Source organism: Hoplias malabaricus, chromosome 1 (genome assembly GCF_029633855.1).
Source record: "Hoplias malabaricus isolate fHopMal1 chromosome 1, fHopMal1.hap1, whole genome shotgun sequence".
Taxonomy (NCBI): domain Eukaryota; kingdom Metazoa; phylum Chordata; class Actinopteri; order Characiformes; family Erythrinidae; genus Hoplias; species Hoplias malabaricus.
Genome location: NC_089800.1, coordinates 71742741 through 71812136, shown reverse-complemented (window position 1 = coordinate 71812136; position 69396 = coordinate 71742741). Strand labels below are relative to the sequence as shown.

The 69396-nt window shown below is 37.4% G+C and overlaps 1 protein-coding gene and 1 long non-coding RNA gene across 4 annotated transcripts; one reads left to right on the top strand and one right to left on the bottom strand.

The window, feature by feature from the left end:
* Nucleotides 1-18031: 18031 nt before the first annotated feature.
* On the bottom strand, nucleotides 18032-19273 carry LOC136697628 (uncharacterized). The gene is made up of 3 exons (XR_010802729.1): nucleotides 19186-19273; nucleotides 18546-18700; nucleotides 18032-18197 (listed from the first exon to the last, which is right to left on the bottom strand). It is a non-coding gene; the product is annotated as an uncharacterized lncRNA (long non-coding RNA).
* LOC136697607 (serine/threonine-protein phosphatase 2A 56 kDa regulatory subunit gamma isoform-like) lies at nucleotides 18841-52195 on the top strand. Of its 3 annotated transcripts, none has more exons than XM_066672824.1 (14): nucleotides 18841-19071; nucleotides 29243-29442; nucleotides 30902-31012; nucleotides 32772-32864; nucleotides 32975-33105; nucleotides 33212-33271; nucleotides 33361-33469; nucleotides 34043-34096; nucleotides 39579-39749; nucleotides 42753-42880; nucleotides 45604-45705; nucleotides 46627-46699; nucleotides 47445-47561; nucleotides 47769-52195. In XM_066672824.1, exons 1-14 carry the CDS (start codon nucleotides 18978-18980, stop codon nucleotides 47901-47903), a joined length of 1578 nt encoding a protein of 525 aa, XP_066528921.1. In that variant the 5' UTR covers nucleotides 18841-18977; the 3' UTR covers nucleotides 47904-52195. The 3 variants fall into 3 exon arrangements, 2 of the variants coding, with proteins under 2 accessions (XP_066528921.1, XP_066528928.1); XR_010802728.1 differs by having other exon boundaries at nucleotides 18843-19071; nucleotides 47480-47561; nucleotides 47769-47905; XM_066672831.1 differs by lacking the exon at nucleotides 47445-47561 and having other exon boundaries at nucleotides 18842-19071.
* Nucleotides 52196-69396: the final 17201 nt, after the last annotated feature.

The window sequence follows — 69396 nt, the reverse complement described above, 5'->3', positions numbered from 1 at the left end:
CTGCCGCGCCTGTCTTCGCAGATTCCTCTGCCTCCGTGGACGTCGTCGCAGGTCCCCCTGTCTCCGTAGACGTCGTCGCAGGTTCCCCTGCCTCCGTAGACGTCGTCGCAGGTTCCCCTGCCTCCGTGGACGTCGTCGCAGGTTCCCCTGTCTCCGTGGACGTCGTCGCAGGTTCCCCTGTCTCCGTGGACGACGTCGCAGGTTCCCCTGTCTCCGTGGACGACGTCGCAGGTTCCCCTGTCTCCGTGGACGATGTCGCAGGTTCCCCTGTCTCCGTGGACGATGTCGCAGGGCTCCCTGTCTCCGTGGACGACGTCGCAGGGCTCCCTGTCTCCGTGGACGTCACTGCAGGGCCTCCTGTCTCCGTGAGCGCGGCTCCCTCGGCCGCTCCTGTCCCCGTGAGTGCGGCTCCCTCGGCCGCTCCTGTTCCCGGGAACGCGGCTCCTTCGGCCGCTCCTGTCCCCGTGACTGTGGCTACGGCCTCTCCTGTCCCCGTGACTGTGGCCCCGGCCGCTCCTGGTCATGTCCGTAGGTCGGCCCAAAGGACTTCGGGGCCGATCCCTAGAGTTGTGCCCAGGCTGGCTTCTCAGACTGCCCCACAAACATTTGCCAGTCCTGGGCATCCCCCTGTTATATTGGTTCCCCTGTGTGTCCCTGTTCTGGTTCCTGTCTCTGTCCTTGTCCCAGTGCCTGTGTCTGCCTTTGTCTCTGTCCCAGTCCCTGTCACTGTATTTGTGTCTGTCCCCTTGAATGTCTTGGTCCCTGTTCCCCTGCCAAGTCCTGTCCAGTCCCCTGTTAGCCCTGTCCAGTCCCCGTTTGAACCCTCTGTCTTGTCTCATGTCCAGTACCCTGTTAGTCCAGTCCAGTACCCTGTTAGTCCAGTCCAGTCCCTGTTTCAACCCTCTGTCCCTTCTCCAGTCCAGTCCCCGTTGCAGTCTAGTGTCATGTCACCTGTCCTGTCTTCTGTCCAGTCACATACCCCTGTCCAGTCTAACGTTTCTGTCCGGTCCAGTGCCTTGTCCCCTGTCTCGTCACCAGTCTGTCCTGTCTCAAGTCCCGTCTCCTGTCCAGTCCCCGTTTCAACCCTCTGTCCTGTCACCTGCCCGTGTCCAGTCTTCTGTCCCCAAACATGTCCAGTCTCCATATCCGTCCAGCGTTCAGTCACCTGTCTTGTCTCCAGTCCAGTCTCCCTTTCAACCCTCTGTCTTGTCTCAAGTCCTGTCACCTGTCCCGTCTTCTGTCCAGTCCCTGTTCCCATCCAGTGTCATGTCCAATGTCAAAAACCCTGTCCAGTCTCCCGTCAAGTCTCATGTGTCCACTCCCATCCTGTCCAGTCCGTTCTTGTCTCTTTTTCAGTCTCTTGTTGCCCCCCTTTGTCAGTCTCCTGTCATGTCCTATGTCCCATCTCATTTATCCGGTCCTGTCGTGTCCCCAGTTCCTGTGTCTGTTCCTGTCTAGTCTTGAGTCTTGTCTTCCGTGGTTTTGTTTTCCGTGCCCTCTCCTGTGCCAACACCTGGGAGGTTTAGGAGTACGTGCCCCGGGAGTTGCGCGTTCATGGGAGGGGCATCTGTCACGCCTTCGCTCTGTCAAGTCTGTTGTCCCCGCCATGTGCTTTATTTGCACATGGCTTTGTTTGTTATTGTCCTTGTCTCCGCCCCTGTCTCCGCCTTTGTTCCGCCTCCTTGTCTGTCATGTGTTAACCCGTCCTCGTTATCTGTCCAGGTGCGTCTCGTCTGTGTTGTGTATTTAAGTCCCCTTCCCTCACTTTCTGTTGTCGAACATTTCTCCTTTCTCCTTTGTCTAGTCGGTCGTGTTTTCTAGTCTGTCCGTCTTTCTCCACAGCTTCTCCGTGTTTGTTTTCCTAGTCGTTGTTTCATGTCGTAGTTTCTTTTCATTTATCGTTACTTTGTTAACTCTTTAGTCTGTCAGTCCCGTTTCCCCTGTGTAGCTCCCCGTGTTTAGTTTGGCCTGCTTGGCTCCCTGTTTGTTTTCGTTCTGTTAAAGTCTCTTTGTTTTGTTTTATTCCTTTATTAAAATACTGTGTTTTAGCGAGTGTGTCCGCCTCCGTCAGTCCGCCCCTCGTTCCTGACACAGTGCTAGCGTATTGTCTAGTTACAGGCCTGTTTCTAACCTACCATTTATATCTAAGATCTTAGAAAATGCTTGGGTTCAACAACTTAGTTCATATCTACATAAGAATCATATATATGAAGAATTCCAATCTGGATTCAGGCCACATCATAGAGAGACAACTCTAGTCAAAATAACAAATGATCTTCTTCTTGCCTCTGATCAAGTCCACGTATTGCTGTTGGTGCTTCTTGACCTCAGCACAGCTTTCGATACGATAGACCACAATATTCTCCTAAAAAGGATAGAAAATATGGTTGGAATCACAGGGACAGCCCTATTATGGTTTAAATCTTACTTAAAGAAACATTATCAGTTCAATAATATACATATTACAGTTAGGTACAGTTATAATTAACCATGGCATTAACTTTCACGTTTTCACAGATGATACGCAGTTTTATATATAAGCCAAGCCTGACAACAAACACAGATTAAAGAAAATAGAGGATGGTGTAAAACATGTGAAAGGCTGGATTTGTGTAGCTTTCTCTTTCTAAACAGAAACACCTTATCACTAAATGACTCAGAAACATTAATACGTGCCTATTACTTCAAGGCTAGACTATTGTAACACTGCTGTCAGGATGTACACTCTTAGAAAAAAGGGTTTCCAAAAGGGTTGAAGGGCTGGGGTTCTATCCAAAACCTTTTACTTCTAAAGAACCCATTTTTTGCTAAAATGGTTTTTCAAGGGTTCTTTGTGTACTAACAGTTCCAGTAAGAACAGTTTTATTCCAGAGAACCCAGTTTGTAAGAGAGGGTTCTTCCAGGATTGTTGAAAGCATAGGTACAAAATCAAAAAGTTTAACTTGCTTAATAAAAAGGCAAACATACAAATATAATGCCAGGGAGGATTTCCCTTTAGAAAAGAACAGCTGAACAGGATATTAGCACAAAAATCTTGAACCCCGTTCTCCCATAACACCATTAAGTACTTTATATCCCTTTTGGGGGAGGACATATATTCTTAGTATTTATTCCATTCAAGATGATATACATATTTTAATTGAGACAGGGCTGTATGCCTGCAGCATATGGCACATATCTTTGGAGTAGTAAGAAATGACCCATAACCCATGGGAAACAGTTAAGCGTAGTTCTCAAGGGCACCTCACACAAGGAGGTGCAGCAGGGCAGCTGTTAATTTTCTCCCTCCCAACTACACTTTTTAACCATTCTGGGATGTAACCAGGTTTACAAAGCTGCCTCTTACCAGTAGGCCACAGTTGCCACCTTCCTGCACATGCATTTAATTATCAAATATACATCTTTGACAAAAGTTAACCTTCTATCTTGTTTAAAAGAATTATTTAGTGTTGAAGCCACTGCCATTTTCAGCCCAAATCAATGAATTCAATTTAATTTAAGAGAAAACAAATTTAACACCATATGGGAAGACACTGTCTTGAAACCTCAGTCCTAGAAATTGTACTACTGTGACCTTACCTACTGAGTCACAACAAAAGGTTTCCTTTGCCTGTATACTACAACTCATGGAGAGAGGGCATGAGTCACTAAAAGAAACATGTATAATTAAAAATACTATTTCATTTTAGAGTGGCACGCTAGCGCAGCAGGTAATGTCACACAGCTCCAGGGACCTGGAGGTTGTGGGTTCAAGTCCTGCTCCGTGTTCTCCCTGTGTCTGCGTGGGTTTCCTCCGGGTGACTGTCTGTGAGGAGTGTGGTGTGTTCTCCCTGTGTCTGCGTGGGTTTCCTCCGGGTGACTGTCTGTGAGGAGTGTGGTGTGTTCTCCCTGTGTTTGCGTGTGTTTCCTCCGGGTGACTGTCTGTGAGGAGTGTGGTGTGTTCTCCCTGTGTCTGCGTGGGTTTCCTCCGGGTGACTGTCTGTGAGGAGTGTGGTGTGTTCTCCCTGTGTTTGCGTGTGTTTCCTCCGGGTGCTCCGGTTTCCTCCCACAGTTCAAAAATACATGTTGGTAGGTGGATTGACGACTCAAAAAGTGTCTGTAGGTGTGTGTGTGTGTGTGTGTGTTGCCCTGTGAAGGACTGGTGCCCCCTCCAGGGTGTGTTCCTGCCTTGAGCCCCCTAGGCTCTGGACCCATCGTGACCCTGAACTGGATAAGCATTTACAGAAAATCAATAAATTTCATTTTAATTACTAAATATGTAAGTGATTTTTTTTTTCACTGTAAGCCTTGTTATCTATTGTTACTGAATATGGATTGCTAGTTAGATGGCAAAGTTAGGATTTGAAACCTAGCCTCTCAGAGTTAACTGACATACTGACATACTAACTGAGTCAGGCTAGAGCTCTGACTGCTCTGTAAGCTGCCATTGGTGTCTCTATGGCCTACACAATGCTCCACCCTCCTCAACACAGGTGTTGAATCAATGGTTATTTCCCTTTTTCTGTTTGATTCTCTGCTGGATTGAAGATCAGTAAGTCCAGAGAATCAAGGTAAGATAAATCTAATATTTTATATAATCACACTTGACCTGACCTATCTATGGACTTTTTTAATGCAAACCTTTTTTTTCTTGTAGATATGATTTACGCAGTTTGGACAAAACTAGAAGTGCGTGACTGGCTGGAGAAAGTGATCATCTCAAATGATCATCTCAAAAATCATCACATCACCATACGATATGGTATTTCTCTTACACTAGCAAAAAGGTATCAGAGGCTGCAGTGTTGGTATATACACAAAGGCACAACAACTGTTGTGGTACCTGGTGCATGTACTGAATTCCCTATTTCAAGGCTGCAAGATCTGAAAGAGGCGATCACGTCTGAGGACATTGCACGTTAAACATACTGCAGATTTCCATCCATTAGTTGTCTATCCAGATGATGATAACCTGTTGATCACTCTACACCACAAGCCACAAGGTCACAAGTCATATCATCCAAGACTGATAAAGAGTGAGTTAAATATGTTTTGTAAAAGTGAAGGTATGTTTCTTTTCTTTGCAAATTAACACTTTTTTCTGTTTTGAAGAAAATTATATAGATGAAACAACACTTGAAATTACTGAAAGTATGGCAGAGAGATAAATCCCCTCCATAAAACATCAGGCACAATTTCGTAAGTGTCTTGAGCACTTGAAGTCATCATCATCATCATTATCATCATCATCATCATCATCATCAACCACAATAACAAAAGAGAACAGGTAAGATACTGTACAAATAAAGCAATTCTGATTATTGTGGGGCAAAATATTTTCAGTAATACTTCCAGTATGTTCAGTAACATTTGAAAGGTCAGTTTATCTTTTTGTTTCCAGATTTTCCCATACAAAGATGTCATGATACGAAGAACTGGAGTGTTTTCTGCTTTCCCAAGATTATCGAAAGACGCACTTGAGGCAAAGGGTTCAGCGCATAAAATCATTATTGATCCAAGCACTCTATGACATCCTTAGCAGCCAACAAATGTGAGTTATTTTATAAATTGAAAAATACTGTACATGCTTTAGTGTGATCATATTCTACATGATGCACAATTTCACACTAAAAATAGACACATTTTAAGTTTGTTCTGGCTGCTCTCACTCTTGTGAAATATTATGACTGTTGTTAAATATTAATATTGTATGTACAAACATTTCAGATAAACACAATGCTCCACAGGTATTCTTCATCCAAACAATATACAGAGAATGTTTAAGCGGGTATCCCTTCATTAGGGAGAAAATTACCTCTTACTAAATTGCTTGTGTCATTTGTTTAATGCACTATATGCTCAGGAAGATGGAGACCTCAAAGAGGATCACAGGAGCATTGAAGCTCATATCTCTACTATGTCTACCAAGATGCTCAAGGCTAACCCAAACATTCCATCTTTAAATGAGAAAATGAAACGTACACGTTATTTCAGGAGAACTATAATGGCAAATGGAAAGGCAGAGGAAATATTTGAAAGGTTTCCAGCCCTGAAGCTTCCAAAAATAGTTGGTATCTTCAATCATTTGATTATGTAATTTCATGTGTACTGCATATATAATGATCATGCATTCCAGACTTATATTTTGTTCCTCCCTTCAGCTACTGTATAAGATCGAAAAACAATTTCTCATAGAAGCTGATTGAAAAATCACAAAGCTACAATTTGTAATTCTTACAACAACAAAACAGGTGAAAATGTTACAGAATAGCATTGGGGGACTTATTTGGCATGCAGCATCTTAATGCTGCCATACTTTTTCGGAGAGGATACATCCTTTCTTTATACTATACAGGAAGTATGTACTTCTGATCAAAATTTAGTGTTTGTGTCTATTGGCCGTTTCATGTGTAACTTCGTGTTATCCACAGTATTGCTGTACTCGCAGCAGGTTTTTCTTTTACTTAACTGATATGTATTTTATAGGAGCCAAATTCTTCTACTCCAACAATAATAATGAATGTTATGGAAGAGGCAAATCCTCTGCAGGTGAAGAGGATAACCCTATGCAGCATATTAAATATGTATATTAAATATGCATATTAGATATGGATATTAAATATGCTATGAGTGCACTAATGTCCCTGTGCTTTGATTTTGGAGCCAAAATCAAACTCTCATTGAAAGGTTTGTCTTAAGAATCAAGGACCATAGTGTTGTGATGATGTATGTTGATTTTCCTGCATCTGGTGCTGTAAGATTGGTGCTACATCAGGCTTTCGTGTAATTTCCAGCAATAATAAATAAAAGCTTGCAATGAAATTGTTTAATGTTTTGTTAGTGTCAAACGTGTAAACAGCCACAATATAGTGTAGGGCAGTGGTTCCTAAACTTTTTCTATCATTCTCCATATCAGATGAATTGGAATTTCCGCTGTCCCATAATCACCCCCAATAAATGGTATTAAAATACACATGCAAGTTTCCAATTCTCTAATTTATTCAAGTAACATCAACTTCTATATCTAAATCAGTAGCTTAACATTATAACACCAGATACAACATTAACATCAATGTTCAAAAATACAGAAAATTGGCCAAAATAAAGAAAGTTTAATATTTCAAACTGTGCTTCAGTTTCTCAGTTTTCAATATGTACAAAAATGAGCAAAGGAGTTGAAAATGGTGAGGGACATATTTGCTGAGTCAAATAACACCCCATACCCAAAATATTAGCTATAAGCTGATTCTTATGTAGTCAAGGCAGTAATTGTGTAATTAAGTAACTAAGGCATTAATAATGATGAGGGACAGCATTTGATTAACATTAACATTGTGTTCCAAACAACACTATGGAACTTCACATACTACACTACAGAAAGCATTGCTAAGGTTGGTATATATGACTTTTCATACTATTCAGGACAGCAGTTAATGTTAACTTGCTGCATGTTTAGAATGCTTTCTCACAACCAGAAACAACTAATATTAACATTAACTCTCAGATCCTTCTGTGTTTCCCTAACAGTTATATACATGCCACTTTCATAACTGTAATCACCCGTCATTGTTATTTGTTGTGCTCTCGTTACTGACCTCAAGCCCAGAGAAACTAACTTTATAAACCAGACTCTGCCAGTGAAGCTGATGATTGAAGCAGCTTTATATTTGAACAGGCACCTTAATGAAGGTTTAAAGAAGACCCACCTTCTTGGACTTACTGTCACAATAATCTCAGTGGTGCATGTTCAAAATAAAAGTTTGCAAATAAAAGCAAGCTAAGTTTTTCTGGTATCCTATATAATGATCTTTTATTATGTTTAAGGGCTATTAATGAATCCATGGTGAGTGGGTGATTTTACTGATTAAGATTTATAGGCAAAACAGAAAGGCATTAATAAAGACAGGTTCATTAAAAAATGAAATGCTCATTTCTCCAGATTCTTTGTGTCCACCTGCAATACTTACATGCCCCTCACTTCAAGAAACGCTGGTGTAGGGGATTGAAGTTTTCTGCTGTAGAATATTGCATGGATTTTCATAAAACCCTTTGAAGTACAGAGAAGTTCTACATAAAAGATTTAAAATATGAAAGGGTTCTTGATGGAACTCCCTGGATGGGTTCTACATACAACCTAGAAGGTAGAAAGATTCTGAATGCAACCTCAATTAAGGGTTCTTTGTAGAATCGTTCATGGGATGTTCTATGTGAAACCCTTCACTGATGGACCTAAGTATAAAACTTCGGATGGGTTATAAGTATAACCTTTAAAATAAATGGTTCTGTCTAGCACCAAAAAGGGTTCCCTTATGAAGACAAGCCGAAGAACCTAAACGGTTCTACTTAGCACCTTTCTTTCTTTCTTTCTTTCTTTCTTTCTTTCTTGCTGCATTTCAGTTCATGGGCCACATCCTCTGAAGGATGCATTTGTAAGCCGATTACATCACAGTGACATGACTACACTGTCTCATTTTGGAGGCTCCTTCATTTGCGGCTGACAAATGCGTCCTTCTTTTCCCAAGAAACGAAGGATGCAACAGGACTATTCTTCACCAGCCGAGACATCCCATATTCATAGTCACTGAATAATTTGCACCCTGTTCAGCACAACACTTAGACCTAGTTATAAGTTAATGTGTACTTGAGTATGGCTCTCCAGGACTGTTCCCCACCCCATTTGCAAACTGGTTTTAATGTTATGGGGATTGATGTATTTTATAACTTGATTTAAAAATAAAGAAAAGTATTAATTCATTAATTCATTATCCGTTATCCAGTTCAGGGTCGCGGCGGGTCCTTCCAAGCCTACCAGGAATCACTGGGCACAAAGAGGGAACATACCCTGGAGGGGGCACCAGTCCTTCACAGGGCAACACACACTCACACATTTACTCACACACTCACACCTACGGACACTTTTGATTAGTCAATCCACGTGTGTTTTTGGAATGTGGGTGGAAACCAAAGCACTCGGAGGAAACCCACTCAGACACAGGGAGAACACACCACACTCCTCACAGACAGTCACCCGGAGGAAACCTACGCAGACACAGAGAACACACCACACTCCTCACAGTCATCTGGAGGAAAGCCACGCAGACACAGAGAGAACACACCACACTCCTCACAGACAGTCGCCCAGAGGAAACACACAGACACAGGGAGAACACACCACACTCCTCACAGACAGTCACCCATTTACTCACACACTCACACCTACGGACACTTTTGAGTAGTCAATCCACGTGTGTTTTTGGAATGTGGGTGGAAACAGAGCACCCGGAGGAAACCCACTCAGACACAGGGAGGCACACTCAGATTACTGTCCTGTACAGGATATAATTCATTTATAATCTCCTCAAACAGATTTTACATTCACAGAGATTTTTATTCTGGAAAACAAACTAATACAAATATTACCAATAACTATGAGAGATATAATAATGAGTATAAGCCTGATATAAAATGATTATTATAAAACTATTGACACTGTGCTGGATTAAAATTATTTATTAATCTTATTTATAAATAATAACAAAACAAACCTAATGAAGGAAAAAATGTAAATTGGACTGTGAATGGAAAAGTGTTAAAATGTGGCATTTTATCTAAAATTCTTTTTAATCAGCAGTGGTCCGCCCAGAAAATGCTGTGTAAAACATCTGTGGACCTCCAACTTTGCCCTCAGTGGGTCTACAGTGGTCCACCATCTCCTTGCTCTCAGGGCTCCAGTGGGTTTCTGGGTGTACTCTCCGTGATTGCGTGAGCAGCTCAGTGATTAGGGACGAGCTCGGAGCAGATTCACTGCTCCTTCGCATTGAAGTGGTTTGGGCATTTGATGAGGATACCTCCTGGATGCCTCCCACTGGAGGTATACCAGGCACGACCAACTGGAAGGAGGCCCCGGAGTAGACCCAGGACACACTGGAGGGATTATATCTCCAGGCTGACCTGGGAAAACCTGGGGATCCCCCAGAAGGAGCTGGTGGAAGTTGCGGGGGACAGAGACGTCTGGGCTTCTTTGTTCGCCCTGTTGCCACCGCCACCCTGAAATGGACTAAGATAGAAATAGAAAAGATGAAGATGATGATGTTTTCAGTCTAAGAACTTCTGTTTTATCTGAAGAGATTCTTTTCTAACTTTTAACTACATTTTATAATTTCCACATTTCTGGTCTCATCTCTTTTATATATTTTGCTCCTCGAGCAAACCTAATTGGTTCATTGATTATTTCTATCGTCTATTCAAGTAACCTTAGTGTCAAGCATTTGTGTTATTATGATTACTACTATTATTATTCTCATCATCACCATCACCATCATCATTGCTTTCATTATCTATTATTAATACTATGATTATTTAATTCCACCCCAGGTTTCTTCCTCAGCTCTGAGGGAGTTTTTCCATGCCCCTGTCACCCCTGGCTTGCTCTCCTGGGTGTTGTTTCATATTAAAACTTTGTATTTACAGGAATTTCAGTGAAGCTCCTTTGTGACAACATCAGTTGTAAAAAGGCGGTATAGAAATAAATTTTATTTGATTTTGATTTGAAATACTGTCCTCAATTCTTTCTCATGCGTAGCAGGTTTTAAACTGAATTTAAATAAATGTGAACTCATGCCAGTAAAATAATGCTTTAAAACTGTTACATCAGGAATTCCAGTTAAATCCAAGGTCACATTTCTAGGAATCATTGACACTTGAGTGGGGTCTTTTTCTTGAATTTACACTTGACTTCAATGAGCAAACTCCACGCATAAAGGCAGCACACTCGTATAATATCCATCCATTCATTATCTATAACCCTTATCCAGTTCAGGGTCACAGTGGGTCCAGAGCCTACCTGGAATCATTGGGCGCAAGGCAGGAATACACCCTGGAGGGCGCGCCAGTCCTTCACAGGGCAACACACACTCACACATTCACTCACACCTACAGACACTTTTGAGTCACCAATCCACCTACCAACGTGTGAATTTGGACCGCGGGAGGAAACCGGAGCACCCGGAGGAAACCCACGCAGAAACATTCTGACATTGTTTCAACTCCCGTTGATTAGATTATCTCCAGCTGTGAGGAGGGCCATGTGTTCCATTTGTTTAATGAATTTTAATTATAAAAAGGTGCTGATTGCAAGGTTGAGGGTGACTGGGTCAGTTCCCCAATTTTCCTTGATCTTTAGAGAATCCGGATAGGTGACTAAACAAAATGAGTCTGTTTTAAGATGAAAGAGATGTTAATTTAAGGTTTCGTCCTCAGTCAACTACACTGGTATCTGCAGGTAAAGGATTTATGTTTAAAAACTCAAGCGGCACTGTTGTGTAACACATTACTCCCATGTCAGTGTCATTGCAGCCGCTGAGAATGATTCACCACCAGTTCTGTCATAGTCCCGTGCAGAACCTGACCATTGAAGAGCATGGTGAAATGGGCATAAAAAATGTAGACTACAGTCTGTAATTGTGGAACTCCAAATGCTTTTGTACGGTCAGTGGAGCCAATAAAATATACAAGGTAGTTGTTCCTAATCCAGTGATGTGTTGATGTAGACAGACAAATTTCAATCTTTCTACAACTCTATCTATATATCTATCCCTCTCTTCATCTCTTTCATCACTTTCTGGGTCCATTCATCATTTCTATTGGTTCATTCATCATGAAATTGGCACACAGTGTGAAGGAAAGCTGTTGTGTTTAATTGATACAGTAACCTAAAAATCCACAAAAATGTGTAACTGGACTGTGACCGTGTGTAAAATTCTTAATCTTATTTTTAATTTTTTTTTTGAAAGCACAGATATTTAATTTTGCAATACTAATATAAAACCCTCCTTAAAAAGCCAGTAGAAAATTTGTCATGGAATCATTTTTGAACTCTAGCTACTGATGCATGCTCTGGACAGTGGTAAGCTATGTATTTGGTGGAGCTGATCGACTACCAGTCATGTGACCAAACTCAACCTATCTGTATCATCCAGACCAAGGACAGCTCGATCCATCGTGTGCAGTGTATGAGGCTTGACAGGAACCTGAATAAGCGTGCGTATGTGTGTGTGTGTGTGTGTGTGTGTGTGTGTGTGTGTGAGAGAGAGAGAGAGAGAGAGAGAGAGAGAGAAAGAGAGAGAGCTTTATTAAGGGACTTTTCCTGGGAGAATCACAGGATTTTTGCGGATCAGAACAATGCCGAACAAGTCAAAAAAAGACAAGGTAGGACTTTTCGTTCAGTCATTATTTAAAAAGGACTTGACTTGGTATATTCTTCTATATATTTCTATGTATTGTAACCATACATTACTTTACCAGTCTTTTTGTTTGTTTATTCATTTGGCATAACATTTTTATGAAGACAAGACTTTCATATATTTTCTGCATACCAACACACACACACACACACACACACACACACACATACATTTGCAATTTTACATATACATCATTAATTGAGTGATATTTTATTTATATTATTTTCCTGGTTGTTGCATTAACTTTTAATGAATGCAGAAGCTTTATGATTGTTGAGGGGTAGAAATTAGTTTGCACTATTTACATTGTACTTTTTCTGCACTATAGCTGTTTTTTCTTGTAGTAAGGTGAGCTTGATAAGGTTTAAAAGAAGAGCTGGAGTAGATATTAATTACTACAGTCTTCTTTGGGAGCTAAGATACAGGCAGCATTTTTTTTTTTTTTGTTAAAGAGACAAAGTATGTATTTTGTCAGTTTGACCCATTCAGCAGTTTAGACATTAGACATTAAGACAAATATTACACTACAACTCCTGTAATGTTCTGCAAGATAGATAATATTCTATATTTAGAGGTGTTGATATTTTTATGAACAATTCTGACAATATTTACAGGTTTCTGTAGAACGGAGCATTTTTCACACTACCACTCTGACAGGCTTTGTTTACAGCGCAAGGACTGAATTATGCAGAGAGTATGAAAATGTGTGTAATACACTTTAATACTAATGAAGTATTTGTAATAATTTACATTTTTACATTAATATTTATATAACGATGGACTAGAGGTGCAGCAGGTAGTGTGGCTGCCACATAGCTCCAGGATCTCAAGGTCCTGGGTTAGATCCTTGCTTCAGGATAATCTGTGAGGTGTTTAGCTTGTTTTCATTGTGGATGCTCAGGTTTCCTCACATTATCTAAAACACACGTTAGTAGGTCAGGTGGCTATGTGAATGTGTGCCCACAGGGGTGAGTGACTGGGTGAGTGTGAGATGCCCTGCAATGGACTGGTGCTTTTTTTCAGTTTGTGCTTACATTATGTACAATAATTTTGGTTTGGTTCTTGACACACCACGTCCCTGATCAGAATGAAGTGGTTATAAAATATGAAAGAATGAAAATTTATACTTTGATTTTGTTTGACAAAATCTGACATATATACAAAACCCCATAAGTTTGAAATCCACTTTCAAAGGCTTTCTAGTTTCATACTGGTTATATTGATTTAACTGTATTCATGGCAAGGACAAGATCCATTACACAACAGTGCATTGATTCATTCAACAGATTCCAATAACAAAAGCCTATCTGGTCAAACTGCTCCACTACAAAACACCTGATCTTCTTCACACAGGAACATGACCCTTATCCGTGCCCCCTTTGCTCTGCAGCCTCTGAAGCAATTAAGGCGATAGGTGATCCATTGCTTCCATATACAGGAACATCAAGGTTGTAAAGGGAACCTGCTCACTGTGACTATTATTTCCACAGGGCTCAAAAAAGAGGAGCAGTAGTGTGCCCCCCAGTGCCCACGTGATGCGTGTGAAACAACCTTCCTCCCAGGTGACACTGAAGAAAGAAAGAAGGCTGAGCACTTCTTGTTTCCCCATTAGCACCAACAGAGAGTTGCACAAATTGTCAGCTTTTAAAGGTACATGTACAGGTATTTTTAAACTGTTGTTGTCACAACAAAGTACAAAACAGACACTTATCATGAACAAGGAATGGCAAAATGAAAACTTTAAATCAGTTTAGATGGGAAAATATGGTATTGTACAAAAGTCTTTAAGATTTAAATTGGTTAAAATTATTTATCTTGTAAATGTGTGGCACTTGTATAAAATTATGTGCATAAATTTGAATAAATACAAAAGCTTGATTACAGTAAAACTGTATATTTATTATTTATACTTTAAACTTAAATATGTTTAAAATATCTTTTAAACACTGGCAAATAAAATGAATAGAGTATATACCGATTTACTGTATTTGAATGCTTTGGTTTACCTCTTTCTAAACTCTCATTATGACAGTCCAGTATTACCTGGGGTTATGTACAATACATGTAAAAATTCAGTAGAATTGTACAGTCAACGTATAGTTATCTGCATTATTTTAAGGAAGAGTAAAATACCATTTCAATAATCTTTTCTAAACTATTATTACTATGAATACACATTGTGCACAACACCATATCACTGTTCTCAGTTGAAAGATCCTTAACGTAAAATAGTATTGGTTTGAACATTATTTGAGCATATTACACCAGTATGATTCAGTGTCCTGTTAAGTCTTTCACTTACCACTTTGTATTACTTATGAACTATTTACATTTCTAAACAGTTGAAACCCATTCTGCTCTGACATTAATTCCACATATGGATCCCAGTATTAAAGAAAACAGAATTTCAAAACTCATGTAATAATTTTTTGTTTTTTTGCTTTTTTCAATAATGAGTATTTTGATACTTATGCTTCTGTTGTGTTATGATAAAACATGAGAATGATTAAGAAGCTTTAGAAACATTTCCTGAGTATACAATCTTGGAGATCTAAAACATTATCTGTCTCATATGAGGAAATGATACATTTTTCATACTCATTTGGTGCACAGAATCTCAGAACAATAGTGTTCTCTTTTTGATAATACTGTTCTTTCAACCATCATGTCAGTTGGAAAGAGAAGCCCTAACTCCTTCTTCCTCCTGTTCACAAATGCAGCACAAGATCACAGACATTAAAAATGGGCAAATATCCTTTCAAATGTCCACCAGATGAATACAGTCCTGTATTCAGTTGCTTGTAATTATATAAGACAAGTAGTGACTCATAGGAAGCGTTTGTCAAAAAAAGGGCCAGATTTTACCAGCATATGATTGGGAATGATGAGACTCTGATGAGCTTCTTAAATTTATGTGTAATTTAATACTCTGACTTTTATATGAACAATGGGTTTATTGGAAACTAATAGAAGGCATGTGTTAGACAGTGATAACTAGATCAGATGGACTCTCAGGTCTTTGAAGTGGCAATGTGCCAAACAGGCTTTGGATTAAGAATTGATGGCCTGCATGGAACTTCATCCTTTTTAACATTCCGGAGATGCATAATTCATGGCACAGAGGATGCCAATGAAAGTTTGTGCTCAATCTTGATTACATACTATCCGCAGTCTCATCTAGAAAACACTGTTTGGCCCACATGCACACCGGAGTAGCATTTCAAAATAGCTCCTTTTTTACGTACTCCTCAATAATCTTTTTTGCTGTTATTCCTGAGAAGGACTGGCTTTAAGTCTAATCTTGTGACTTATACATTGAGTCCCACTTCTTTTACAATCACATAATTGGCTTGACTGAAGTCTCATGAATGAAGTGAACTGGTAATTTGTGTTTCATCAGTGCATATACCGTTATGCCCCATGTATTATATTATGAAGTTTATATGACACTCTCAATAATTTATGCTGTCTTTTGTGTATGCTACAAATCATTAGACAATATGGGTGACAAGTTTCTAGTAAACTGTCCTTTAAATATACACCAGTAACTGAGAGAAGCATTGATTGTATTCCGAGCACCACCAAAGGCCACATACACTGTGAATTCTCCAGTAAATCAACTGAAACGAAGGTTGAAATGTTCTTGCATATTAAGTATGCTTCCAGGAAGAACTAATTTTTACTGAAATCTTTGCTTAAAAGAGCACAATTTCCTAATTGGGGCAGCATGGTAGCCCAACAGGTAGTGTCGCTATCACACAGCTCCAGGGTTTTGGGGTCATGGGTCACTGTGTGGACACATTACTTGTTGCTGTTTCCCTTCGTTTCTGTGTTGGTTTCCTCTTGGTGATCTATCTATTTGTGTCCATCTATTTATTTAAAACAAAAATGAAGTGAAAAATGAGTGACTATAGGTGATAGGATAGATGTCAAATCAGTGGTGCTAAATGTAGTCTAAATATAGCCGTACTAAATCCCTGCCACACAGCTCCAGGACCTCAGGGTCCTGGGTCTGAATGTCAGTGTAAAAATATTTTGTTCCATGTAATGGAGCCTTTCTATTGGTCCCTTTATCATGACTTTCACACCATATGAAGGACAGCTGCTGTCACAATGGAGATGCATTCATGTGGATGTTTTTCATTGGACAGCAACAACATGTTGGTAGGTGGACTGGCTGGTATATCTGTATCTGTATTTGTAAATGTATCTGTTACTGGGTTAGTGTGGGATGGTGTGATGTTCTGTGATGGACTGGTGCCCTGTCCAGGTTGTTTTTACCACACAAATAAGAAAATCTCAAAGTGATTTGCTCCAGACATTTTAGTAGAACACATATTCTTCTTATGTTTGCTCAACAAAAAACTATTTATTTTAGTGCTGAAACATATAATGGTAGTCATTTTAAGTAATGAATGAAGTAGTGAAAATTGGTACAACATGTTTGTCACTTTCAGTGTAGAAAAGTAAGGGACACCTAGTAGAATAGTGCTGGAAAACATAAAAAGTATCCAGCCTTTGTGTTTGTTGCTAAGGCAGCGATGACAGTGATATTCTCTGCCTGTAAGTGGCTAGCCTCTTGCCACCAGAGGGAGAACACTACTGAGGAAACTGTGGGACACAAGGTTATTCATTTGAGAAAAAGAGAGAATAAAAAAGAAGGGACTGACATCCACTTGGTATAAAGATTGAGCATAACAGAGACAGCTGAGGACCTTCCTGTAAGAAATATGATTACTGGATTAGGAACACCTACTTAGTTTATACATTCATTGTCCATTTTATTACCTACACTTACCATATAGAATAACTTTTTAGTTGCTCAATTACAGCCTGTAGTTCATCTGTTTCTCTGCATACGTTTTGGTCCCCTCTCACCCTGTTCTTCAGTGGGCAGGAACCCTACAGGTCCACCACAAAACCAATATGATTTGGCTAGGGAATCATACTTAGCACTGTAGTGACAACAACATTGTGGTTGTGTGTTAATGTGTGTTGCACTAGTACTGCAGTACTGAGAATGACCCACCAGCGAAATCATACCTGCTTTCTGGTGGTCCTGTAGGTTTCCTGACCTTTGAAGAGAGGGGTGAAATGGCGATAAGAAAGTATGCAGACAAATAGGTGGAATACACTCTGTAATTGCATGGTATGCCGTACATGGAACAATCACTTGATTAGGAACTCCTACCCTGTATCTACACTCATTTTCCATTATGTAGTTTTTTATGCATGATATATATTGGTATTAGTTATCCATACCTAATCACCACCTACCTAATATTTATGTGGCAGAATGCAGTCAGATCCTCCCCACATTCTTGATCATATAGTGCAAAGTGTTAATTACCAGATGAGTAGAGGCTGTTTATGCACAAAATGAGAACATACCCTCTATTCATATCCTTCTATTCGAAATGAATATTGGACTAGCCAATTTACACTGCAATTTCTGGTCATTTTGATGACACTCAGTCTGCTGGTTTTATAGCAGGGTGGCACAGCAAGGCAGATGAATACATTCATAATCATGCCACGTGTAATAATTCCACTGTAAAGAGTATTTGCCACTTTTGGTGTGCTGAATAATCTGTAGTATTGTAAAATGTAGTTTTGTAGTAATTTTGTAGTAGTGATGTATTGTAAAAATATATTGGCTTCATTACAGACATAAATATGTATTTTATACATATTATGGATTCCTTAAAATTAGACATGTCTCTAGGTGTGAAAGCTTCTAAAGCTGTAAAGTTGTTAATAAAAATGATACTTTATTAAGTAAAAAGAAATTAAGTATATACAAGAAATTATGAAGCCATCTTAAACGTATGAAATTTGTGTGTCTGTACAATGTCTTTGAAGAAATTATTGTTGCCACTGAGTCATGCGGTGGCTTCTTGCATGTCCCTGGCTCTTGGTCATCTCACAGGAGCTTTGGATTCTTCTGTCGGCATGCAATTCTCTTTCCATGCCTGGCTGAAAAACAAATATGAGTCACTGGAAGGATTTTATATATATATATATATATATATATATATATATATATATATATATATATATATACATACATACATACATACACACACACACACACAGGCACTTGACAACTGTGGTACTTCATTGGGAGTCATTTACAATAAAATAGATAAACCTTGGTAACGTGACGGATACAGCAGAAGTAACTACACAAAGGCAGGCATCAAAGGCAGTTGATGATAAATGATCAAATCAAATAAAACAAAACCGTGCGTTACAGTGGTATGTTATTTTATTTGATCTCATTATATTTTCGCAAGTTATTTCACGTTCTCTTGTTTAACTTACCTTGACTCCGCAGAAGAAATCACGCCCGAGGTGACCCAATATAACTCAAGAAATAGCGATTATTTTTTTCCGTTTGTACAGGCGTACTGCGCGCTTCATTGCTATACCAGAGAGCTGCGAACCTCACAGCCGGACCCTCCAAGAAGGATTGGAGTCTGTAGATTAAATTATAAATACATGAGCGTAGGAGGAGCCTTAAACCTAGTGAGCCCTCCATTTTTCTCTCCTAGCAAATAGTATTGTAGTTTGATTTATGGTGACGTCACTATCCCTGGATGCAGCAAACCAATGAGTTTTCTCCTTCCGTACTGACATCACAGGCGAGCCAGTTCCCTCCAGCAGCAGGGAGCTTCATTTTCTGCTTGGCTTTTGTGCTAAAATGGAGGCTGCTTCCTTGCCTTAATTGGATTGCCTTTCCTCGATTCAGTATACATGTTGACATGCAATAAAGAAGGAAACAGGATGGTGGTAGACTCGCCTAATTCCAACGGGCCTTTCCAGCCGGTGGCCCTAATGCACTTCAGAGGTAGGTCTCTTACTGTTTCCCCCCCTTCATTCTGGAGGTGAACTAGAGAACATATTGCTGTCTCTGTGTAGTGACTGGGGCTCTATATTTAGTCAGTGATATTGCTCTGCTTACTTGGGATTGTCTGGTCGGTGTTTGGTGGCTGTTATTATAGGCATTACTAGCGAAGCACAGAAACGGAAGGAAAAAATAGTTTACAACCTTCTGCCCATCCCCCAACAAATCTGATGTCAGAGGAAGTGAGCTCACAGCTGAAGGAAGGGTGTGTGGCACTGTTTTTAATGTATAGGTTTATGACGATGACAGTGATTTGTCATTATGAGTTTTCATTTCCATATTATAGGCCTGCTTGATATGGACAAACATTTTCAATGAATTTCTCTGTACTTTTTGATAATGATAATTATCACAACAAAATAACATTGTCACAGTTTTAAAAGAAAAAAAAATCCTGCAAAAATTGTAGAGGGAATACACCAAATATTTTCAAAGTTATTTAAGATATTCAACAGAAAATGCACAAACTAAATCCCAAACTAGAAATTTTTAAGTTTACAATGTTGATTGCTCAACACTAAAAAACTGTAACATAATTATCTTACCATAAAAAAGTGATCTGTGTCATAAACACATTCTTGAAAAATGAAGATCTTCATACTTCAGTGTGCAGTCTCTGCTCCGGAGAATGAAATGTATACATTTAACCACATCTGAACACATTCCATGGAAGCCCATTTGGGGAAAAAAGCCATACTTTAATAACTTTGAAATACTGACATATAATAATGAGATGCAAAATCACTGGGGATTAGTGTTGGGCGGTATAATGGTTGTGGGCTGTATTTATTTTGTGTATGTCATTTATTCATTAATTCATTATCTATAACCACTTATCCAGTTCAGGGTCACAGTGAGTCCAGAGCCTACCTGGAATCATTGGGCACAAGGCAGGAATACACCCTGGAGGGGGGGTCAGACCTTCACAGGGCGACACACACACAGTCACACCTACGGACACACTTGAGTCGCCAACCCACCTACCAATGTGTATTTTTGGACCGTGGGAGGAAACCCATGCGGACACAGGGAGAACATATCAAACTCCTTACAGACAGTCACCCATAACAGGACTTAAGCCCACAACCTCCAGGTCCCTGTAGATGTGTGACTGCGACACTACCTGCTGCGCAGAAAAGGGCTTCCGTAAGACACACATCCATTTCATAACCTCATAACAATATCATCCTCATTAGCTGTAAATAAACAAATGTTAAAGCCTTATAAATGCATGACATGGGGTCGAAGGTGTGTTTGGACCCAGAAATGGTGAAACGTCAAGTGTGGCTTCACACTTAACAAGCAGATATCAGTGTTTTTGCTGACCGCCTTCAGCTTGTAGAGAAAGTACATTACTTTTCCTGATGTTTTAGGCTTTTGCCATGGTATCATTTTAATACCTGTATCAAGATATTTAGGCAGGTATCGTACTGAAAGTCATAATATTGGTATTGTGACAACATTAGTATACTTGATAAACTGGATATAGGAATCTTTATTTTCTTTATTATAATTATCTCAATTTAGTTTTAATCTCTTAATTTACTAGTTAGATGTTGGGGTAAAATTGGTCATATGATTAATCCGTGTTAAAAATGAACACGTTAACCTTGACAGCACTATTTTAAAGCTTATATGTAGAATCTAAACAGCCTCCCTTCATTAGACAGTATGTTCCAAACCAAAAGTAGCATTCTAAATATTTTCAACTGTAAAACCAAATCTAAATGAACTTTAGCTAGTTAGCTTTAGCTAACATTAGCTAACCTTTCTTTCCTACACACTCTCTCTCTCTCTCTGTGTGTGTGTGTGTGTGTGTCTCTTTCTTTGTCTCTCTCTCTATCTCGCTCACTCAATCGCTTGTCAGGTGTGTATAGTGTGATAGGTGTCATTTTTCCATTTTCGGTATTCCTCACTCCAAAATAAAAGCCCTCTGCTTTTGTAATTGGAGCTACACGTAATTATTTAAATTCTGATGGAGCGGCGGCAATAATTAAGCAGCGGTGGACCCCTGCCGTAAACTACATGTAGTGGAAACACTGCAATAGCTCTCTTTTTAAATGTTAATATATTTTAAACGGCCTCAGATTTGTCTGAAAATCTGAACTATATAAAAAGTGATTTTCCACTGCCCCATTGGCAGTTGTAGGAATTATTATGGCCCAGGGGTGGCAAAAAGCATGTTTAGAGGTGGCCAGTGCCACAAAGTGTCAATGTGCATACATAGCAAGCTTTTTAAAAATAACATCCATGGTGTGCCAGAACATGGTGATTTGTGTTGCATAGTTGTTAGTGGACTGGTTTGTGTACAAAGACAGGTTGTAAATAGGTTATTGTTATTCTGTGGTTTTTTAAATCTATTTATTGAAGAAGACTACTGAATTCAGCTGGTTCTGCACAAAAAATGCTAGAATGCTGACAATACAAAATATATTAAAACTGTCCTAAATTCCATGCTAGATTTCACCTTGCTTCACAGTATTTGAGAATCACAAATAACTAGCTAGCCTCGTAGCCTAAGCCAAGTAAGGCTACAGTGTAAACATTAGCATGGAATATGAAATAGCCTTAAGGCCTTTTCACACAAGCACATAGGACCTTTGCTAGGAATTGATTATTATTATTTTTTAAATATTTGTTGCGTAACGGAAGCATTAGTAGTAAGAAAAACAAACAATAAAAAGATAAAAATATATATATATATATATATATATAGAAACATACTGAAATCTTCACACCAGGTCAGATGTATTTTTTTTTCTCAACACTCAAATTGTGAGAAGATGCTGGAAGAGAAAGAAAAAAATAGATTTATTGAGTAGGAGTAATAATGAATTTATCATTTTACTTTAAGAACTGCAACTAAATGACACACACAGACACTGAATCCACCCCAGTCTACAGAACAAACACTGGGACTTCCACAGTGTTTCCAAAGGTCACTGGGGGAGTTTGAGGCTCTGCTTCTGCTTGTTGCACCTCTCATCAGATTATATTTTCTTTAACCACTGCATTTTAGAAGTTAGTGTGTTGATTATTTTTAAAGCATTTGTGTTCTGATTTGGACAACAGGCTGTTCAGCCATTGTTCTCCTGCTCATTTGTTTTCTTCTGCAACCATGACTACGGTGATTTGATTGGTTGAACTGATTTTAACACACTACTGCAGTAGGAGCTGTGAACACAGACCCAGAGTGCTGGGCAGCCATCCCCAGCACCCGGGGAGTGTTTGGGGTTCAGTGCCTTGCTCAAGGGCCATGGATGTTCCTTCTGGCACCAAGCCTGGTCCTCTAACCATTAGGCCAATGCTGCTCTCGTGAGTGACCAGGAGCGGGAGGCGCCTCTCTCCAAAGGTCCTCTACTTTGAGACGGAGCAGCGTGAGATACGGCTCTCTCTTCGTGGTTCATTGGTTCCTAGAGATGGAGATTCAGTTCCTCTGCCCCCAGAGATAGGGCAGTAGCAGCTCCCCATCCCTGCGGCTCCTCAGCTCCTAGAAATGGAGCAGCACAGTCAGTCCGCACGGCAGATCACACAGATCAGAATGAGCAGCGAATGTGCAAATATTGCTGCTAAAGACACGTTTGCTTCTTTTTATGTTCAATTTATTCCATTTAATGAACCCCTGATCCAAGATAACATAATTGGATGAGATATTCAGCTTCATTTAAACATTAAACACATGCCTTATGAATGTATGAAATGGGACCAAAGGCGCGATTGGAAATAGCAAAACGTCACACATGGTGTCACACTTAACAAGCTCATATTACTTGCCCTTGGTCAGGACAGTGCATGTTCTGATTAAAAAAAAAAAAACGGCAAAGTTGCAAGCTGACCAATCCTGTTTATTTTACTGATCCTCACTCTTTGCACTCTGTCTTACTCCACACAATATTCAGGATATGATACAAATAATTGGCTGTTTGCAAGTCATAGCATGTTCCATAATTAAGGGATCTGATTGGCTGTTTAGGAACCAGGGCGAGAGCACACTTGGGGTTGTGTTCATGAAGCCAAACATTGCATAATCATTTTGTACTTTTCTGGTGGTGCCATTTAATGCGTTTACATGGAACATTGTTCCAAAGCTTGGTTCACTGCTGTAAATCATCCAGTCAAGCCGAACCCTCCATCTCCACCCTGCTCTTGTATTGACTATTGATTTTAAATGACATCAAACCAGATTCAGCCTCAAAGGGCAGCCATTTATTTGTGCTTTTTTTTTTTGTGGGCCAAGCTGAGAAGAAGCCTGCTTGCCCTTGCCGCTACCTAGGGCAATGTGCTGTGTGTGTATAAACAAAATGCAGTACTGGGTTTTCTATTTTTGATGTTACAGGATGATTTAGAAAACCTGGAACTGATTACTAAACCTTTTCATTTATGCATGCTTTTCATGGAGAGTTGGCTTTGTGAATAGATATCCTGGATATTCTTTTGTCATTAGTACTTATCAATTAATTCAATTAATATAATTATATTACTTATTTTAATATAATTAATATCTTAAAATAAAAAATAAAAAACGCATTAATTATTGTATTGAAGACACTACAATGTTTCCTTGAACAAAACTTAATACATAAATACTGGTAAGATGTAATTTCTCAAATACAATTAATGAAAGGAGAAAAAAGGACAGACTAATGCTATTGGTTTTCATGTTTTCTACAGTGTTGTAATGTAGTTAGTGCTGGGCGATATGAGCACAAATCAATATCACAATTAATTGTATATTTTAGCACAATTACAGTTAATGAACGATTATTTGTTTTTGTATTTTTGACTCATAGTTCAGTGTCGAGGCTTGTGCTGTAAATCTGCTCCAGTATTAAAACTGGGACATTTTTTCTAGTGTTGCTGGGAGCTTGTTCCTCTCTTGTTTTCTGAGCACTGTTTATATTTGGTGTGTGATTGTGCTTTGGCTGAAACTGTTTTTTCTCATTGTTTACAATTGACTTTTTTTGTTCAGTGTCGTCTTAATTATTGTCAAAACGGAGCACGTTCAAACCACAGATGTTTATTAATTTGTAGATTTTCTGAATGTCGATTTCGCTTTGGCATAAGCTGTTCTCTCTGTTACACAACCCTGACTTGTTTTAGTTTTGGAATTAGCAGAATTATTACTGCATTGTATTATGCACTCATATCAATCCACATTGATGACATGGTCAAGATGGCCTTGCCTGAGAGCTGTAAAATAATCAGTCTTCCATCAAAGCCATACAATATTCGGTCATCTTGGTTACATTACATATTGCAGGCTGCAGCAATTAGCATTTCCTTTGTTTTATTCAGTCCAAAATAAAGAGTAATTTTGTCCCATGTCTGTTTTCATTGAAAATGTAAATTGTATTCCCACTGAACAATACTGGTAAACATACTAAGCTGCTATGTAAGCTGATACTGGTAAACATGCTAAGATTATACATCATACTAGGCATTTCTTTTTAAGAATACACTTAAACAGTGCAGATTCCTAAGGGGTCTTCAAAAAGATATTTGATGCAACCTTTAACAGTCTTTTAATCCATAGAAGACATCTACGGATGTTTTCCAAATCACAGAACACAGCATACCTCGTCGCTGTCAGGTGCTCTTTTGTGAAAAAACTGCAGATTTGCTGGGAATACCCAAGTACATCAAGATAAAATATAGCTGAAATTACAGAACAATTATTTAGTGACAACTTGGAAAACGACATACTGTGAGTTTTTTAATGTAATACTTAAGGTGTTTCTCTAGAACGGGGTAATTAAATTCATTAAAGTTTCTCAAGCCAAGGCCCAGAACATAATGTATAACTTGCATTATGATCAGTGCCATATCCTGTACATTTAAAATAATAATTGTACATTAATATTTTCAACAAAATTTATAAATAGTTATATAGAACAAATACTCTAAATAAAATGTCATTTTTTCATTTCAAGTAAAATATACAAATAAAATAATGATTTTTGAAAAATAAACACACATGCATATACTTTTCCTATAACCAGCAATCTGATTGGCTCTTTATGCTGAATGATGGGACTTTATCCGGACACAGAATCCATGTTCAGCGTTATGAGAATATTTCAAATGGTAATCGTTCCCTTCTTTTTAATGTTTCTTATTTAACCTCACACAACGCGTCCCAAAAGATCTTTTGTCACATCCCTGGGACTATTTTTACTGCCTTGCCCTGCTCTAGAACCCCCTGTGATCCCCTGCTCTAGAACAATGTGTCAATTTTTGTCAGTTAGTTTTACTATATCATTGCTTTCGTTTGTGTAAAAATGTCATGAAGAATGGACCAATAGCAATTTTTTTTATCTCCTGTAAAGTTGCTATTTTTGGAGATGCGTGTTTTTCAATGGTCAGAGAAAATAGATTACAAGCATATTTGGTATTTAAGTTTAATTTACGCTGAGTTGCCAATAATGGATATATTGCATCAAATTGTGTGTGTGTGTGAGATGAGGTGACATTTTGTGTCTTTTACTGCTATTTTAAAAATGGTGTGTTTCGGTTAGATTATAATCAGCACCACGGGCACTGGGAATTAGAGATCACGTATAGGGCTGTCGCGGTGAAAGAATTTCCCCTGGAGTTATTTAGGGTGACTCAACACCTGATGCACGATATTAGCGCCATACATTTGTCTTTGCTAATCTCTTCATTTATCTTAATTTTGAGCTATATAAATAGGTTTTAATATGTTCACTGTTATTAGATATAGTTTCTTTATGAAGGGCAAAGATGATTTTGTCTTAAGACAAATTAATTATTAGTTTAAGAACGCAAGCCTCTTCTCCTTTATGGAAAAAATATATATTGCCTGTTGCTGGATAAACATTGTGAAACAAAACAAATAAAGCAAATTGTTTAGGCTAAAATGTTTTCAGGAGGAAAAAAAACGAAACTTTCTTTAGCATACCAAATGACATCCGTAAGGTTAGACCTGGGTTGTCATGTTCTTGTTGCATGCTAAGAAAACCAACATGTTCACCTTTTGTGGTTTCAGAGAGGACCTAAGTGGGGTAACAATATTCCCTACAGCACCTGAAATAGTGCATAAGTTCGGTATCTGCTTGAGCTCTCTTGGGTATGAATGTGACTCCTAGAGTCTTCTTGTTTGCTTCAGATGGCTCCTCTGCTTGTGCTGCTGACTTGTCTGCAGCCGCTGATGCACTGGCACCTCTCGCTTCATCTTTCACTCCCAGTATCTCTTCGTTAAGTGCGTGTTTTCCCTCCTCCCTGTCATCGACATTGTTCCCCTATATCAAAATATTCCCACCACTATGTTTGCCATTGGGCATGGTCTTCTTGGGGCTGAAAATTTCTTCTTCCTTTCACCAAAAGAAACTTACATCCCTGTGTCCAATCAGCTCTATTTTACACATTTAAACGTTTTTTGTTTGATATTATTCCTGTATTTTGTGCCTTAAATGTGCAGCCTTTGAAACCAAATAGGCATCCACACATACCTGTTAATCTCTGGACCCAGAGAACTTAGCAGTGTTTCTGCAAATAATTAATGTACATATTTCTACTGGTGTAATAAGAGTTTTATGTTGCAGACTGTGTTTTAACAAAATTTTTCCAATGTTCTCCCAAACCCATGTGGCAATATTTTAACACAGTAGCATGATGATTTCTTATCAACGTTCCTTGCAATTTTGCATTGAGAAATTAGTTGTTGATGGTTTAAAACATTCTCTGGGAGAGCAAATTTCAGTGACTGGTGCTGGAGGAAAAGGAAAGTTTGGAAAGAAAAAAACTTATTCTACACTGTTGCTACAAGCACAGCTGGTCAGCTAACAATCACTTGGATTTTAGCACACCACAGCAGGTTATTTTCCAGCAAACTGAAGCCCAAAACACAAATAAGAGTAAAAGGGTAGGGTAAATAGCAGCTGACAGCCAAGTCATAGCCATGGAGTGCCTCACAGGCATGGATTAGACCATACTTGTACATAAATTTAACCCATTTAATTTCATTTTTGTAGCTCTATATATTTTCCTGAAAAATATATCAACATTATTTTATTCCATTGCACACATTCCCCCGGCTCAAAATCAGTTGGAGCCCCAGAGCCTTTTGTTTACAAAAGTAGCCTTTTTCACTACTTTTGTAAACATCACTCAATGAGTCAATGAGTAAAAGAGAGAGTGAGTGAGAGAGGTGTGTGTTTATGGAAGCAAATCTGTCTCATCAGATTTTGAAATATTACCATCTTTGAATTTGTAGCACTGAATTTTTTATGCACTGAAATTATGCATCTGAATATAATTTCTCTTGAATAAAACTCGTGAATTTTCAAGAACACGTTTTCACTGTTATTATTCAAGGTCAATAAATTCAGATTAAAAAAAATTCAAGCTCAAAAAATTCAAACAATATATTTTGAAGTTGCTCAAATTCGGTAGACGAAATTCAGATACCGATATACAAGTTACACAAAATTCAGATACACATCCGGGACACCAAGAATGAGCAATCGATTCATTTGGATTTTCTCTATCACCTCAAATGGTGCACTAGTTGCACTCTGTCGCCGCTAGATCGCCAAAGTGCAGGATAAAGGTGTTCTTTTTTTTTTTACTGTCTAAAAGTCTCAGATACGCATTACATCCTATTCTATATAACCACAAAAACAATTCTGTTCCTTACTGTTGTGTAACTTTAGCTTAGATTCTATTGCAGAATAAATTCTCATTTCACCTTCTCCACTCACAACTCTACAGTCACATACCCAGTTACATTGAACAAATATTCCCCCAGACAAAAATCAAGCTAGAATAATTTCCAGGCTGTTATTGTTATGTTTATACTTTACTCAAAGTCCTATTATCCTACTAATTTAATGGGGATATCCATTAACACTTTTTAACACATTTGTTAATTGGATGTAGATGTGCTAATAATATAAAATCTCATTCTTTAAACGTCTTAAATGTGCATCACACTTGCATCTGTTCTGTTGTAACTCTAAGGCGCTGGTGGTATCAGCAACTAACTTCTGGGAACTATTCAGAGGCTCCATAATCCACCATTGCTGTTTAAAAAAATAAAAAATAAAAAAATAAAAAAGCGGATCCGTTGTTCTCTCTCTGTGTGGCTCTGCGTTACTAAACGTTAAACTATGCTTCTGCGTTTATCAGTTCAAGTTGTCCTTCAGGGCATCCTCTTGAGGGCGCCCTTGTTCCACGCAAGGGTGCAGTTGATCCATGTTGTTCCTGAAGTTTTACTCTCAAAATAAGAGTTTTTTTTGAAGTCCCAGTGTTTGGTTGAAGTGTGCATTCTGTTCTGTTACACATAGAGAGATACATTTTAAATGAACCAAGTCCATGGTTGTGGTTATTCTGATAAGCTTAAACAACAAAGGGGAATAGTTGGTATTGTGCAGACTCTTGTTTACCTCTTCTGACAGGATTGTCTTTAGGTGTGAAGGGGGAGCTCTGTGTTTACTCTTGTCATGAATCTTAATTAAAACGGCCCCCATCTGCAAGGTTGGGATACCTGCAATGGCCCTGCTTCTCCTTTAATTTTTCAAAAAAACAGACGGGTGTCCTAACAAAGGGGTCTATGTTGACATGACAAAGATGTTGCTTGAGATTGTCCTGTGTCCACTACACCCTGAAAAATGGAATCCCATAACATAAGCAAAGCATTCAGATGTCTTGTTGAATGGATCTTACTAGCTTTTTATAACAGAAAGAGTTTTAATATATATATTTTTTGTCTTATAAACCAAAATGTTAACTATGAAACCTAATTTTAACTCCAATTTACCTTTCCTTGTCTTCAGTTCCCATTAATGTTAGTTTTCTGTAAATATTTTGTCTCCATTTTGACTTGACTTGTTTTCTGACCTCATGTCTGCCTTTTCTGTATGTTTTTTCTGAAAACTGTAAGCGACTTTGAGTACTTGAAAAGCACTATGTAACTTATTATTATTATTATTATTATTATTATTCTGAATTGTATGTATAACTCCAAGAGGTCATTATGTTGTTTTTTTATCATTTAGCTTTGGATCCTGAGCAGGATGGGATGGTTTCAAAAAATGAATGTGTGAATGAATTATTGGTTTATGGACTCCTGATCCTATTCTCCCTCCTCTGCTAGATGTATCTCCAGCCGAGCAGGAGAAGCTGTTCATCCAGAAGCTTCGACAGTGCTGTGTGCTTTTTGACTTTGTCTCTGACCCCCTAAGTGACCTGAAATGGAAAGAGGTGAAGCGGGCAGCTCTGAGCGAAATGGTGGAATACATCACTCACAACCGCAACGTCATCACAGAGCCTATCTATCCCGAGGTGGTCCACATGGTGAGTTATGTAGTATGAAGGAGGATGGCTGAAGTCTTCATCCTTCCCCGCATCACTCAGCCCTCTTGCTGTGGCAAAAAAATAGCAGGTCTATATTAAATGGGAAGCTTTCAAACTTTTACTTTTCAGACTTATCGATTGGTTCATGTAAAGCCTTGGAGCACAGCTGATTCATTGCTGACTGGATGTTTGCATGATTTAAAGAGCCAAAATCAGTATAGGTGCTTCTGTCGTCAAGTCACATTTTCTGTCAATTAGGGCTTGCTCAGAATATTCAGCTGTTCGGATTCATAGAGTAGGTATTCGGTTTTTAATGTTGAGATTCGAGTATTCCTTTTTTTTTGGATAAATGTGGCTGTCGATAAAGGCAACCCTCCACTTCATTTGTATTCAGGCTCTGCAGTGGTTAAAAAAAAAAAAAAAAGCAACAAAACACTCTGCTCACCCAGTACTCCAACCATATTCAGACTCGTCAACATAAACGTCCCAAATGAAGCCTAAAAGAGCCTAACACCCTACAACACATTTTAAGTACTTAAAATGAAGTGTGGTGAAGCTAAATTTCATGATGTCATCTTTATACCTCAAATTAGATCAGACCACCTCCACGAAGCTCTGGTTAACTCATGTATTCTGTGCCCTTAGCCGCACTGTGTATGTACGAGTTGGCGGGAGCTGCAGCACAGACTCCAACACACACAGACACACACGCACACATACACACAAACAAACAAATAATTCAAATATTTGCCAAATTATGCAACTGTAGCTCCGAAGCCCTAAAAATGATATTCCGGACAGATCTACTGTCAATACAAGCAATCTCAATAGTCTACTTTAACTCTATCCTGATACTGTTCCTTAACACAGATTTTATGCGAAAGGAACATAAAATAATATATTTACCTTGAAATAATAGCTTCAAAATAATTGTGACGCTTCACTGTCATGTAATAGAGGAAATATGGCTAATCATTGAGAAAATGGTTGGGAATTGTTGGGAAACTGTATCCTATGAAGCATCTGTCTGTAGTTTTAATGACTCTCCTACTTTCCCATAATTCTGGAGGCAAGCACTCTTTGGTGTTCTTCTGAGACATGACTAACACATTACAATGTGAGAGAATGCTAATAGACACATTGCGCTAATTCGCAGTTGGCAGCTTGTTGTTGTCCTATTTACATGTGAATGTGGTTTTAATCACATTCGCTCATTAACCACTATAACAATAGCCTAGTTATAGCTTAAAAATAACCTTTTATGTTATATTTATTATGAGGCTAATTACAGCTACACATTTACAATTATTTTCAGACCCTAATAATACACTCACATGATCATTTTAGGAAAGATCAATTATTGCAGTGTTGATGCCCTCTAGCAGTTTTGGGTTTAGTAGCTGGAAGTCATTTAAATCAGTGTAATATAAAATGATAATATTTTCTACCTTTTCTCCAGTTTGCTGTGAATATGTTCAGGACGTTACCTCCCTCATCTAACCCCACTGGAGCAGAGTTTGACCCTGAGGAAGATGAGCCCACACTGGAAGCAGCTTGGCCACATCTACAGGTATGTGTCAAACCAGGGGTCCTCAAACTATGTAACATAAGGGCCATCTCACAGTTTTTCAGTTATTTTTAGTTTTTCCTGTTATTTCTCTATATATATATCTAAGTTCTTTAAGTTTGAAGATGTGCTTTCAGTGCATTACGCTGGCCTCAATATCAGGATTCTGTCAGTTGTGCTTAACTGGCTGTCTGTAACTCTGTGTATACGCACGTCCACAGGAGGATGAATTGTCAACCAAAAAATGGATTATGAATGCCCATTGGTCACTGATATCTATGGGGAGCAAAGGCTTCCCTGTCTGGTGTGATCCCACAGAATAGCTACTGTAGAACAAATTGCTGAAAAATTATTTCTGGCTTTATTTAAAGACAGACAAAATTATTTCTGTGTATAGCCACAGATTGACCATTCTAATACTGATTTTGCACCAGTAATATGATATCATTATATTAGTGTAATGTGTGCATTTCACAGGGCATTACGTGGTGTGTTTACCACATCTGGTGTACCAAAATTGATAGTGGCACATCAGAACTACACCAAGTTTCCCTGGTCTGTTAATTCACATTTTGTTTAACATAACATGGATGGAAGGGTGTGTCTTCATCTCTTACCTGGCAAAAGAAGAAGGCAAGCTTGCAGAGGCAGTTTAATACTGTGGTACTGGCATTGATGCAGACCACCTACATCATTAACACAATTAAGCCAAGTACATCCCTTCATAGCAACTATATTCTTTAAAAAACATTTTCGGCTAGATAATACGCCCTCACACTTTCCAAAAATTGTTCAGTAATGTGTTGGTTCGAGGTTCTGGCTTCAGTGAGACCCCAAATAATAGTATTTAAACTGTCTGCTTCTAACATATTTATAGCAGAAAGCACAGGACCCCTTTAGAGGTTTTGTGAGTCTATGCTTCAAGTTGTTTAAATTTACATTACATTTATGGCATTTTGGCAGAGGTTACTGGTATTAAAGGTAGGCCAATGCAGTGTTAAGAGTCTTGCCCAAGGACTCTTATTGGTGCATAGACTGATTGCCCAGACCCGGAATCGATCCCCTGGTAGCTCACATGGGGGCCAATGGTGTTACCACTGTACTACACCAACAACAACCTTCATGTTTAGTGGCATGAAACAGGCTTATTTAATATTAGGCATGTGAAATCTATGTTATAGTTGATCAGTGTGTATGTTTGTGTTGTGGGTTTGGCAAAAACTTTAAGAGAGAAAAATCAATATTATACTGCAGCTTGAGGCTCAAACATGGAGGAATGGAGTGAGATAGGAGATGAAACAGGAGCTCTGTGTGTGTGTGTGTGTGTGTGAGAGTGAGAGAGAGAGGGGAAGGGTAAGAGAGTTAGTTATGTTATTTAATAAATATTTTAGCATGAATAAAATGTAATTTCCCTTCTGTACTCAACAGTACCGAGGCCATGTTTACATTGCTACATATAACCTCTCTGGAGAAAAGAGTGATTTATGGGTGGATATTTTGGATAATTGGTGTTAAAATAATGTAAGCGTTAAATACCAATGTACATTAACATGTTAATTATGACATATTTTCAAATGTGGAAGATGGTATAAAATGTGATATGTGACCTTGCTTAGCAAATGAATGTACATTGGCTACATTAGTAGCTTTGGAGTGAACAAATATATTACCTCAAACCATGTTCCTTGAATCTGTTTGTCTCATACATTGGCATGCAGCTTACCAACTAAACTTTTTGATGATTTTTCTCTCTTTCCCTTAGCTTGTCTATGAATTCTTCCTCCGATTTTTAGAATCTCCAGACTTTCAGCCAAATGTTGCAAAGAAATACATCGACCAGAAGTTTGTGTTGCAGGTGAGATATACTACCACAACGTTTAAGGTGGAAAATATTTGTTTAATACATTCAGGTGATAAATTGTTGTATAACATCAAACCAATTAATATGTCTGCACTGAAACACAGCTTCTGGAGCTGTTTGACAGTGAAGACCCTAGAGAGAGAGACTTCCTGAAGACCACTCTGCATCGCATTTATGGGAAGTTTTTGGGACTGAGGGCATACATTAGGAAGCAAATAAATAATATATTTTATAGGTCAGTGTACTTCATGTGTATGTATTTTAGTTTGAGATTTTTTTTCCCCTCTACAGCCTGTTACATTTTATCATTATGTATATACGTGTGTGTGTGTGTGTTTCAGGTTCATTTATGAAACAGAGCATCACAATGGAATCGCTGAACTACTGGAGATTCTTGGGAGGTAATTATTAATAAAATGTTTAAAAGACTGAAGAAATAGATCAGCCAAATACCCCCTGTCAAACTGTGTGTATTCTTTTGCTTCAACAGTATAATCAATGGTTTTGCCTTACCATTAAAAGAAGAGCACAAGATTTTCCTGCTAAAGGTTTTATTGCCTTTACACAAAGTCAAGTCACTTAGTGTTTACCACCCACAGGTGGGTATCCTCCATTCCAAGTAACATTTAGCATATAACATCTACCCTTTTCACAGAATTTTCTCAAAATCTCAAGCCCTTAATGTTGCTGTTACGACAGGAGAAACAGGCTGCGTTTAAAAAAAAAAAAAAAAAGTTATTATTAAATTCACCAAAACATTGCAAGTATGTAGTTGCTACAATTCGGATGGTGTGGTTTAAGCCTGCATTTTCTTTCAGATTCAGAATACTTTTTGTCCCCAGGGGTCAATTTAACTTTGTGCCTTAACGCTAAGTGCTTTGTCAGCAATATGGCTACACAAAAAGATGCAGTTCTGAGAACAGTTTAGGTAATATTATAAGGTATTTTGTATAAATTGTGCTGCAGTTTGAATGTTAGATCCTGTTTGGTAAGTCGCTTTGGATAAAATGCATAATGTAAATGTAATATGAATGTCAAACAGGTTAAGTTGGCAGGAAGCCCATTGGACACATCATGCTAATCACTCCATCTGCCCTGTGTTTGCTATATTCCAGTGTAAGCACATTTCTTTTTATTATTAATCCAGCCATCCCTTTCTGTACTGCTTGTAGCTGGCATATTGCGTGGTGCAGTTCCTGGAGAAGGACAGCACACTCACTGAACCAGTAAGTCTTCTGATCTTGCTGCAATTTCATCTGTAGGTAACATCACTAGTGACCTACACTCTTCAATTGTCACTAACTGTTTCGAACTTCAGATGTCACTGTAACTCACTCTCAAAACTACTTCTGATTTGTGTCAAAGTTTTTAGTAATACTTTACGTGAATGTTTGCTAATTAATCATTTAACTATAAAATGAATAATTATTAATTTCTCATTATTTGAGCAGTAGTTAAATCTTCATTAGCTGTTACTAAATATTACTTGTTACTTAGCAATTGATTAATTTATTAAGCCATTATTAATTAATTGAACTGGTAATTAATAGGTAAGCTTGTATCTTAATTGCTCATTATCTGTCTTACTAACTGCTACTTACACCATTGTTAATAAATTAGTACGTATATTCATTCATGTACAGAAGTAACATAACTTACTAGTACTTATGCATTAATGTCGCTAAATGTTCTAATTAATTCTTAGTAAATATACTAATTAGTTTATACTATAGTGTGTACCTTATACAATAATCCTACTAATTATCTATTAATTATCCTTCTTACCTCCACATTTTCAGCTGTGTCAGCTTTTTCACATTGGTCTTTGTTGATCAAAACTGAATAATATGAGATGAAAATGAGAATAAAATGAGCAAACAAAAATAAATTGATAATTTTGTTGTCCATCCGTTTAATCTTTGGTATATCTGTAAACTTGTGTTTGTTATTACTGAGTATTTGAGTGTAAAGCATTGTCATTAACTAACAAAAAGTATTATTAATAGCTGTAATAATTTCAAGATTGCTTGGTTGTGTCATGATGTGGGGTGTAGGGTAGTGTCAGGGTGGTCAGAAATATAAAAGCAAACGGAGGTAATTGCAGGAGACTTTTAATTAACACAAGAAGGGAAGTGAACAGAGAGGCTCAGGAACTAGACAAAGGGACTAAACACAAAGGCTAGAACACTAAGCACAAAACACAAGGGCTAAACACTAAACACAAGAGCTAAATGCTAAACGCAGGCTAAACACTAAACACAAGGGCTAAACAAGATTGCTAAACAGAGTAGAAAGCAAAGAAACTAAACAGGGCTGGCTAAACACTTAACAAATAGGATAAACACAAAACACTGGGGCTAAACACTAAACAATAACAAATCTAAAGGGGCAAGACACTAACCCGTAAGATGAACATTAAACAAGAAGGTTAAACAAGATGGCTAAACAGCAGAACACAGAGAAACTAAACAGAGCACCAAAACCTAGCTAGAATCTTAAGCACAGACATGAAACACAAACATACATACAACCACAATGACCCACAAACAGGAAACACTGACATGAACTATAGAAAGACAACACAAACAATAAACACCTGGGACAGATAACGAGGGGGCAGGAACACAAAGAAGGCACAAGAGGGAGGAGCAAAGGTGGAGACAAGGAAGACAGAAACAAAACAAAGAGCCATGTGCTTATAAACACATGACAACCAAAGGAAACAATGAGACAGACCGCAGGGACACGCTAGACAGGGCTATACATGACAGGTTGTTAGCACGTTTGCCTCTCAGCGCTGGGGTCTTGGGTTCAAGGCTCGATCTGAGTAGAGTTTCCGTGTTATTCTCATGTCTGTGTGGGTTTCCTCTGGGGCCTTCGGTTTCTTCCCACATTCCAAAAACATGGAGGTCCGGTAAATTGGCTGCTCTAAATTGCCCTGGTGTGAATGAACGTGTGTTTGCAAGTATGAATATGTGGGTATAAATGTGTGTATGGCCACATAAGGATTGGCACTCTATCCTTGGTGAATCTGTATTGCCCAATGCAGTCTTGCAGTTGGACAGTCATTCTGGTACGCTGTGCGTAAATTAGCTGCCACTTTTCACTGGTGTGTGCTGGCTGAATGTTGACTATAAAGTTTTATTTTGTAGAGTGTTAACCGTAAAAGCGTACTTGAGTATCTAGAAAGGCGCTATACAGGTGTAAAGTTCATTCATTTTTAATTTGATAAATATTAACCATTACTTTATTTACATTTTCACCATGAATTACTTTAAAATAATATTCCTCTTACTTAACCATTAATTACTGCAATGTGTCCCTCCAATTAAAGTGACATTTTCCATTAATTATATATAAACTAAAGTTTAAGCAAAGACTAATTATTAATATCTTAATTGTTATTTACGTTTCGTGTTCCCTCAAGTGAAGAAGAAGATAAACATATGTTTACTTAAATAATTTTACTCAATAAAACAAACAGAAATCAGGATCAAAATATTCTTTATTAAATAAATATGTGTAAATATTTTCAGGGTAATTATATGTATAGTCTTGATCACGAACATACCCACGGCCTACAACAGGAGACAGCCATAGCACGCTACAACTTCTCACTCCTGTACTCGGTTATAACGTCAGAAATAAACCAAACAGTGGTATATACCATCTGGATATATACACCTAGCAATATTACACATCATAATTACCAACGTTCAATGCCGTTTACAGAACACAAACCACTTTAAACACTTTGTAAAATGGAGCTCTTTTACCGCTATTGAAAAAAAAACAAAAACGCACTGAATACTGGGTGCAAAATAGCCTTAAGTGTTGCCATAATCCATAAAAGAAACAAACCCAAAACATATGGAGGGTTTTTAAAAAAATGTTTACATTTTTTTTATTTTATTTATTTATGTTTCGTGAAAAAATATAATATAAATAAATAAATAAAGAAAAAACAATTGTTAAAAAGGATAAATAATTAAATGTTTCATTTAGGGATGTGCCGATGCAATATTCAGTATCTGTATCTGTCCGATTCTGGCCGAGTGTAATTTGTGTAATGCTACTGTCTCACGAGGTGGTAGCAGTGTTGGGAACTTTAACACCACGAACATATTTGTATTTTTATACAAGTGTTAAATTTTGTATAGAGATTTCTTCAGGTTTCTTGTGATGGAAAAAGATTGAACTGACAGCTGTCTTCATACTAGTTAAGGGTCACAAAAAGCCATGTTTGCACTACTTTCATTTTGAATATTACTTTAGATCCTTGTGTTTAAAGTTTTGATTTAAGTTTTAAAATTTCAGGATAAATGTCTGAATAGTGTTGACCAACTAAATGCTGTGAAAAGTTATGTTTAAATAAATAAATAAAAAATCAGTACTGGCAACTGAACTGTGTTTTGGGTGCAATGTATTTCTTGAAAATGAGTATAATATAATAATGTTACAATACTTTGACTGTTGACTTATGTAAAAGGCACCCAAAAATTTATTTATTTATTTTTTTTATTATTATTATTTTTTTTACCAAAGCAATTATATTTTCAAAAAATTGGACTAGTATCGGTGTCAGCAGATACACAAATGTAAAATATCGGTATCGGACCTAAAAAAGTGGTATTGTGCCATTCCTAGTTTCATTTAAGAATATAATTTTGTAACAAAAGCCTTACAAACTTGATATTTTTAATAGTTTAGGTTTTTGTGACAATATTAAATAAATAAAAAAATTGTTAATTCAATTATTTTGAATAATTTTATTTGAAATTAAAGCTTCATTAATTTGATATGATATATTTAAGAGTTATTTAATCATGCAGTGTTAATATTTGATTAAATATTTAATTGAAATTTTGTTTTAAAATTAAACACTTAAACACTTAAACATTTAATAATTTATTCTTTTAACAATCGTTTCTCCCTTACTTTATTTATTGATATTGTCACACACACAAAAATAACCTTCCATTTGATTTGGGCTTGTTTCCGTTACGGATTCTGGCAACACTTAGGAGCATGTAGCTCCTATCGTAGGCCGTGCGTTTCCTCATGTTCGTAATTAAGAATTTATATGTAATTACCCTGAAAATTTTTACATATTTTTTTAAATAAAGATTCTTTTGATCCCAGTTCCTGTTAGGAGTAAAAATATTTTAATTTAATATATGTTTATCATCCTCTTGATAAAGACTTGACTTGAGGGGACATGAAACAAGTAAATAACAATTAAGAAATTAGTATTTACTCATACAGTAAGCATTATTTTATATATAATTAATGAAAAATGTCACTTTACTTGGAGGGACACACATTGCAGTGATTAATAGTTAAGTAAGAGGAATTAAATAATTAATTAATGGTTATGTACCAGTAAGTAAAAAAGCTATTATGTGTTAAGTAAGAGAAATGTATTATTTTAAAATAATTAATGGTGAAAATGTAAATAAAGTAATGATTATTATTTTTCAAAATGAAAAAGGTGGGTTTTACCACCTTTGATATAAACATAGGAACTGTTCTGTGTCTAATTCATAAAGCTTTTATACAAGTGGAGATTTGAGCATAAAGCTTGAAAGAGCACCTTATTTATAAACCATGTAAATGCCCTAAGCACTTATATAACGCCTTTTTAGATATTCAAGGACGCTTTTACAGTTAACACTCTACACAACACACTTTCCAGTCAACATTGAGCCAGCACACACCGGTGAGAAGCAGCAGCTTATTTGCGCTAATTTGCTAATTTGATGGGCAACAAAGTTATCAATGAATTTGTGTTTGCTCATTTCATGAGCAGATGTGACCATATTTGGTTTTGATGAATAAAAACCAATGTGGAAAAAACTGACACAGCTGGAGAAAGTGGAGGTAAGAAGGTTAATTAACAGATAATTAGCAGGATTACTGTATATTATTAAGTGTATTAGTTTATACTGTATCTTAAACTAATTAGTAGTGTATTTACTCATAATGAATGATTAATTTAGAAAAACTAGCAGCATTAATGCGTAAATACTACCAAGTTATTTTGTTACTACTTAACATGAATGAACATAATTACTACTTTATTAACAATGGCGTAAGTAGCAGTTAGTACACAGATAATGAGTAATTATGATATAAACTAAGCTAACCTATTAATTACCAGTTTACTTAATTACTAATGGCTTGTAAATTAATCAATCACTAAGTAACTGTAACTAACAATTAACAGTTAATGAAGTGTTAACTGGTCATCAAATAATGGGAAATAATTCATAATTCATTCTATAATTATTTATTAATTAGTCAACATTAATGTAAAGTGTCACCAGATTTCTTTATAATTCAACTGAGATTCAAACAAAGTCATTAAAATTTTTGACAAATGCTGCACTGTAGAGCAAGATACAGACTATAATTTCTTTTTCCTTAGTAATGATACAAATTGGGGATCACCAGGCATAGGATATATATCTCTTTATATATAAAACACAGCCAAAAAAAATAAACAGTGAAACAACAATGTGGTGTTGATAATGTTAAACAAAAGTAAAAAGATTTTACTGAAAGTTTATTTGGAGTGTGACTAAAAATATATAACTAAAACTGCAAATGTGATTGCAGTGCAGCATTAAAATTTCTCACAAAGAGATGCAGGGATATCACACTTGGTGATATGTGTTGTAAATCCTCTTGAATGACCCACATTGACAGGTGGTGATGGCCCTTCTAAAATACTGGCCAAAGACTCACAGCCCAAAGGAGGTGATGTTCCTCAATGAGCTTGAGGAGATTCTGGATGTGATTGAACCATCTGAGTTTGTGAAAGTGATGGAGCCTCTGTTCCGACAACTGGCAAAATGTGTGTCCAGCCCACACTTCCAGGTGAGTGTAAAGTCCAGTTTCTCACTTAAGTGACAGCAGAATATAAACGTTAGTTAATAGTTAGTTAAGGGCAAAGAATTTCCCAACATTTTTTTTTTCTGTCATGGCACATTTAAAATAAATAAATAAATAAAGGGCCACACCACACAATCTTGCCACCTAAAACCTTTTGTCAAACATTTAACAGTGCCTATGGCTTAATAAGAGCATTCGTGTATTTATTTATTTTATTTTATTTTATTTTTTTTTGTGAATATATTTTTATCATAATTGTTACAACACAGAACAAACAAACATGAAAACGAAACAAAGATGCACATGTAAAGAAGGAAGAAAGGGGGAAAAAGAGTGAAAGAATGTAACACACTACATATAAATTTCACAAATCAGTCAACATATCTTAACAAAAGCAATAGCTTTGGACCACCTCTCAACCATAGCGGCTTTAGCAGGATGTGGCCTGGCAGTGGCTCGCTCCAACAAAAGTATATCCAAATAATAATGCAAAAACATACAAGTATACGAGTTAAAACATACAACAGACTCAACACAACATTTAAGAATAGTTTTCTTAACTGCAGTACTGTAATAAGAACATTTATAACTTCAGTGTGAAACCTGAATTTCTTGATGAATCTCGATATAGTATTCTGGCTGAGATTGATGACAAGTAACAAACTTCGTATTCTTCTGGTTTTACTTTTAATGCAAGTCAGATTGAGAAGCTCATTTTGCAAAGATACATTATGGGAAATCAAAGTAACTCTAAGACTGCATTATTTGTGATGGCTGGGTACCTTTTCAAAGCTGTTGGTCAAATACTGTCCAAAGGAAGATCACAGAATTTCATATTCAAACCATTATTCTGTCTTATATAAAGTAGCTGCTCTTGTGATTTTAAATGCAAAATATTTATACTTTTAAGTGCAGATGAATTAAATGGATCATGAACCCAGACAAATACTTCAGTGCATGTTGAGGGGTATAAAATGCAGACTAAAGCATTATTTGAACAGGATTAGTTTTACATGGGGAGCTGGGGTAATGTAATTTTTCCACAAGACGTCAGTGATATTTATGGTGGATTCACACTGAATAAGAACTCACAGTGAAAATAACAGAGATGGGAGTGGCTAGTCAATTCACGCACTGTTGTCACACAGTGTGGATCATATACAGCATAGCTACTGGAGTTATTAGACTGTCACAACTCTTCTGAGATCAGCCCTCCCACCAAAAACATATAGCCCTAAATGGTTTTATCTTCTAGTCCTTCATGGCAGATAACTGGTGAGACGGTGGCAAAAAACTTTACTAATCCTTCATACAGTTATTATAACCAATATTATAAACCATTTAATGACACAGGCTACTGGTGTGGACAAAACATACCTAGGTTGTTTTGTGGATTTGCGTGTTTTGTGTCTTTCAGCCACTGAACTTTTACTTAAACCGTGTATTTCATCACTAAACACCTCCTTCAGCTTCTCCGTTTTCGAGAAAACCTGTGAAAAAGTCCTTTTCTCCAGGATATAACCCAGTACTACCCCACATTTCAATTCGGATGGGATTAATACAATCTGGGGTAATTTTTACTGCTCGTTTTACAGTAGGTAAAATGCTCATGAATCTTTCATGATACGGGAGTGCGCACTCCAGAAAAATGACTGAAATGGTCTATTCGGATGTGATTAAAATTACTGAGATACTCGGGTAATAATTACTTTTCCCCACATCCACAGGTACAATTAATCCCATCCGTATAGGGCTTTAAATCAACTCCTAAAGACTTGTAAATTATTAACAAGGGCAAACATTTCAGGTCTACGTTTTTCATATGAGAGGATTTTTGTTGTTGAGTTCTAAAGGTGCTGAAAAATGTCTGCTGTGTGTGCTAACTATTCACACCATTCTTTGAACGGGGTTCACATTATTTCTTAAATGTGCTGTCTGCTTGCCAATTTATTTTTTTTTTCTTTGTTACACAAGGGTGTTGTATTGCCATCAGGACCATCTGAAGTTTTTGATTTTAATAATTTATACATATTGTATATATGTAGGGCGGCACGGTGGCGCAGCAGGTAGTGTCGCAGTCACACAGCTCCAGGGGCCTGGAGGTTGTGGGTTCGATTCCCGCTCCGGGTGACTGTCTGTGAGGAGTTGGTGTGTTCTCCCCGTGTCCGCGTGGGTTTCCTCCGGGTACTCCGGTTTCCTCCCACAGTCCAAAAACACACGTTGCAGGCGGATTGGCGACTCGAAAGTGTCCGTAGGTGTGAGTGTGTGAGTGAATGTGTGTGTGTCTGTGTTGCCCTGTGAAGGACTGGCGTCCCCTCCAGGGTGTATTCCCGCCTTGCGCCTGATGATTCCAGGTAGGCTCTGGACCCCCCGCGACCCTAAATTGGATAAGCGATTACAGATAATGGATGGATGGATGTATATATGTACAACAAAAAAAGAAGCTAAAAATCAGTGTAATGTTGAAATGAATGCTCAGCAGATGCATTATTTCTTAGTATAACACACATTTTAATTTTAGATCAAATTTTATTTTCTTGTGGGATTACAAAAAATTCATGCACATTAAAATTGTTCACAATACAACTTTCCTGTTCTTCGGCACATCGGCTGTGCATGTGAAATCATATTAAATGTAGTCAATACATTTAATATTCTAATTATGAGTTTATTCGGTCTATTTCTAGACGATTTAATCATTTTAAATTTTATCTATTTTTTTATCTTTTTCTCTAAAGAAAATGAATTAATCCATTAAATTTTTTAAATATAGGCAAACTCAAGAAATCTTGTTACATTTTTACACCTCAAATATTAGAGCTACTGCACTAGTGGATTTAAGACAATTTCTCTTGCTAAGATATTTTTAAGCAGTGTAAGAAAATGTCAAATATCATGACTATTGACCTAACATCCATTGTGTTAACCTTTGTTGCAGCATAGATCTTGTGTTTGAAGAAATAAAACTGATGTGTTCTTATGCTGCAGGTGGCAGAAAGAGCTCTTTACTACTGGAACAATGAGTATATAATGAGCCTCATCAGTGACAATGCTGCCAAAATCTTACCTATCATGTTCCCAGCACTGTACCGCAACTCAAAGACACACTGGAACAAGTAAGGTTTTCATCATTATACCCATTAAAAAACACTGTATTTCACGATACACAAATTCCATTTTTAGAAAAATCACTTTCTAAAAATGCAATTAAAACTGAAATCTATAAATATATTAAATCTATAAATATGATATATTTATATGAATATATGTATCAATATATTTAAATATGTATTTAATACAAAATTACATAGAAAAGATTAAAATGATAAATTTAATTATTTGTCAAATATGCAAAAATGTAAAATTCTTCATATTTACTACTGGGTCACATCAGTTTCTTTAATTATAACTTTTAAATGTTTCAGGTGTGCCTAGGTGATATGTACTAAAATATTATGAACTGTACATCTACAAACCTGCATTGAAAAATGTACTGTTTAAACTGGTTGACAATTCTCTCAAAAATGATGGCATAAATGATTTAATTTTGCTTGCAAAATCTCAGCTTGTGTCATGCAAATAGGCTTAATTGTTGAAATAACTTCACTGTTGAATATTCTTGGTAAATCTGTCATTCATTTTGTTTTTGGCTCTTATTGCGTTATCCTGTGTTTTGTTATCAAGTGTCAGCCAGCAGAGCTCTGCCAAAAATAACCTCTTAGCAAATAAAACCGTCTTAAAATGTTGTCAATATCTCCAATATTTCTCCAGTATTACTAGAATGTTCTAATGCAGATCATATTACTTATTAAGAAGCATCAATCCTTTGACACTATTACCTGACACTGAATGACAGTATCACCTAAGAAAATGTTTTATTTTATTTATTTAACGTTACACTTATAGTGCATTTCTAGAAAGCCATGGATACTTTACAATCATCACCCAGCATTCAATCCACACACACTGGCGATACATAGAAAACACCTATAAAACATGTGAAATACAACTAAAATTCATATTAGAAACTCAAAATGAGTAATATACAACAACCAACTGTAATAAAAGTTATAATGATGATAAGAAGAAATACCTTTAGTAATCCCCTTAGGGAAATTACTTTTTCAATTTGACCCATCCGAGGTAGTGATCCGGTCCTGGGAATTAAACTGACAACTCCTCGGCCTCAAGCTTGCTTCTCTAACCTCAAGACCACAGCTGCCTAACCTGCCTAAATTTGTGCAGATGTGCCTCATGCTGACAAAATACTAGGCTGTTCATGCGAAGTAAAAAAAAAAAAAAAAAAAAAAAAGATTCATCGGGCCACCTGTTTACATTGCTCCATAGTCCAGTTCTGATGCTCACCTGTAGGTGCTTTGTATTCTTTCCCAGTTCTATATAATCCCGGGTGGTAGACTAAAATTTCACTTAGTCATGGTTTGTCAGGGGCAGCACGGTAGTGCAGCAGGTAGTGTTGCAGTCACCTGGAAGTTGTGGGTTCAAGTCCCGCTCTGGGTGACTGTCTGTGAGGAGTGTGGTGTGTTCTCTCTGTGTCTGTGTGGGTTTCCTCCGGGTGACTGTCTGTGAGAGTGTGGTGTGTTCACCCTGTGTCTGTGTGTGTCCCATGGTCCAAAAACACACGTTGGTAGGTGGATTGGCGACTCAAAAAATTGTTGTGTGTTGCCCTGTGAAGGACTGGCGCCCCCTCCAGGGTGTATTCCTGCCTTGCGCCCAATGATTCAACGTACGCTCCACCCACCGTAACCCTGAACTGGATAAGCGGTTACAGACAGTGAATGAACAAATGGTTTGTCAGGTTAGCTTTTTCAAGTGTTTCAAATGTGTTGTTTCCCACTGGATTTGAAATTGTGCAAACCCTGCCCCTGCTTCAGACATGTACTACTAGATGGACAAGATCTGCATGTGTACGTTTTCTTACATTATGTCATGTCTAAGCACACATACACAGCCCCATACACTGCAAGCTGCAATGAACCTCTCTGTCATTGCGAGTATTAACGTTTTTCAGCATTTGGTGCTGCAGTAGCTTTGTGGGATCAAACAAAATGGGCTGGTCTTAGCTACCTATGCCCTTGTTGCTGTTTTATCATTCCTTTGATCTTTTTGGGAAGTAGTAATCACTGCAAACTGGGAATATTCTGTTTGGCCATCTCAATTAGGCCCTTGTTTTAATTCAGATGATTCCAATTGCTCATTTTTCCTGCATTCAACACATCATTTCCTAGAACAGACAGTTCAGTTGTCTGATATATAGTCGCTATCCAAAGACAAACATGTATAATAAATTTATAGGAGAAGGAAATCTATCTTAACTTTCAGTGAAAGTCAAGGTCAACAGATTTTATTCCAAGTAATTTTGTAGCATTTCTATTGGTCAATTCATCCTGAAATATTCACACAAAGTGAAGGAGAGCTGCTGTAGTTAAATAATGTAGTGAACTAAAAATCAACAAAAATGGATATACTTGTTTTTCTTTGGTCAGCAATGATATCCTGCCATTTGACAGATGTCATTGTAATGAGGTAGTTCAGTGTTATTTACTTCACCTGCCACTGGTTTTAATCTTGTGACTTATCAGTGTGTGTGTGTGTGTGTATATATATGTCTTGATTTCACTTGTAGAGCTCTACAATATTTTTTGCTGTAAGATGTAAGATTGGGGATCTCCTTGCTACATTTACTTCAGTGATGCTCACTTGAGCCTAGAACTCAGACTTCTGTATAGCTGCTGTATGAACCCAATTGTAAAAATGTGCTACATACATAAAACTGAACTGACTGGAAATGTCCTGTCTTTTACCTTCTGCCCTAAAAAAGGACTATCCATGGCTTGATTTATAATGCTCTGAAACTTTTTATGGAGATGAACCAGAAACTCTTTGATGACTGCACACAGCAGTTCAGAGCTGAAAAAAACAAGTAAGTTCCCATTAGTGTTATTTTTTTCATTTGAATTTGTGCAAGGTAGTAGTTAATTTCAGTTTCAAACAAATAAATACATTTTATGAATGTATAACAAAAATGGAAAATTTAAAAGAACAAAAATGATGCCTTAAATTACTAGGAATTACAAAAAATATTGAAAATGTTTAGGCTGAAGGTTATTTTGATTACTCCTTTTCTTTGCACTTAAATTTCTAGACAAATATTTGACTATGACCTATAGACAATACAGAGACAATACAAAAACGTTTAACATTTCAAACGTTTCCTAAATCAGAGGTTCCTGTTTTTTTTTTTTGTTTTGTTTTTTTTTTTTGGGTAAGTAACATGCAGTTGAAAAGCACCAATAAAGATTTAAAGAAGCATATATATTTAAGTTTGGTTAAATATGTCATATAAAGTTATTTATCTTTAAAATCACAAACAGGACTTTTGACAGTATATTATAGGCATATGTATATCCTTTTGAAAGATATACGTATAGTTTTTTGTATTTGTTCTTACTTTTTAAAAAGCCTGTATTTTAATAAACAGTTAAAACATATATTTTATTTATTCATTCATTCATTCATTTATTATTATTATTTTAATAGTTTTAATGTACACACAGTGTACATAGCTTTATACAGCTATGTAATTTTTTTAGCTTTATACAGTATTCCAGTGCTTTTAGGCTTTTTGTTGTTTGCATTATTATGCAGATTCAAACTTATAAATGTGATAAATTATCACATCCACACATTTTCACTCTTAATTTTCACATCATTGATCATAATTGTTGACATACATAAACTCTATATTCAGAATAGGTTTTTTATAATTTAACTTGGGGGGGGTTATTTGTTTGTTTGTATTTTTGCAATTACATTTTTACTTATTTGTTTTTCTGTGGCACAGAGAGAGAGCAAAGTTGAAAGAACGAGAAGAGGCCTGGATTAAGATTGAGAACCTTGCCAAATTAAACCCACAGGTGGGATCCTTTGTTTGGACATTTGCATTTGTCCTTTAGGGCTGATGTTTATTTATACTGGTGACATATATAAGAGTTTCAAATGAGCATCAGGGGCTGTTTTGAAGCTTTGTACAATACCAATGCTGCATCAGGTACCTGTCCAGAAAAAGTATTTTCTGACATAATTTAAATAAATCTGCTGCTCTTCACACGTCAGAAAATGTCTTCATTGATGGACCAGTGGAAATGCACAAAAAAGAAAAAAAATTCAGTCAAATGTAAGAATATTTTTTGCCAAAGTTACCTTTTTGGAGATACATTTTTTTTCCACATAGTGACCATTTATAAACCATTAATAAAGTGGTGTTTTAACAGTGCATACACATGATCTTTGTTACTATCCACAAGCATTCCCTGCCATGTGCACTTGTGTGTTGTGAACAGTCTGACATTTTTGTTTATTAATGTACTATTTGAAATGTTCAAAGGCTTCCAGTGTGTGATTGTAGTTGAAGCTTTGCCTGTCCACTTATTAAGACACAGTTTTAGGACATTAACTGTATACTCATTTCAATAAAAGTTTTTCAAACCTACTTTGTAATGTACTATGAAATTCATTTCTACAAAACTTACTGTTCAAATCATAAATCTCATTCTTTTCTTTATTGATTTTCATCCACTCTCCTCTTTGCCTGAAACTATCGCTTTTTTAATGCTCATTATTCTGTTTTCTTTTTTCTTCTTCACCTTTGTTTTGCACTAGTTCCTTATGTATGTTGATTCCTCTGGCCTAAATAGCCCTGTAGAAATGGAGACTGATGGGCCTTTGATAGAAGATATTCAGATGTTAAAAAAGACTGTAGAGGAGGGAGCCATTCAGGTAAATGTGGGTTTGGTTTACAAATTAATGTAACTTAAATTCACCATTTTTGACATAGTAGCGCATATGGAGTGTGGAAGGCATAAGTGTCAAACCAGAGTTCATGGTTTGTCTGTGAGTCAAATAAATACACTGGAAATTCTGTGGGTGTTGTCTGGTTTCTCTCTTCTTTGAATGATGGCATGTCCTGTTCTGTGGTGTGTCCAGATGCAGAGGGATCAGCGGAAGGACCGGCCACTGGTGAGACAAAAGTCTGACCTGCCTCAGGACATGTACACCACGAAAGCCTTGGAGTTGCACCATCGAGCTGAAGACATGATTACCAACCATGACAGCCACTAGCATATTCTTCATCGTTCTCTCTCATTTAGCAAACCTAGATTATCCAGCCATACTGACACACAGCAGTCTCTCCCCGACTAAAAGTATGTATTGCTCAGGTTTTAATTTAAAACTTATGGGGCCACAATGAAAGTTTTCTTCCTCTCTCCCATTTCATGCTTGTTCTTAATATAACATGATTTTGTTTGTTCAAGCCTGTATGTTGGTCTACACCATCATGTCCTTGTTACTTAAACTGTGGCAGAAACTCCTGTGTGGGAATGAGGGCTGGCCAAGAAAACATGTTGGAGATGTCATCATAGTTGTCATCATCTTTATTTATGGTTGTTTTTCTTTAGTCACATGGAACAGTTTGTCATCACCTTTTTCATCCATCACTTATATATCAACATATTCGGTTCTTGATGGAAACCTAGGGACAGTTGCCAGTGCCAAGACCATCATAAATTTTCTTTTACCATATTCATATTCAATTTTTTTCTCATCATTGTATGAGTACATATTTGTGCCATAAGAAGATCATTTATTTTTAGCCAACCACAGGTGTCTTGCTTTTTAATCAGACTTCTCGTGGCAATTCAACTACACACAGTGGTGTTTTGATGGTTTAAAAAATGGTACCAATTTTCTTTTCAATGGCAGAGCATTTGTGGGACCTTCATAGCAGATCATTGGAAACAAACCTAATCTAGTCCAGTGCATGACAGTAGGCTATAGTCTTAATTCATAAATATTTGTATTTGAATTTGTCTGACCAGTTTAGAGGTGCTGCATATTATCAAGTCATTGCACATTTATTTCAAAGAGCATATCCCAGTATGCCATCATTGGAGTAACTGTGACAGTACTTTAATCAGTGACTGTCAAACGAAGGAAATAGAAGAAAAAAGGGAATAATTGGCTAGGCACTGTTGTGGGCTTAAGTGTTGTAGCATTAATATTTTTGTTAGATATTCTTTAAAGTGATGTATTCTCTGATCTTATCCATGTAAGATCTATGTGTGGGGTCAGTATATGAAAGGCTGTTTAGAGATGCAATTGTCCCCCAATAGACTGAGCCTTCTAAAGGTCAGGTGTAAAGAACAAGTACAGAGAATTTATACTTACTTACTTAAAAATTACGGTTGTCAAAATTGTACTGAAAACCAGAAATAGGGTCCAACGTATTGTACCAGTCAAATGAAAAACATCTCCCAAATTAATAACTTTATAGGAGAAGGAAAAAAGGAAAAACCCTTCTTAACTTTCAGTGAAAGTCAATGTAAAAATATTTTATTTCAATTCACTTTGGATTAATTCTATTGGTTAATTCATTATGACATTTTCACATAATGTGAAGTACAGCTGCTGTGTTAAACTGATTTAGCAAAATAAAAATCCACAAAAATACAAAATACATATTTTTAATTGACCAATGATGATATACACAATATTGCCCAAATATTCACTCACATCAGATCAAGTCAAATTTATTTGTATACTGCATTTTACAATCTAATGGTGTCACAAAGCAGCTTAACAGAAGTTGGGAATTAAAACAAATTTTAAATGAATGTCCCCAGGGGAGCAAGCCAAAGGCAATTGTGGTAAGGATAAACTCCCTCGCAGCCTGAGGACAAAACCTTGGAAGGCACCAAGACTCTCAAGAGGGGCCCATTCTCCTCTGGTCCAACTAATTATAAACAATAGAGATTTAATTTAAAACTGCAGGTAGAAGAAGACACTGAGTTTGTATAGACCATGGATGTATTTAGTAAATGTCTGTGCTGAAACAGTCCCATCAAATATCCAGGAGTCTCTGCATGGTAACAACAGGGGCCACAGATGAGGTGTGAAAGTACGGAGAGTAGCAGATAGTGGGAATGGATGTCTCAAGTCAGGTGTGAAGGAGCCTTCAAACTCACCCATCCAAATCATTGAATTTTGACGTTCCGATCACTTTCATGGCCACAGGTGTATAAAACCAAGCACACAGGCAGAATGTTTCTAAAAGCATTTGTGAAAGAATGGGTTGCTCTCAGGGGCTCAGTAAATTTCAGTGTGGTACTGTGATAGGATGCCAGCTGTGCAACAAGTCCAACCATGTTTTCCTTGCCACTAAATATTCCACAGTGAACTGTCAGTGGTATTATAACAAATTGGACCTGATTGGGAACGACAATAACTCGGCCACAAAGTGCACGTAAAATGACAGAACAGGGTCAGCGGATACTGAGGTGCATAGTGTGCATAGCTAGTCAACTTCTGCAAAGTCAATAGCTAAAGACCTCCAGACCGTTTGTGGCCTTCAGATTAGCTCAAGGACCGTGTGTAGAGAGCTTCATGGAATGGATTTCTATGGCCAGGAGCTTCATCCAAGCCTCACTGCAGTGTCAGATGCAGGGGAAGGAACACTTAATGCTTAATCATACCAAGAGATCTTGGACAATTTCATTCTCCCAACTTTGTAAGAACAGTTTTGGGATGGCCCCTTCCAGTTCCAACATGACTGTGTACCAGTGCACAAAGCAAGGTCCATAAAGACATGTACAAGCAAGCTTGGTGAGTCCTGGCCTCCACCCGATAGAACTCCTTTGGAGTTAATTAGAGCAGAGACTGCGAGCCAATACTTCTCCTCCAACATTAGTGTCTGAACTCACAAATGGAACAATGAACATAAATTCCCATAAAAACATTCCTAAACCTTGTGGAAGGCTTTTCCAGAGGTATTGAAGCTGTTAAAACTGCAAAGGGTGGGCTGACATCATATTACACCCTATGGATTAAGAATGTGATGTCACGCAAGTTCATATGCATGTGAAGGCATGTGAAGGTGAATACTTCTGGCAATATAGTGTACTTCAGTGAAATTAACGTCGATACATGCTCTTACTTCTGCTAGTGAGCAGACAAATTTCCTCATGCAAAGACAAATTTGTCTCATTTTAAAATGCTATCAGTTTGACCAAATTAAATTTGTTTATTCGGATATTCCTCCATCTGTACCCTAATGTTAGAATCAATATCAAGAACAAAAAGGGGAAAATTTCTGTTTATGTAATGAGTTTTAGAATGTCTAAAAGACAACGGATATATTTTGTCTTGGAAATCTTAGAGTACAAGTTTTAGTGAAATATCTTACAAACAATAGTACAAAGTACAGTTACTTAATTATCATCCATCCTGTTATGGCTGGTAAGTGTCAAAATGCCAATGAAATGATCATTTTTGCCCCTGCATATTGTATTATGGCATCATTTGTTTCTGTTTCATAATCACCAATTGCATATTTCTGTTGGTTCTACTCTTTTGTTGTCCACAACCACAAGGACTGTTATTTTCCTTAAGGACCCACAGTTGACACCGTTGTCCATCCCTAATTTCAGAGATGTCGGAGTGCCTTTCTGATTGCTGTGTTGTAGATGGTTTTGAGATGCAAAGAGAATGGGAGAAGTGTGAGTGATTGCTGTTCTGCAAGAGGCTCTGAATATGGGTCACTTGGATGAATGCATACATTCTACTGCAGATGTTAACACACATGGGCACATTCATGAAGAAACATAAGTGTGAGTTTGACATATTGATTGTTTCTTCATTTTGATTCTCTTTTGAGTTGGATGAATTCCTGTTGTTTTATACTTTTATTTTTCAACTACCTATAAGCACTTCCTGGAAACTTGAAAGCCGTTCAATTGTGTGTGTGTGTGTGTGTGTGTGTGTGTGTGCGCGTGTGCGTGTGTGTGTCTGTGTGCGCGTATGTGTGTCTGTGTGCGCGTGCGTGCGTGTGTGTTACTGTGAGTGTGTGTGAGAGCATGATTATAGCATGCTTCAAAGTATATTGGGTCTTTACACATTCTTATGTAGGTGTCTTTATGTACCATTGTTTGAACCTGCATTTGTTACTTTCCTTGCTTTTGGCAACTGAATCAATAAATGCTTGAATATTGTAGATATAAAAACACACAAACATCTGCAGAGGATTAAAGATGTCAGTTCTTGTTTTAATTTTGTTACTCGTGTGCTTTATAGTGTGTTGATGTTAAGACACATATAGACTATGTTTAAAAAAAAAAACATATATAATTTCAGTTATATCTCTACTGTACTATTACAAAATAGCTTACCTTAAGCTTCCCAAAATCTTATTTTAACATGGTAAGTGTCCTTTCAAATATGACCTGTATTATATGACTTCATTTAATATTGTACATATAGTTTCATTTATTTAGGTTTTCTGTAGTATTATATATCTAGATTTATTTGTAAATCCAAACAAAAACTAGTCCTATGTACAGATAAAGAAAAAAGAAAAATCACTTCTGAACATTCGAATGTGGCACAAACTTTGTTCTCCATTTTGACTGTCAGCATCAGGAAGCTCATTTTCTATCAGTTTGTATTTCCAAAAGTTTGTTGAACCATTCTGATACCTGCAACAAATGTTTATCTGATTGCCATTAATTGTGAGCCTTTACCCAAATTAAGTGGTGTGTATCTCTGTAGAATGAATAAAAAAGTCTATGTGGATTTATATTTTCATCTGACAATGAGTTGTTTCACTTTCTTGTGTTGTTTTATGCATGCAGTGGATATTGAGACTAGACATTAGACATTTTAATTATTTCACTTCAACCGAATATTTAATTATAATTATGAACTCTCTCACTTGTTACTGACACAGGCATTTGGCTGAGCAGTTACAGTATGTGTAATCTCCATAGAAATGCTTCTTATGTTTTGTTAAATAAAATTAGGCAATTTTGTATAAACTACAGTTTTTTAAATGAATTTGGTGAGGGGTGGGGGCTCAAAAATATTCTAATCTACAAACAGGAGCAACTGCTACTTCAGCCTCAGACCTAATGTCTCGTATCACCTAGAAAGAGAGAAAATCCCCAGAACTGCAGTCTCTGGAATTGTGGAGACCCATTAAATATCTTCTAGAATGAGCTTGATATTGTGATGCCTGATCATCACCTAACATGACAATTGAACGCACCCGAGTCAGATCTTTACAGAATTTTTTCACCTTCTGAGAAAAGTAGAAGCTGCTACTAGAGTAAAATGGGGTAATTATTAATACCATTTATTTCAGAAACATGTTGGATAAGTCAGTGTCTACAAATGGACTTAAACATTTTGAACACTAGAGGGCTCTGTAGCACCAGTCGTTTTAAAAATGCTCAAGTCTCTTCTAAGGCTTGTGTCCTAAAAACTTACGACAATATTCAATAATCAGGTCACTTCCTGATCGTTTTCCTGTGCAGTGAATTCTGGCAAAGTGAGAGATTGCACAAGCGCCTGCATGGCACGAATCTCCAACGGGCTAACAACTGTACTGTCTGTAGGAGCTGTGCTATGCTCAGAATGGAGATGTTTTTGCTTTGATGCACAGGTGACTAAAGTTAGTGAGAGCCTGCAGCACTCAGTTTGGCATTTGTTATCTATGTTACTGGAGAACATTTCTGTTCTAGTCATAAACTGTATGATATGCATTTTAAAACTATAACTATATGCGATAATTGTAATTCTCACAATTCTGGCTTATTCCCACATTTTCAGTCTCACTACATTTAGCAAGATTCTTGAATGTTTTTCTTGAGGCAGACATTAACTAACCTCTTTTACAAATAAACATATGATAATTTGAGATCAATTGTACTTCTTCATGAACAGCTGTTTTACAGGTGTGTACAATAAATATTATAAATAAAATATAAACCCTTTTCACCACGATTAATACACTACTTTTGTTTGCCACAAGCTTGTCAAACCGTTTTGGGTCACAACTTTACCAAATCATGTTTTACCAATAATATGCAGCATCTTTACTTGTCCAATTTCAGCTTGGACAAGGAGGCCATAGTGTTGGGGAAACATTTATATACAATCTAGTGGGTAACAGACCGCTGCTATGGAAAGATGCTATTCATTCATGATTAACCGTTAATTTTAAACTTATTATAATTCCATTTTTGATGGAATAAAGGTTGACGATTAAGTGAGTATCTGTTTCTCTGACTTAAGCTGAGTTCCATTTAAGCAGCAGGTCAGTCATAAGTAAGCCTGAAGGTCAATTTTACAATCCTGGTCCAGGCTTTCAGGCAGCAAGTTATCTGGATTCCAATTCTGGGGGAAGGGAGTGATCTAAGAGGTCACTGATAGCACTTTTCCATCAAAAGAACTCTGGTCCTTGAACCAGTTCCGTTCCTGATTCTTGGAACCTTGGTTCTTTCCAGTGAACCAGTCTGCTGTTCTACCAGCCAAGGCTACCAAGGATATGTCATCAGCAGGGTGGGGGCATCGCTGTGGATGAATACAGTACCAGAGCCACAGATAAACAGTTAGTGTTATTATAGGGTGAGATATAATACATGTGTAAGCTTTCTTCTGAGCTTGTGAACAGCAGAGAAACTATGACCACCGCGCATGGTGTGCCGAACAGTTCCAAATTTAGTTTGCAAACTGGAACATTACGGTTCCCTATTGGTTGAAAAGCTCTATGAGTGACTAGGCTAAATTTAGGGCACAGCAGTATTTTGGGTCTAATGATGGCCTGCCGTATAACCTACCAAAATACAACTATGGAAATGGAATGTCCCATCTGTCTGACACCCTCTAGCATGCTTCGTCTAAACTCCAACGATTAACGTCACACGTCGCAAGTTTATACCACACAACTTATAAGCTTATACGCTGAATTAACGCCATTATATAAACCTAATCAATTTACATACTGCTACACCATGACTTTTGGCATGTCTTTTGTGTCATCAACCTAAAATTGAAAGATAATGCTGATTTTATAGATTACCTTCCCTAGTAGTAGCATAAAAGTCTTATAAAAGAACTATGTGGGACCCCATATGTAAAAATACTGATGATTCTTCATGTTCAGTTTTAGATTGATAATAATTGGTTACATAAGATCCAAACCAGGCTAGTGCTACTCCTGTGACTCCAATTAAATTTTCTAGTCCTTGAAATTCCTTGATGCAGTCTGATTTGCTGTGTGTCTATGGGGCCGGAGTGCAGCTTCCTGTGATTTGACTGTTTTTGTTCAAAGGGGAGGGGTTGCAGCCTGTAAGACACTGATGTTTATAGTACTCCTTGGAATAACCAAAAGAAGAAAGAATTATGCATGTTAAGCTGTGAACTCACAATACTCCAATCAGCAAGCAGAGCACTTGATTTCACCTCTGAGTTTAATATCCGCCCCAGCCTGATCTGATCCGGAAGATAGCTGAACGACTGAGATGAGTGTAATATGTTTCAGGGACATGGACCTTGCTCTTTATTTCCATTTCCCCTACTCTGCTGGATTGAAATGATGAATGGCTTTAGTACAAGTAAATCTAAAGTGAACCTTTTATCCTCCATGTGCCTCATGGATTACTTCCTGTCTGGCCCCTGCACTTAGTTTTTCATCACTACATTTCTGTTAGTGATTGAATACTGAAATGTGGCCAGCATGAACCAAGCCACACATGGGCATTCAAGCAGACTGGCATACTCCAGCAGAGGAGAATATTTTGCCAAAGCCATAGTGTCTGCCATTTCAGGTTTATGTCCTCATATCATGATCAAGGATCTTTATTCAATTTAAATCAGTTAATCCAAAGCACTGATGCCACTAGTTTAATTCCATGGACTGAATTACTGAATTAAGTTAAAGGGTCACACTGGGACATTAAAACACAACGTGTTTATATTTGTAAAAAATCACAAAAATGCACACATATGGCCCTTCCCTGCATAGCACAAATATAATCTCCTGTACTTTTTACTAATCATGGAAAGACCAGCATACAGTATGTCTAAAGCTCCTAGAGGGACTGCTTGGAGAGAGAGAAAACAAGATTAAACCTCAGAATATTAGAGATTTATGGAAGTATAATATGCAATAATTCTGGATATTAACAGAGGAAATGTTACATTTGCTGTGGTGGTACCCAGGTTTTTGCTTCTTGGTCTTGTGCTTCTTTAGCCAGGAAAAGGAAGCAGCAGGGCTGATCTGGCCTAAGCAGAGTGCATGTGGGGCGATGACTTTAATGGGATCTGGCCTGATGCAGGGGGAAATAAGTCGTGGATTAGTAACAACTTATCCCTCATACACTCTCTCATGCATTCGCCACATCTTTGCAGGCACATGCCTCTGAGAATATCTCTTACATACTTACCAGGCAGAGTGAAAATTAATGCATTACCTATTTAGAGTTTACAACCTTTTGTATGTGCCATATTTCATGAATGTAAACAGATTGTATGCAAAAACTTTCCAAAATACGCAAAAAATATGCAAAAATTCCAGATAAACCTTATGTTCAATTAATTATAGGCTTCTACAACAATTCACTACATTTGAAGTGGCTGCATAAGAGCTCATGTAGATGTGATGGCCAGTTTTCCACATGGAATCATCATTTTGAGAATTTTTTTTTTTTTTTTTTTTTATTAATCTATTAATGTATTGTGCATAAAAATGAGAATCTGTGAAATGTTAAATATTTAAATGACAAAACTACAAAGAAAAGATTTCCAATGATTTAACTGACCAACCTAGTTGTATTTTGTAAATACTATGGTGTATTGGAGTATTAAGCACAGCCATATTTGTGCCCCAACAACTGTGACCTGGAAACAGCTTTGGAAACACCATCATTCTGGCTATTTAAATACTGGAGAAGTTGAGAGAAGCTGCTTCAAACATCTGCCAGACTGGCTTCAACCAAAGGATACACAATTCTAAGTACAAGTAACATTTACTTTTTCAAACTAAAAAGATTGTGAAGTTGTATTAATGCACACATATGCTACATGAATAGATCATTTAAACCGTATCATTAATTAAAATTTTTATGAAGGCAACATGTCGCCCTGTGAAGGACTGGCGCCCCCTCCAGGGTTTGTTCCTGCCATGCACCCAGTGATTCAGAGTAGACTCTGGACCCACCACGACCCTGAATTCGAAAGGCGGTTACAGGTAATGAATGAATGATTGAATGAAGGCAACATGTCAACTGTTGAAACAGAAACTTGAATGCATGAAAAATGTATGTCCACATTTAATTTGATGCAAGCAACACACTTTAATTGAAAACAGGTCAATAACATGACTGAGTAAAAACAGCATCCCAGACAGACTGAGTCTTTCAAAGTTGATAAGTAGCGTACCCATTGGTATTTCAATAGGATACCTATTAATTCTTCAGTAGAATTGCTGTGCAAATAATGATGCTTATGAATTTAATGTCACTAAAGTTACACTAGGCCTCTCAAGAAAGCATATGTAGATGTGAATTTGGACCATCCAAATAAAGTGAAACACTGTCTAATTATATTATATACATTTCTGCCATCCTTGCCTACAGACAAGCTAATAAACTTTGTAGATTTACAGATACACAATTGAACATCAGTGAGGTTTCAACTGATATTGACAATAAGTATTTATTATTGTTAGTTCACTAAAATCTGCTAATACTGGACTCTTAATGCAGCAGTATTTTTAGCCAGAAACTAAGGGCAGCTGTGAAGGAGTTATAAAAACAGTAGAAAGGTCTAGTCAGTGGTTGTGGATAAGGAGAGCACAGATTACTTGGGGACATGCACTGTAGAGGTGCTGTTGTGGTTGTTGATGTAACATGAAAAGATCACATGGAACTGGTGGCACTGAGCATGCATTAACAGTGCCACTGGGGCTAAGTACAGTGCTAGCCACCAGGGAGACCAGTATGGATTTCTGGTAGTTGATATTTAAGGGTAAGGTAGGACTGTAAAAGCTGGCTTGGAGTGGATTTGATCTGGGACGCCAGACTTCACTGTTGAGCCTTCTGGAGGTGTTGTGAGCTTAATTCACAGAAACACCAACGAGAGGAGGTGCCTGCCTGATGACCCCTGTGAAGAGCTAGTGATACAGTGGGTGGTTTGGGTACTCATGTGATGGGCTCAATAAGTAACCGTAGTTGTTAAGGAGCTGGTTGCTGATCGAATCATAAATGACCACAGTGACCTTAGGGTGTAGCTGAAGGATCAATAGAACAATAGAAATTATGTGGCTGCCGGTAGGAAGAGAGTGGAGTGGGCCCTATGTGAAGCTCTAATGGATTGGCATTTTACATCTTGACTTGTATATGATTATAATAATAGCCACGGTGCATTTTAATAAATGAAGAACCATAATTTAAGACAGGGGTGTCCAAACCTTTATGTCTAATTAAAAGTTTGGGGGATCGAAATGTATCCTAAAAATTCTGAAGGGCCAGTCTCTCTTTCCAAGAATATTATTCATAAATTATTCATAACAGTGCATTCAAAATCTGAAAAATACAAATTTCAAAAACAAAAGGTTTATGTTTATTAATTACGGAATTTCATTTTAGAGCATGAACTGCTGCAGTATATCTTTCTTCAAATCGCCAGTTCTCACCGTCAACTTTGTGGGTTTTTTTTTTTTGCTGCAGCCATCACAAAATTTCATTCTGTGAATTGCTTTGCTGGCCCAGAGAAATGAAAGGCATTTAAATTTATCTTAGTTCAGTGGTTCTCAATCTATGGTACCACTAGTGGTACGTGAATCAGCAAGAGGTGGACCTCAAAAATGTTGCTACTTAACTAAGGAATTTATTCATAACTGAAAATTTGAGGGTTTTTTTTTAAATTACATAATGTTTTACAGTTTTCATAATTATGCCCCAATGAAATTAATTTGTGTTGTAGAAAAATACAATGTGCTACGCACACACACCGTAGTCGATTACATCTGTAAGGGTGGGTGGGGGACATCATTCCTCCACTTTTTTCCAGAGAGGGAACGCAATCCCCCAATTTTTGAGAAATCTGTGTAAAGAAATTCCAGTGTCAGTTGCTTATTGTATGTAAGCAAATGCTATAGACATATATGAGCAATTTGGATTTTATTATAAAAGGGTAAAACAAAAACGAGAAAAACAAGCCAGACCAAGCCTGAGAAATACTCCAGAGCCCAAAAGGACTAAACCTAGAGGCAAAAATAGAGAAAAACCAAGCAGGAGTTCTGTACATATGAAGACAAAATAGAAGAAAACACTGAAGGAAAATGTGGCTGTTCTTCGCATCATTACCAGCACCACCTCTCCTTCACCTACTGCTACAAGCGCAGAAAACAAATAATATTAAATTGACCGCGTCTCGTTTTTTATTTCTTTCAAAATGCTTATTGCTCATAAATTTTATATGTTCTCATAAATGTATAATTGTGATTAAAACATTGTTTAGGCCTGTAGTTATTTTTATTCTCTCTATTAGTGATTATTTTAGATAATTTTGTGTTAAGCGTGCAAATTTCAAGTAAAAAAAAACAACAAAACATGCAAAAATTCAAGCAAGATTTTACCTTATGCCCCCATAACAGAGGAAGAACCAGGGGTGCACATGTTTCTGTGTTAAAAATCATAGGTGGTACTTGGAGGTTTTGGTTTGATAATGGGTGGTACTTGGTCTAAAACATTTGAGAACCACTGGCTTAGTTCATCAACACAGTGGTGCAATATCCTATACATTATTGCACTGCTGCTACCATCAGGTGAAAGAAAACACTGTCAAGTGCTAGCTGGCCAATAATGACTTATTCTTTAAAGTGAAGCCCCGGGCCAATTAAAATCTTACAGTGAGCCGCATTTGGCTCAGGGGTTGGACTTTGGACACCCCTGATTTAAGACAACAAAAGGCAAAATCTTTCAAGGTAACAGTTAATTCATATTAAAAATATAAAACAAATACAATACAAACTCTTCCTCAGTTTAAAAATGCACAGTGCTGTGGTGGGGCTTCCTATAAAAAGAGCATTTTATACCTTCATTTAATAAATATACTCTAATTAAAAGTTAGTAACCAATTACAATGGTGGATGTCAAAGAATCAACACGTAAAGATTCAGCATTAAAGTGGTTTGCAGAAGAAGGGATATATAAAGTCGAAAATTATATAAAGATGAATTTGGTGATGTGCAACGACGTTTTATCTGGTAAGATTTGTAAATAGATACTCTCATAAAATATTTTTAATTGTGTTTATTTTTGGGCTGCTTAAACATTTAAGCTTCTAAGGTATCTTAAGTATAAGTGTGGTACCCTCTGTTAACATTATTAGGCATTCAGTAAACACACAATCTTATGCAACATTTGCAGTGAGGGTCAGCAAGCAAAAAAACAAAGGGTGAATAAAATAAAAAGAATATATTAATACAGAAAACTATTTAACTTGGCAGCTGTATTCATTGCATTCGTATAGTGTTAAATTGTACATTTTTGAAGTCCAGTCATTTCTAGCAAATCTATTGACTTTTTATTTCAGAAGGTCAATTGAAATAAAAAACATGAAATGTAAATTTGTTTACTTGAGCAACCATACCAAACAACATTTGTCAGTGATTAAGCTGCACTATCACTGTTCTTGGTATTATTCTAGACTCAAAATTTGATGGCCACATTTTATGAGTTAGGATTAAAGATATTATACAAGAAATGTTTTTTTTTTCTCAAAATTTTCCCTTCAATTTTAGAGTGGCTAATTACCCAACCCACTCATCTCACACATTGCTCGGCACTAGGAGGCTGAAGAGGAGAAAATCTTCATGTGGTTAATGTAAAGTCTTCCACCACTAGTTTCAGACTGAACAGACATGGAGGAAAACACTGCTCAGCTCTGGTGATTCAACCTCTCTCTGGCTCTGCTGTGCCAACGAGCAACACATTACTTATGATGTGGGGACAGAGCAATATATTCATGTTATAGACCTCATACCACAATCATTATGTAATATTTAGCCAAAAAAATATTTCATCAAGACAGAAGCACACAAAGTACAAAATGAAACTTAATTAGTTGTCTTATATACTGTATACACCTTCACACTAGCCAACATAGCAACCAATTGGAATAGTGTAGTAATTGCACAGCAACAGCATAGCAATCATTTGAAAGTTAACAAAAACAAAATTTTTTTTAACAAACACTCTAACCACATTTAGACTCATTGGCACACTAAAGGTTAATGATATCACTAAGCTGGATGGTATTGTATTTTATATATATATATATATATATATATATATATATATATATATATATATATATATATATATATATATATATCAATTGCGTATCTGTAAATCTACAATATTTATTAATTTGTCTGTTGTATATAATCTACTTAATTAGACAGTGTTTCACTTTTTTTATGGTCCAAATTCACATCTACAGATGCTTACTTGAGAGACCTAGTGTACATCTACTGACATTCCATTAAAAAGCATCATTTACACATTAATTCTACTGAAATATCTATATGCATGAAGAATTAATAGGTATCCTATTGAAATACCAATTTGTACGCTACTGACAGTCTATCAGTAGTTTGTAGCACATCTATGGGTGATGATGTCTTGAGAATTTCTACATGTGCCACTGACATTTCCAGTTGCTTGCTTTTGCCATGTGTACGTGGATGCTACTGACAGCCTAGTTTTTAGCACATCTACAGAATTAAAACTGACAGCTCAGGAATTTCTACATTTATTCTACTGAATAGTCTACATGCATTCTACTGAAACATTAATACGTATTCTACTGAAATAGATATGCTACTGACAGTTTGCTGATAGTTTGTAGCACAGCTACAGAAACTACACTGATAGTGTGATTATAGTCTAATTATGATAACTAGATGACTAAACTTTGTTTTTTACATTTTATTGAATGCCTACATATATGTCTCTGTAGTCTATAATAAAGCGACAAAATGAGTGCTTCAGTAAATGAAACTGACAGTGTGCTGATGTATTTATTAATGATAAACTCTCTACAGATACTGTCTTACTTCTAGTCAACAGATGCACTGTTAACAGTTTACTGAAAGTATGTTGAATATGTACAGGGGGACCATCACAATAAAGTGTTACACTTTTGGGTCTTTTTCTTGCGTAGGTAGATGTTTTAGTGAAATTCTGACACTTTTCTGTGTAAATATGTTAATTATGGCTAGGGTTGAAAATTTCCCATAAATTTGCTGTAAATTACCAGTTACTTTCCATGGGAACTTTAGCTCAGGAACTTTTGAAATGTTCCAAAATGTAAATCTTTCAGTGGAAATTTTGGGAAATTTGGGAAATTATGGGAATTAATAGGAAATATTGGATATTTTAAAGGTGTAACATCTTACACTATCATCAATGTACCTTTCTGTCAACAGGAGACATGAAGGCATAATAATACAAATAATAATTACGACAACTGTGATGTCATAGTTGATGCATGTGGCATTCTTATTTAATCCCATAGGTCACAATAGTGACTGTAAAAAATGTTTTTATTTGTGTAACTCTAAATATGCTCCTTAAAAATATATCAATGCATTTCCAGTGAATATATAAATAAAAAAGTGTCTCCTTGAAATATGTGCAGTGTCACATGTTTAGAGTAAATTTTTATAGGACCAGACCTTTTTATGTCCTGGTTGCACCACAAGAAGAGGATGGCTGCATCAAAGCTCTCAAAGCAAAGGTTAATAAAGTATGTTAAGGTAAAGAGGGGACAATGTTATGTTTTTGAAACATAACACAATTCATTCATTCATTATCTGTAACCCTTATCCAGTTCAGGGTCGTGGTGGGTCCAGAGCCTACCTGGAGTTTCTTTTTTTTTTTGGACTGTAGGAGGAAACCAGAGCACCCAGAGGAAACCCATGCGGACATGGGGAGAACACACCAACTCCTCACAGACAGTCACCTGGAGTGGGACTCGACACCACAACCTCCAGGTCCCTGGAGCTGTGTAACTGCGACACTACATGCTGCACCACTGTGCTACCGTCATAACACGATGGGATAACACAATGCACTTATACACATATAGTTCTTCTACTACCAAATTTTTTCTACACTCCTTTTTCTTTTAGCTTCACTTTGAATCAAATTTTAGATATGTTGGATCTAAGTGACCATCTAGACAAGGCATGCAAAATTGCTGTTATCTCTCAAAATGAGTAAGATGCTGTCCTCAGTGATTGTGATAGTGATAGTGATGGAGTAACACACACCTATACACACAACACCAGACAAAGGAGCACTCAAATCACAGGGGTATATCAGGACAAGACAAACGAGGAATATCTGGAGACAATTGGACAGAGGCAGGACTAAGGCAAGACGGGAAAAACAACAAACAGAGCCATGTGCTCCATGAGCACATGGTGGGGAAAACAGACAGGACTGGGCCAGGATATTTATATGTATGGAAAAAATTTGGGATTAAATTAATTAAATATAATGTCAGTTTAAAAACACAAAAGAAAAAGTCCTCAAAATGTTAAATAAATAATAAATATTAATTCTTGATTACTGAAAAATATAGGTAACTAGCCTTTGCTAGCCTTGGTAAGCTAACATCTTGCTAGCCTGCTAGCCTTGGTAAACTAGTCTCTTAAATGCAATTGCTCATTGAGCTTTTCTGATTTACCAGATAACAAGTAATTGTGACATTACACCTTGATTTAATAGTTGCTCAAATGTTTCAATGCTATTATTTTCAATAAAAATATAAACCTCATCAAAACTTACTTGACTATAGGTAGGTTGACCAGACTTCCTCTTTTACCCGGACATGTCCTCTTTTTTAGACTTAAAAAAATGTCAGAGTGGAATTTCACATATGTCCGGGATTTTGTTTTTCTAGAGCTAACATAGAATTTTGAGAAGTGTTTCTTTCACAAACTAGTCCTGCCCTCCCCTACTCCGTTTGATTCGCTTGAGTGAGAAGTGGGCGTGGTGAAGTAGCCTAAAATCTTCTGATTGGATGGTCTGACTGTAGAGCTACTGTTATTGGTCGATAACCTCCTCTGTAAACATTTAATTGGTCAGTCTGCATGTCAGTAGTCGTCCACCCCCCCTTTAGGTACCCTACTCGTCACCCTACTTTAGGTAGTCCTTCAATTCAAATGTGTACTTTTATGCACGCATTTTTTAGTCATGCCTGTAATTTGGGAGATTTGTCAGAATATGGCAGAATGAAATACTTAAAGCAAATTAAAAACGGCGTAAGGGCAGCCTTGATGGGTGGAACACTGCAAGGGAAAATTTGAAGGATATATATTATTAGTTCTTACCAAAGCCTCTGGGATAAAAATAAAGTAATCTTACCCATGAAATCAATTTTACAACTAACCCAAAATTTATCCTTTGTATAACATAGGAATGACTATTCCATCCTGGTCAAAGGCTTTTTCAGCATCCATGGAAGTGATGGCCTTCCCAGGGCCTAGGGAACCACAATCTGCTGGATGTCTACTTTAAGTACTTTAAAGGCTTAAAGAAATTTCAAAAATTCAGAAAATGTCTTTATACCCCAAAGGGTTCAATGTAAGTTTGTCTCCAAGGTTTGGTTTATTGAATAATGTAGCAGAGTCAGTGATAATTAATTATTATTTGATTAATAATTAATTATTTAATTAATTTTGCTAAGCTCCATGCTTGGGAACCATTAAATATGTAGTGTTATTACCTGTCCAATTTAAGCCTGGACAAGTAGGTCATCATGTTGATGACTTTACATAGTATAGAGCAGAATTAGCTAGAATTAATTATTATTAATGAAATATGCTCATTGACCTGCTGCGGGTTCTCAGCTCCGAAATTGAATCTGACCTAAAAGTAATAATTATGTATAAGAAAGGTGCACACACAAACAAATAACCAAGGACTGGTTTTATCACACAACTGGTTTATTAATAATAATATCAAATAATGAATATTGATTATACATTCACATAATGAAACGGATTACAGCGTGATATTGAGCTTTGTTGGATTTAAACTGTATCTTTTCTTTACTATAGTTTTCTACTAGAAATAAAAATAAAACTTGGTTGGAATTTCTGGGCTCTCTTAGCTGAGCATCTGGGCGAGTCTGTATTCTCTCTGGAAAAGAGCAGAGTCAGTTCAAGACTTAGAACAGCCTAGGAGCCTTGAGGAGTTCTGAAGAGTCCTCCTTGAAAGTTCTGAGTTCTCTCTCCCGTTCTCTTGGAAACTGAGAGCTCGAGAGAGAGAGAGCTAGGGCTCTCCCTTAACTGAGAATTCTCCTTGAACTGACTGATTTAGAATTCTGTGCCACTGGTTTTTAACCAGATTTTAAGAAACCTGCCTTGAAAGCCTGATTGGTCCTCAGGGATTGAGAATTGGAGCATCTCTTGCTTTCCTGTTTCCTGTACATTGGTAGTGACATCACATGAAATCTATGACAGTTGACAAGACAAATACTTAAGGTATATTTATGCTGAATGTATATCCAAGGATTCTGAACCATGCTTTTGCAATATAAAAGATTAGATGTAAACACAAAGTAATATCATTCAGACAAAACCACGTTTTACATAATTCTTAACCTATTAATACACAGAGTATGTGGTTACCTTGGTAAGTTCATATAAAAAGGTGATTTTAAACACATGTAAATTAATTCCACCTGTTTTGATTGTCTAAATGGAATTAATTTCACACAGTGGTGCCCATATGCAACTTCAAACTGTTTTAAACAAATGAGAATTAAGGTTTAATTCTGTGCCTTTGAGAAGTTCTTGATTAAGCAGTTTTACAGAGAGCATAAGTTGATCCTTGGAGTGTCTCTGCCATCATCAAAGATTCCTCTCTTGACCCTATGAGACCTTGGGACATAAACTATCCCTGTAGTGTGATTTACGATCCTTCTCTGCTCGGTTATCTCAAATTCCAATCTGGGCTGTGTGAGGAGGCAAGGTCTCTGAATTTTGCAATATAGATTTTTAGTATTAAATTCCCCAAAAGTCAAATTTCTTTTATTAAAAAGGAATGCACATTCATCATAGTGTACTACAATGGTCACGGCTGCGCAAGGAGGACGAGGAGACGGATGAAAACGCAAGGAATTTTATTTACAACAGACAGAATCAAAATAAACATGGGTAATAAATACAGATGGAATAAAGACAAAACTAACTAAACAAAAGTTAAACAACGACAGACAGGTAAGAGCCATGAACTGGGGTAGACGCATGAAAAAAACAGAAAGACCATGAAACACACAACTACACACACACACACACACAACACCAGACAAGGGAGCACTGAAACAAATGGACTATATATACAACGAGCATAGACAAGGAACACCTGGGACTGATAACGAGAGGGCAGGACTACAAAGGAGACACTGACGAGAGGGCAGAACCAAGGCGAGACTGGGAAGGAGACATGAACAATAACAAACAGAGCTATGTGCTAAGTGAGCACATGGCAGGGAAAACAGACACGACAGGACAAGGGCGTGACAGATGCCCCTTCCAACACGTGCAACTCCTGGGGTGCGTAAAGGTAGCCCCCCCAGGAGCTGGCGCAGGAGGGGCCAGGAAAACAAAGCAGAATGAACCAACAAGACTCAGGAACAGACACAGGACATGGAGCTGGGGACAAGAGACTAGACTGAAATGGACACTGGACAGGACTAGAAACAGGAGACGGGACTCGTGACAAGACAGAGGACAGAATCTGAGACTGGATTGGAGACAGGGCAGGAGCAGGCACACGTGACTGGACGGAGGACAAGATAGGGTGCTGGACATTAGACTGAACACTGGACGGGAACGGGACTGGACAGGATTATTAACATTGGACTGGAAGGGAGACTGGACAGGTGTCGGGACTGAGGCCGCGTACTGGGACTGGACAGGACTTGGCAGGGGAACAGGGACCAGGACGTTTACGGGGACTGACATAAACACGGTGACAGGGACTGGGACAAGAGCGGACAAAGATACAGGGACGAGGAAGCTGCCTTCTCAGGGATAGGAGCGGCTAAGGAAGCCGCCTGCATGGGAACAGAAGCAGCGGAGGACACCAAAGGCACGGGAACAGAAGCGGTCGCGTTGGCCGCCATCTCGGGGACAGAAGCAGTCGGGTTGGCCGCCATCTCAGGGACAGGAGCGGCTGTGGAAGCCGCCTTCTCAGGAACAGGAGAGGCTGACGAAGCCGCCCTCGCAGGAACAGGAGCGGCTGAGGCAGCCACCCTCGCAGGAACAGGAGCGGCTGAGGAAGCCGCCCTTGCAGGAACAGGAGAGGCTGAGGAAGCCGCCCTCGCAGGAACAGGAGCGGCTGGGTTCGCTGCCCTCTCAGGGACAAGAGCGGCGGGGTTCACCGCCGGCACGGGATCAGGAACGACGTGGATAGCCGCCATCACGGGATCTGGAGCGGCCTGGATCGCCGCCCTCGCTGGATCCAGAGCGGAGAGTCCTGCGGAGATGTCCTCGGAAACGTGAACTTGGGCTGCTCGAAAGGCACGTGTTGGAGCTGTTGAGGGTTCGAGAGATCCAATGGGCGCATTCATGAGGAAATCCCAGATGTCACCTGATCAAGGATCCTCCACTTTGCCCTGAGGCTTGAGGCTAACACTGACGAGAGGGCGGAACCAAGTCGAGACTAGGGAGGAGACATGAACAATAACAAAGAGAGGGAAAACAGACATGACAAGACAAGAGCGTGACAACAATAAGAATTCATAAACATATTATAAAGAGTAAACTAGAACTCACTTTACTTAAGAGCCAGTGAAAACATATATAAAGGTGTAACAGTGACGTGGTATTTGAATAAAATTGTATAAATATATTAGAAAGAATAAAACAGGTAATAAGGATTCATAAATATATTATTAAGTGTAAAAAAAGAAGTCATTTTACATAGGGGCTAGTGAATACATACATAAAGGTGTCTTAAAGCTGTCATGGTACTGCTTAAGAATTCCTACATTTCTACATAAATAATTTTACTTAACCCACTTGCAGTTTCACTTGTTATGGGATGTACATTTAAATGATTCATTAAAGTAGAAGATGCCAGCACAAAATGTGGAACAGTGGATCTCCAAGCAAAACCAAATACATAAAGAGTGTGACTAGAGACATATCAAGATTCCAGAAGTGGAAGACCTATACTGGTGTGCTGTTGTGTTTAATAACAGGACGCAGGGGAGTAATCTCAACAGAAAATCACAGAAAATATTGCAGTTTGCATTCTACACCCTTATTCTCTCTTTTATAAAATAAAGACTAAAGCATTAATGAGTTTATGCATGATAGAACACAATTGTACACAGACGTTTATAGTCCTAAGAATTGTACAGTTTCTATAATGACATTTTACAAAAATGCAGTATAAAGCCTTGTAATTTACATGATTCTTTTCATATTATTGTTACATCAAATATTTACTGATGGAGAGCATCATCTTGAAATTCTCACATTCAGTTTTTTTTCTCTTTTTGGCAAGTAAAGTCACCATCACCACTATAGTATGTTGACAACCACTGTGTCAGTTGTCATAACATTCTGTCATTTCACCCAAGAAAATGTTATGACACACCTTAATGTCACCAGATATCTGTAGTTGTTATGTCAACTTGACATCAAATTTGACAAAACAGCCTTTATGACAATTGCTGCCTGTTGGAATAAGTGTTTATAAATATTTATGTATGTTTATGTCAGTTGTCATAGAGGCTTAAATGAAGGTGTCCTTTAGCCTTAAGAACAGCACCCTACAGTAAAGTGTTACCGACCCCAACCCCACAGCTAACCATACATTCACAAAATTAAATTAAATTAAATTAAATTTAATTTAATTAAAAAACATTAACTGACTGTATGTGAGTAGGTTATCTTCATAAAGTTTAAGTTTGCCAGCAAAGTTAAAAGTGAGTCAATATATAAGAAAATAGAATTCCACTTGGAGAAAAAAGAGTCAGTATTGCCTTTCAGGCTGCATGATATCTTCTCCAGCTTCTCCAGCATCACATCTTGAAACCACTATGAAATAGAAGGTGGCTTTGGATCTCCTTAAAAACAAAATGCAGCACCTCACCAATAGGGATGTAAAGCCAAAATCTCTGCTTGTTCTCGAGTAAGTGAGAATGACTAAACAGAGAGGCCAAAGATTGCCACCAGAGGGCAGATATTTGTGACAACCTCTAAAGCCTTTGATATGATATCAAAGAAGTGGGACCAAAAATTCTGAGTGGGACAGTAGAAAAACATGTGACCTATTGCGCTGATCACTGACTACATTAGGATAAAATTTAGATAATTGGAATTTAGACTGGTGGACTCTATATAAAGCCTTAAACTAAATTAGCTGAAGCCTAGCATCAGCATGATTCCACATGCAAATAGGCATTTTAGTTACACAAATTTGTTCTGAGGGCAGAAAGAAAAATGATTGGTTCAGAGAGATAAATTTCAACTGAGTGAGTGCAGGTTAGCTGATTTACCTCATAGTTAACAGTAGTTTCACTGATGTCAGCCAGCAGTTTGAATTATGCCCCCGTGGTAACATTTCACAGACAAATAACTTTATTAGCTTGATTTGGAGGAGAACCTAGAAGTGAAGCGTGCATCTGAGAGCTTAGTTAGCTATAGCAAGATTAGCTAATTGTAATAACAGTGAAATATCACATA

Coding starts and splice junctions, on each gene's coding strand:
- LOC136697607 (XM_066672824.1), top strand. CDS start 18,978: ATGTTGACATGCAATAAAGAAGGAAACAGGATGGTGGTAGACTCGCCT. Junction 33,106..33,211: donor ATAAATAATATATTTTATAG/GTCAGTGTACTT, acceptor TGTGTGTTTCAG/GTTCATTTATGAAACAGAGC. Junction 45,706..46,626: donor TTCAGAGCTGAAAAAAACAA/GTAAGTTCCCAT, acceptor TCTGTGGCACAG/AGAGAGAGCAAAGTTGAAAG.